Here is a 70679-nt window from a genome sequence, read left to right on the forward strand (position 1 = left end):
ACTGTGTTTTGGACTCTGCTCCCCTGTGAGTTTTTTTTGGTGAACATTTGTTTGGGACTCTGGGGCCTCCGTCTTTGGTCTTGGCCCGGTCCCTCCGTCCTGGGCCCCCTGCCGCCCGCCCGGATCTGGTGGTGTGTTTCTGTGGCTGTCGGGGGCCAGCCCTTGAGGGGGGGGGTACTGTCATGGTCCTGCGACCATGACTCAGTGACTTTATGTTTATGTTCTTTATTGTTATTACTTTCATTATTATTCATGGCTGTTTTGTGATGGTTTGTGTTTGGGATTTTAGACACTGGGTTCTGGGTTTGTGCTCCCTCTGTTGGTCCCTGGTGTTAGTGTTCCCCTGTCTCGTCAGGTTAATCAGGTCCAGCTGTTTCCCCCACCTGTGTGTGATTTCCCAGTGTCTCTTTGTGTATTTATAGTGTGTGATTTCCTCTGCTCCTCGTCGCGTCGTCTGTGTTCATACCTGGTGTAATCCCCTGCGTGCTCTCCCTGCTGTTCTCCCTTCATGCTCAGGTTTGCTATTTCCTTGTGTAGTTTCTCCCAGTTAGTTCATCCTTAGTTCTGTTTTACCATCCCCACTTTATATTGGATATTATCAATAAATCACCCTCACACCTGAATAAGTGCTGCGTTTTGAGTCCTCCTTCCGCTCTCCACACGGCCGCTGCCCCGGACCGTGACAGCTACTCACAAAAAATTACATACTCACGGGAGTTTCTTCTGGATCTTCTGTTCTTGGGGACTTTAATCGCTACGACTTGAAGGAAACACTGAGCAGTTTTTATCAGTATGTGAACTGTCCCACACGCTTCAATAAGACTCTGGATCTATGTTACGGTTCCATAAAAGGTGCGTATACATCTGTGGCTGGCCCCGCCCTCGAATCCTCGGATCACAACATGGTGCATCTTCTGCCAGTTTACAAGACTGTGCTGAGAAGAGAGAAGGTGGGGAGACACCACATAAAGGTTTGGAGTGACGACGCCTCTTTATCCCTGCAGATCTGCTTTGACTGTACAGACTGGTCGGTGTTTAGAATCATGTAGAGATATTAATGAACTCACTGACGTTGTCTGCAGCTATATCTCCTTTTGCAGAGACATGATTATCCCCTCAAAGGTTGTGCATTTTTCCCTAATAACAAACCATGGTCTTCCAAAGCTCTTATGAGGCTGATTCATGAAAGGAAAAAAGCTTTTATTAAAGGGAATATCTTGAAAGTGAGAGAGTTTAGGAAGGAGATTAGATCAGAAATTAAAAAAGCCAAAATAAAATACAAGGATAAGGTAGAGGCGGAGATGGGTAGCAATAACTTAAGGGTTGCCTGGGCAGGCATGAAACACATGACTGGTCACTGTCACAGTGACTGTAATAAGACAAGTCTCCCTGGTTTTAGTTCAGACTCTCAGTTAGCCAATGAGCTGAATAGATTTTATTTGAGATTTAATGACAATTATAATTTAAGGAATACACGTGATTTCTTAATAGAGAAATCCCGTGTATCCCCCCAGCTTTAGTCTTTAATGAAAGAAGGGTGGAAAATCTTTTTAAAATGAGTAAGACTAATAAAAGTCCAGGTCTGATAATATATGTGGCCAGGTGCTTAGAACATGTGCTGAGCAATTATGCAGTATTGTTTATTACATCTTTTTTTTTATCACTTCAGCAATAGAAGGTTCCAGAGGTATGAAAAAAATCAATTATTTCTCCAGTTGCTAGGACCACAAAACCTACATCATTAAATGATTTTAGGCCTGTCGCTCTAACATCCTTAGTGATGAAGTCCTTTGAAAAACTTGTCAGGAAGGAGATCCTGCAGCAAGTAGAGAAGCTTATGGATCCACTACAATTTGCATACAGGCCTCGTAGAGGTGTTGATGATGCAGTGGTCACTCTGTTGAACTTCCTGTATCGCCATCTTGATGGCGCCAAAGCTCATGCTCGGCTCTTATTTATTGATTTTTCTTCAGCTTTTAATACTATCCAGCCACATCTGTTGGTTGATAAACTTCTTAACCAGTTGATTTTAATCTCGTTGGTTGGATTTTAGACTTTTTAACTGACAGATCTCAGTGTGTGAGAGTGAACGGCTGTTTTTCCAAACAGCTGAACTCGCAAATGCGACCAAATTTTTCAGTGGTGCGACTAAAAAAAAATATTTGGTTGCACCTGTGCGACCAACTGTTCAGGTAGCAAAAAAATAAAAGAAAATAAAATCTGCAACCTTCCCTGTGGTCAACAACAGACACATTTTGCCCCTATCGTGGACTAAACCAATCAGAGATAGTAAGGGGCGGGACCTCTCTGATTGGCCGTGGTCCAGTTGAAAGTGCAGGTGGAAGTGGGAGGTGAGTAGCTTGAATAAAGCGATATCAATTCATTAAATCCTGAATCGACTTTTAAATATAACTGTGTTTGGCCAGAAACGCCAGATTCTCAGATTAAAGCTCACAAAACCATTTCAACAACAACCAAACAGCAGATGAGAGCAGGTACACGGACTCCACACAAAGACGTAAACACAGACCCGACGCATCAGAATCAACTTTGTCTTTCTCGGCTTTCTCACCCGACGGCCCGTAGACGGACACGCTGTCGGAGCTCAGCGATCCTGATGCGTCCGGTCCGCGCTGTGTTTACCTCTTTTTGCGCTGATTCTGAGCTGCAGGTTTTGTCTCTCCAACCAAAATTCACCGAGCCAGCAGCAAAAGAAGCAGCAAACTGCGCTTCACATCTGATCAATGTCGTCATGAATTTTGCTGTTTTGCTTCCACGACTATTAAAATCACACTTCATGCACAGCTAGTTCTCTCTCTCTCTCTGTACTTCAAGAACAGTTTCCCGTCTCCAATCTCTGTTTTCTGTATTATTCATTCGCTTATTACCCACCAGTCTACCGTTGTTTACAGCGCTGTGGCTGCTGTCTTTTTCTTTTCTTTTCTTTTTTTCACTTAAATGACCTCGGACAAGAAAGCCTATTTTTTCTGTTGTTCAATACTGAAGAAATTTAAACTTTATATGCAGAACATTGCAGAATATTTTTAAGGTTATCTGCTATAAAACGCCAGACCAGGAAAATCTCCTTCATGTTTTTCTGTTTTATTCTCAGTTACTTTCACACAAAGGCATCTGCTGTGATGTTCACAATTCTGATGAAGTCAGTACTGATAAATGATCAGAATTATAATATTTCTGACTGTCTGATGCTAAGTTGAATCGAATCGGGACTTTGAAAACCGGAATCACCTGGGTCTGGGTGCAGTTCCCCCCTCCAGGAGCAAGGGTACCTAGACCCGGTTTGTAGAGTACGCTTGGGGAGTGTGATCGTGTGTACAGCGTCTCTTTATGTCTGTCTCCACGTTGGTTGAGTGTGGAGTGAGTGCATATGAGAGCATGAGGGGGGGAATGGATGTTTGTGTCTGTGTGTGCCTGTATGTCTGTGTCTATATGTCAGGTTGGGTATCAGACGCCACCTCTCTGGGGACATCTCAGGCCCTCCAAGGTTTGGAGGCCTATCTCCACCCACCACCACTTCCCCTGCCGGTGGCGGACTCCCTCAGGTGTCGGTGCGTTGGTGGTTCTTTGTGTCTGGGGGTGGGCATCCAGGTACACACCGGCTCACTCCTTGGCGGCCGCTTATCGGGGCCTGGAGCCTGGGGCTCGCTCGGGCCCCTTCGGGGGTGGGGTGCCCCCGGCCTCTCGGCCTGGGGCTCGGTCACTCAGGCACAGCTGGCGGCCGGCGGAGCTCACGGGCGCGTCACTGCAACTCCCCCTGGCTTCTGCTCCGCGGCTGCTGAGTGAACCCTCATCTGGGACTCTCCTCAGCTCTTACTGGAACAGTGGCGCAGCTGCCCCTCTGTTGGTCTTCCATGGTCTCTTGTGTTCTGGGGGCCTCTGGATGTCTGGAGTTTTGATCTCCTCCACACCTGCTTCACACCCTGGAGGACGGGGCTGTGGCCCCCCCACACTCCCTAGCAGATCGTTACATGGAGAAACCTTTGGAATACAAGCGCGCTGATCCACACAGGTATGCACACGGGTGTTCACTGCTCGTAGACCCAAATTACACCTTTCTTGGCTGCTACTTCGAAGCACATCTGTCCTGCGTGCTGCACAACAACATTGAATATTTAGTATTTACTGCTGTTTACACTTAGCTAGATTAATGCGATGGTGTTGTGTTTAGTATGTTGCTTTGTTTTTTTGTTTTTTTTGTTTTTTTTGCTTGTTTTCTATTCTTCTCTCAACAGGTGATCCAGGAGATTTTTTTTATTTTTTTTCTCCCCCCCTTTCTCACTGTCCCTCTCCCCTTCTGTTTTTCCTTTCCTTCCTCTTTCTTTCTCCCTTTCCTATCTCTCACTCATGTCTGTCCCGTCTGTAACATCTGAAAATAAAATATAATAAATAATAAAAACAAAGATCGACCAAATGGACCAATACGGCAATGCCACGATGATCCATTTGGCAAAATAAATCCATTGGGTATCCTTTTTGGTCTTCAGACAACAATTCTGATGGCTAAAGAACCAAATGGGACAGGCGGAAAAAAAAGAAAAAAAGAAAAAAAAAAAAAAAAGAAAACCGGAATCGAATGGATTATAGAAATCAGTGATGATACCCAGCCCTAGTGAGCAGCCTAGGCAGGACAGAAGTGGATGTAGCTGTAATAGTAAAAGAACTATTGCTAACTTTTCTGTTAAGGCCTCCCATACGGAAAAGAAATAGTAAAAACTTATATGTGATTACTCATGAAAGTGGCCACTTTCATGAGTAAATCATATAAGGCTTACATGATTTACTCATGAAAGTGGCCACTTTCATGAGTAAATCATATAAGGCTTACATGATTTACTCATGAAAGTGGCCACTTTCGAATTACTTTCATACATTGTTTTAGTAAGTATCCAAAACATACAAGTTTCATTATATAATTTTTCAAGGGATCTTATATCTGTTTTCACACTTATATGCTTTTCATACAAGTTTCACACAAGACAGATACAAACTTTATAAGATTTATATATATCTTTTCCATATGGGCTGATCCTTCTGAAATTCATATCCAGTGCTCTGACACGGTGTCATCAATCTTTGAATGCTGAAAAAGCACAGTGTATCCAGAAAAACACATTATATTATATAAATTATTATAAAATTTGTGTGCGCCTAACTTTTGTGCCGGTACGCCCATGGCAAAAAGTTAGTCTAGAGCCCTGGTCCTTCTTAATGATTAACACCTTGAAAACCAAGGACATGGTTATTGACTTCAGGAAGACATCCCCCCATCCTGCACTAACAGTGGTAAATGGTGCAGCCATTGAACTGGTAGACAGTTATAAATATTTGGGGGTTGTTCTTGATAAGACTCTGTCCTTTGAGTCACATCTTGCTGCTACAGTGAAAAAGGTTCAACAAAGACTTTTTAAGGAGGTTGAGAGGTTTTAATGTTTCATCTGAAATGATGACTCTTTTTTATAAAACTTTTATTGAATCTGTTTTAACTTTCTGTATCATTGCTTGGTACAGTAATATGTTCTTGAATAATAAAACCAGACTTAGCAACCTGGTTAAAGTGGCTGGTCAGATTTCAGGGAGGTCTCAGGTCCAGCTTGTGGACTTTTATAACAGGCAGGTGCTGAGGAAGGCAACCTCTGTCTTGTTGTGTTCAGATCATCGTCTCTTTAATGATTTTCAACTGCTTCCATCAGGTTGTCATTATAGAGTGCCTGCAGTGAAGACAAAGAGACATAGATTGTCCAAGATGGCAGCATGCTCTTTGTTTGTTACGTGTTACGTGTCCGTCTAATTAGTTGTTTTTAAAAGATTTTTTAATCTATCTCTTAACGTATTTCTTAACTAATTTTTTTAACGTATTTTTTAACCAGACAGTTAATATTGCATGGATTGTTTGGAAAAACGTGTGGTTGGTAGATGCTTTGGAAGTTGATGGATGCATCTTCCTGGAGCTAACAAGCCTAGCCTGGCCCTGTACCGTCCTCCTGGAGTTATTTGGCCTAGACCCGGCTCTATCCCATCTTCCAGGAGCTAACTGGCTAGGGTCTGGCCCTGCACCGTCCTCCAGGAGTCAATTGGCTTAGGCTTAGGCCTGGCCCTGTGCCATCCTTGTGGAGCTAACAGGCTAAGGACCAGCCTTGTACCATCTCCCATGAGCTAACTGGCTTAGGCCTGGCCCTGTGCCATCCTTGTGGAGCTAACTGGCCTAGGTCCGGCCTTGTACCATCTCCCATGAGCTAACTGGCTTAGGCCTGGCCCTGCACCGTCCTTCAGGAGCTAATTGGCTTAGGCCCGATCCAGCATCTTCCCACAGGAGCAAATTGGCTAAGATCTGCCCCTGCACTGTCCTCCAGGAGTAAACCGGCTTAGGCCTGGCCCAGCGCTATCCTTTTGGAGTTAACTGGCTTAGGTCTGGTCCGGTGCCATTTTCCTGGAGCTAACTGGTTTGCTTCACCCAGAGGTCTGTACTGTTCACTTCTGTTAAGTACTAAAATTGTGGATGATGGCAGTATTTACTATTCTAATTTGCCTCTTGGCCTTTTTGGACCCTCGGATAAGCAATTGCTTATGGACACATAGCAGGGGAACCTCTGAAAATGATTTTTATCTACAAGAGAATTTTGAAAAAGGAACACGCTCTATAATGTTGCAAAAATCAGAGCAGTTATCAACTCAGTTGGATCATGACATTAGTTTCATGCATGTTTTGCCCAGAGACTTACCTAAACTTCAGTCTATTCTGGCCTTGCATACTTATTTCATTTGCCCATTTAATGGAGGTTTCAGCTCGGGTTCAACATATCAAAGCATTGAACCCAAATCAAAGGCGAAACAGAGGTTGTTGATTGTCTTGCTTCTACTTTTGTCAGGAAATGTGCAACCAAATCCTGGCCCTGAACTGCAATATTCCCAGACTCCTTCTGATTTTAAAATAATGTCTGGTGTCAAATATATTCATCTTAATGTGCGCAGCCTACTACCGAAGATGGACATGGTCAAAATTTGGGTTAAATCTACAGATGCAGATGTTGTTATAATTTCTGAAACTTGGTTAACTAAATCTATTACTAATGAAGACATTAACATATATGGGTACAATGTATATCGCACTGATAGGCCAAAAAAAGGAGGCGGTGTAGCTATTTATGTCAAATCAAGATTTAATGCTTCGATTGTTCTGTCCCAATCGATATGCAAACAAATGGAGTTTTTGGCCTTGAATGTAGATATTGCTAATACTTTTTCGATAACCATTGCTGGGTGTTACAGGCCCCCATCTGCTTCAAAAGAGGCATTATCTTCATTAAAGCACCTTTTGGCTAAACTAAATTATACCGAACTACTAATGGCTGGAGACTTGAACTCGGACTGGCTAAATGCAACTTCTGGTGAATTTAAAGAATTCTGCGATTCAATTAATCTTACCCAGCTAGTCTATCTTCCTACCAGGCCAAATCTTAAATGCCCTGAAAAGTCTACATTAATTGATTTGGTTTTAACAAATGTACCTCATAAATTCTCTTCACTTGGTGTTTTCTGTAATGACCTAAGTGATCACTGTGTTGTTGCTGTTTGCAGAAATGCTAAAATTCCAAAATGTAAGCCACGCATAGTGTGCAAAAGGAATCTTAAACAATTTAATGAACAGGCTTTTCATCATGATTTGTCATTAGTTAATTGGGAAAAAATCGGACTATTACCAGATGTAGAGCTAGCTTGGACATATTTTAAGGAAAGTTTTATGGGAATTGTTAATAAACATGCCCCCTTACGGAAAGTTAGAATTAAAGGTCGAGAAAATCCTTGGTTTTCGCAGACACTCGCAGATAGCATACACAAGCGTAATAGAGCATGGGACAAGGCGAGACAAACAGATACTTCCACTGATTGGTCTGTTTTCAAACAGCTTAGAAATAAATGTACTTCTCTTATTAAAAAGGCCAAATCTGAATACTTTTTGTCTGTCACCACTGAGAACCTCAATGATCCACAGAAATTTTGGAAAGTAATCAAGTCTTTTTCCGCCAATAAAATGACTCAAACCTTTCCTAAATCTGTTGTAAAAGATTCAGTCTCAATTAATGATAAAACTGAAATTTTGAATTGTTTTAATGAACACTTTCTATCAGTGGGTTCCTTGTTTGCTTCTGCAGAAACTTTTTTAACAAATACTTGCCCAGAACTCTCTATGTTTTCTGGAGACCGTTTTAACTTTGTACCTTTTAGTGTTTATGAAGTGCATAAAGCTTTAAAGGCTTTGGATCACAGAAAACCTCCTGGTCCAGACTTGATGGAACCTTATTTTTTGAAGTTGGCAGCTGATTTTATTGCAGAACCACTCTCAATTCTATTTAATTTTTCAATTAAAACCAAAGAAATTCCAGCGGTTTGGAAATCAGCTTTCGTTTTGCCTTTATTGAAAGGAGGTGATCCATCGGTGTTGACTAATTATAGGCCAATATCAAATTTGTGTGTTTTATCCAAAATCCTGGAATCTCTAGTTTGTGACCAGTTGAAAGAGTTTTTGTACTCTAATGATATTGTCTCCAAATTTCAGTCAGGCTTCAGGAAAAAACACAGTACTAACACTGCCACTATGAAAGTGATAAATGATATTATTGTGGCACTTGATAAGAAATTGTACTGTGCGTCACTCTTTATTGACCTCTCAAAAGCTTTTGACACTGTTGATCATGCAGTCCTAAAAAACAGACTGCTCAGCCTTGGATTGTCAGAACATGCATTAGCGTGGTTCTCAAATTATCTGAAAAATAGAACCCAGTGCATTAAACTTGAAGGTCTTTGTTCTAAATTTGTTGCTGTCCACAAGGGGGTGCCACAGGGCTCAGTTTTGGGTCCCCTTCTGTTCCTTTTATATATCAATGACTTGGGTCAAAATGTCTCAGACACAAATTTGCATTTTTATGCTGACGACACTGTTATTTACTGTTATGGATCATCTCTTGCTCAGGCCATTGAAACCCTACAGAAAGCCTTTGTTGCTTTCCAGCATTCACTTATTCAGCTAAAATTAGTTCTCAATGCTGACAAGACTAAGCTAATGTTGTTTTCCAAGTCAAAGAAGGTCCCGGAGCCTATTCCAGTGGTGTCCACCCTTGAAGGAAATGTCATAGAGATAGTTCATGAATATAAATACCTTGGTGTCTGGATTGATGACTCCTTCACCTTTAAACCACATATAGAGAGACTAGTAAAGAAACTGAGACTTAAACTTCGTTTTTTCTTCCGTAATAAACAGTGCTTTTCTTTTGCAGTAAAAAAACGTCTTGTCACTGCAACCTTTTTATCTGTGTTAGATTATGGTGACATTCTGTATATGAACGCTTCTTCTTCATGTCTTCTAATGTTGAACATGATGTATCATGCTTCCTTGAGGTTTATTACCAATTGTAAATACCTGACCCATCACTGTGATTTGTACTTAAGAGTAAAATGGCCTTCTTTGGCCATTAGAAGACAGGGGCATTGGTACACTTTTATTTACAAAGCTATGCTTGGATTGCTGCCTCCTTATATTTGTACTTTGGTCACAAGGACAAATAGTGGTTCTTACTCCTTGCGCTCAAATGATCAGCTGCTGTTGTCTGTTCCCCTTGTCCGCACAGAGCTGGGTAAGAAAGCCTTTGTCCACTCTGCGCCTTTTTCATGGAACATGTTACAGAAAGACTGGAAACTAACTGAATTGTTGTCTTTAAATGTTTTTAAAACTAAACTCAAAGGCCTACAGGCTGCCTCAATAATGTGTAATTGTTTTGTGTAATTTTAACTTTGTTTGTTCGTATGTATTTGTCTTGAAATGTGCTGCCTCTTGGCCAGGACTCCCTTGAAAAAGAGGTCTTTGATCTCAACGGGACATTCCTGGTTAAATAAATAAAATAAAAATTTTGTACCTACTGCTATTATCATAGTTAAATCTATTTACAGAACAATCAGCTGTGCTGCATCAAATAAGAAGGCACACAAATTATTTGTGCAAGTCCAAAAACTGTAGTTTGTGTTCAGTATAAGACAGAGGAGAACAGCACAGGCCTAAACCCTGCAGGTCTAACAGCAGGAGGTGCATCAGTCCAGTTTTCCATGTGGGAACAGCGTTTACACTGGAATCTGCCTTTGACGGCTTTTTTAGAGCAAATATGAAATTCAGCAGTATAACTGACACACAAGACAAAACAATAACTACACAACACACTAACTACAGCCTCCAAACACATGAAATGTCTCACATATGAAAACTCGCTCTCTCTCTCTGTCTTTCGCTCGCCTGCTTTCCGTCGCGGGTGTCACTCCTAAAAACTTCCCCTTCTGCCTAAACAACCAAATGTCACATGTTGCCATATCATTTTTTTGATTGGCTGACATGGTAAACTGTTAGGGAGTTTTTATTGTTTTATTTGCTTATGCTTCAAAAGTTATGTTACACATATTTCACCAGACACAGTTTTCTGTAGAAACAGGAAGCTGACCCTGTGACACTGGGATTTACCGCAAGAGACCAGGGGCCCGTTCTTCGTACCTCGCTAAGTAGGTTAGCCGGATTAGATTGTTGACGATTTCGCGTGATCCTGGATCAGTCGGTTCCCCGAAGCTCATCCGGGACTTGCTGTCATAGCAACAGAGCCGTAAGCGTAAACCTGCTCGGGAGCAGGTTTACTTTATGTAAACAGGATTAGATCGCGGCCACGCAGGTATGTCCGCTTCATTTATACGAAAGCAACAGCGATATTCCACCACTGTTTCACCATAAATAAATAACATCAATGTAACTAAAGACAATGCAGCACCTGATCCATTTATTGATTTCACACAGGTCATTTCCTAAAAAAGGGAAATGTACTATTAACATTCTATTACATGTATGTGATTATTACAGATTTAATTCATATTTCAGAGTAGCAATTGTAAATTACTTCGTGTAATCAAGATGAGAGACCACGGCTATAAAAGCGAAGGTGGATTTGGGAAGCCTGTCGCAGCCATGTCCTGTCCGTATACGCGAGCCACCCATTGCGGAAGGTGCGAGATTGATAAGGAGAGTCCTCAGAATTCAGCGTATATTGCGGGATAGACAGGATCCTTTAGCTCAGCGCGACAGTGTGCTCATTGAGAGATATCGATTTTCCCGTGAGGGTATTATTCACTTAACCAACTTGTTGACGAGGGGGTGCAGGACCACCACCTGTCTTTTTTTCCTCTGCCCTTTTCTTGGTTGCTGTTATAAACAAACAGATTATTCCAGGGTCTCTTTCCAAGAGACTAAAAGCAATATAAGTGATAAATATTACCATTCTGTAGGATATTCTTATATTTCACTTTTACCTGTTCCCATGTTCTAGTGGGTCCTGTCGTGGCTCTAATGTGAAAGAGGATAAAATATAACATATTATAATATAATGTAATATAATATTGGATAATATAGTGTAATATAATAAATCTACCCTACCGCCTACTGGTGTTGGCCAGAGGGGCCGATGGCGCGATATGGCAGCCTGGCTTCTGTCAGTCTGCCCCAGGGCAGCTGTGGCTACAACTGTAGCTGCCTCCACCAGTGTGTGAATGTGAGAGTGACTGAATAGTGGCATTGTAAAGCGCTTTGGGTGCCTTGAAAAGCGCTATATCAATCCACTCCATTATTATTGTTATTATTAAATTACTTACGAGTTTAATTTGTCAGCAACTTCCTGCCAGCCCTCGCTCCTTGCTTTTGCAGCCTTTGCAGTGTTCCCTTGCGTTCTGATTAAACTCTGAAACTCCTGAAATCCCTCACTCAAGAGTTCTTGCTCTGCTGCCGAAAAATACCGAGCCGAGCGCGCTCCGTCGACATTTTCGCCGACCAATCAGAGGGTTGCCGATCAATGTTTCTACTATCGATGCGTGGCCCCTTTTACGACACCCAGTGATGTCACATTACTGCGTCCAGCTGTACTAATCGTCAACAGCAGGTGTGTTCGGGGAACCGGATTAGCGAGCTCACGGTTAGCGCGATGATTTGATCTTGGATGTGTCATTTGATCTTGGATGTAGTAAGCGACGTACGAAGAACGGGCCCCAGCACAGAAATACATATCCGCAGAAGCTGACTTGCATTATATTATTCTTAGAAATTGACTTGCAACACACATACTTTGTGACACACACACACACAGCTTGCACACAGACAGCATCAGGACCTGCGTAACAGGAAATGTGATTATATTTGCATATTGACGATGTAACCTATAAAAATAAACGAATACTGCAGTTCGGTGTGATTTGCTCTGAGCTTTTCACCCGTGCCGCACGTTGTCAATCTTAAGTGTCTCAGTGTTGATTATTCATCTGACTGTTTGTTAACTGTAAATCTCTGACATAAACTCTAACACCAATAGGGAAGGGTTTTTTTTTCTTTTTCTTTTTTCGCTCGCAAGCGGAGAGTGTTTGCTAGCACTGTCTGTAGAAAATGCCGTTTTTACCGTTCTTCCCGCTGTAAACACCACTGTTTTGTTCATAAAAAAACATTGTGTGTATTTTTTATCATAACTCTGGTTTTACGTGGCCCATCGACACAATTCAAAAACTGGTATATAGTTTGAAGTCCGCACTTTTGGTCATGTGATTTTGACACGCCGGCGTCCAGCGACCCCAGAGGGTTAACCCTCTCAGGCTCAAATTAAACTTTTTGTTGCTAATGCACAACCAAGTCCTGCAGTGGTAAAACTACTAAAAAAACCTCATAAAATATGTATGTGGGGTAATCAGGTTGTTAGTTTTTAACTGTTGCAAATCAGCAACGCCTGCCTCAAGAGGGTTAACTCGCTAACGAGGGAGAGCTTTGGTCAGAACCAGGCGGTGGAGCTTAATGCTCATCACCTGTCTCTAGCCCAAATCCTTCAAAGAGTAGTTTCCCTCGCAGCTATTTATTCCCATGACACTTATTATTGGTTCACCATGCACAACACAGGTGAAGCCATAAAAGGGCAGGAAGTTTACCAAACAACAAACAGAATCTTCACAAGGGATGTGTCTACAATAAAACCTCCCCCAGCACAGAGTGGCTGGAGAGGTGGTCAGGATCAAAGGAATGGCTTTGATCCTACTGCTTGAACTAAGACTGTACAAATTTAAGAAACACAATGACATATTCAACAATTTGACTTAACATTCCCCCCTTTTTGTCATTGTATACTTAAATTTCAACCTATGCACCCTTGTTTTTGACAGTGTCAGTGTAGATTTCATTCATACACAGCTCCTCACGTCATTCACCTCCTATTGCTTCAAAAGTTCACAGTTAATACATGTAAGTAGTTAACCTGCTTCTCATTGATCTCATACACAGTAAACTGCAACTTGCAAGTAAACAAATGAATGTCAACAGTCAAACAAGAAGAATCAACATTCTGAAAATCATATCAACTGTATACAGACATAGGCATTCAAACACATCAGTTGATTTTATTGTTTGTCCATGTGGCTTTCAGCTATTTTCAAAGCTGTAGCTCGGTCAACACTCCTTTTTATGACTCCCATCAACCCCTCAAATCTTCTCACTGTAGGCATCCTGCGGGGGTTAGAGTCAACTGGTGAAACATCTGCATTTACAACTCTTCTCCTTTCCTGTTGTCCCTGCAGAAAAAGATTTTTAAAAGGAAATTGGATCAAGTTGTTTATGATCTTCTCCCCCCTTTTTGAGTCATGTCCACCCATGGCTCAAAACTTCAACCAGCTTAGAGAAGTTTACATGATCTTGCTCTTGACGAAGGCGGTCGCACTTTTCTCCTCTCCTCCTCTCCCTTAGCTTCCCTGCTTAGCCTCTTATGTCCTTGTCTAGTCTCGTGTTTTTTGTATTACTTTTCCCTGGAACACTCTCTCACAGTCTGTTCTCTAAAACCTAAAAGAGGAATTATGGATTTGATCAACTGGTCCCTAAATGCAATTGACACCCCTTTTCTTAATGAGAAGTTTGGGCTCGGGTGAGCCTGAGTGCTGAAGATATCTACCTATTCAGAACCATGATAACAGGGTTCTGGCTGATCGGAGCTGGCTTGGCCCTGACTTATCGAAGAATTAAGGAAGCGGAACCGGCTGTTCAAACCCCCACAAGGCTGCCCGCTGGGATTGGAACGATGGGAGAGGCGTGAGTTTCTCAAAATGGACTCATTGAGTCAGCACGGAGAAGATCTTGGAAAGGCTGATGGCTGCCGTGAAAACTCGAATAAGATCTCTGACTGCAGACTGGATACATCTCGGAAGGGCTCGCTTGGAATAACATCTCTGAGCGCAAATTGGATGACATCTCGGGGAGGCACACTGCCGTGAGTTCTCAGAATCGGCTCTTTGAGCACAAGAATGACAACATCACAGAGCGGAGCAGAGAGTATGGTGAAGCTCACGGCTCTCCAACGGGAGATTGAGAGACCAGTGTTGGACTGTAGAACTGCTTTGAAATTCATATGAGCTGTTCGCACTAAAGTAAAAAGCACCATCACTTCATGCGGATAGCCTTTTGGCGCCAGCTGCGGTCGCAAGGCTGGAGCCAAACAAAACACCCTGATAACGACTGTGTTTAGTCTGTTCCTTCCCATTCCATGAAAGGCCACCTGGGTTGGCTGGAAGACTGTTTACTTAGCCTGGCAGGACGAAGCACACTGTCTCAGTTGAACTCTGAACACGCACACACATACTGATAAGCACTCACCGACGCATCAACCTCCCTACCCCGGATCTAACGCCACCTCCAACGCTTACCTCCCCACTGATGTGGACATCGGGTCAGTTGGAGGCGCAGTCGAAAGATTGCAGCGGTCCCAGATCAAATGTAGACACTGGAACTCTTTCCCATGTTGCTTGTCTGTGTTTATTGTGCTATGGTGTGTTGATATCTGTGCATTCCTGTATTATCCTTTTGTGTTACACATTTCGATGTTTTTTTCCTCGCTACCTAGCCTGACCTGTCTCCCCAATGTGATGTTTGTGTATTGTATGTACGGTCGGCAAGGTCTGTCATCTCGGTTGTGGGCAAAAGACCTGCAACTGACAAATAAAGGCTATCTCATCATCATCTCATAATATATAAAGAAAAATGTTTGATACATTTTTTTTTTTATCTACAAGTGCATCCTGTGTACCCTACCTCATTATCCATGTGATCTCTTATCACTGACACTTCTCTCTGGAAAATAATTAATAACGTTTTACAGTTACTACCGTGCTATTACTTAAATACCTCTAGTCATCTTTTAAGATTCAATCACTGATCAGGTGTGTCTTCTTCAAATTGAGAACAATTTATGTTTACATTATGTTTATGTTCTACAGTTACTTCAGGACACCTGGAAGGAAATTCACAGAGCAAATAATCATGTGTTCTGGGAAAGACGGATGTTGGTCACATTAGCTAGCAGTGGAGAATTCTTGAAACTGTTGACATTGATGCTGCCAATGTTTGATTATTGTGTCATCTTATTGTTGACTTCTAAACCTCAAGTAGCTCATGTTTCTGCTGCTGTTCAAACAGACTTGTTTAATTTAACTCTAACTGTATATTTAGTTTCAGGATCTTCGCCTGTTCAAACAAAACTACGTTGCGTTTTTACACGACACGTGCTTCCCTTAGGTAATATTATCTGAAATTTCTGCACCCATTTCCATTGCAATCCAGTTACATTTGTTCATGAAACCAGATGACACACATCAATCTAAATCAATTAATGGCCTGGATGACCTCGAATGTCCTGGTTCTAAATTCAGATAAAAGTGAAATATTATAGTTGGCCCTGAAAATATGGCATTACATTGGGCTCCAGGGACACAAGTATTCTTGGAGGATTAAATATGTCCTTCAGTACAAACCCATATGGAAAAGATACACTGAAAAAAGTGATATTGGCTCCTTTTAGATATAGCATATTTTATTTTGGTATATCTTTTTAATTCAAATGAGTCCTGTCTACATATATAATTCGAGTAACTCCAGAATACATTCCCTGCGTTATAATCCAATTAATTTTAGTTAATTAAATGCAGCTCAAAATACTTAAGTATGTTTTTCATAGCATCCTGCTGGGCCATTTTGCACATGCATTAGGACAGGCCACCATTTTGCGCGCGGACTGAAAAAGCGGACGCTTTTTGTGTGCTGCAAGCGGGTTCAAGTTAATCGCACAACTTCATATAAAGGTGGTCTAGCTTCGGTAAGTAAACCTTTTACGGTCGTTTTTGTTTTATTTTTTTTTACCTCAGTCAAAGCATGTTGACTCTTTAAGACGTGTACACATGGAGAAAGAAGTCTAAGTAGTTGTACACCTCTGAACTTTGTCGTGATTTGACTTAAGCTAGCTATGTGCGCTATTAGCTACTGCTCTATTAAAAGAGTAATTGTATTGATGAAAACTGCTACGTTAAAATGTCATATGTTTTTAGCTTAGTTCTGGTGGCACTCTTTGTACTAACAAATTATGAAACGAGGCAATTTCTCTGTTGTAGTTAGCTGTAAAGTTCACTGTACAGACAGCCTGCAGTTTTAAATTGAGAAATCGTCCCTCCCGCCACAACATTAGCATTAAGGAATCGTCGGGCGGGGGAGGGGGCTTCTGAACGCACCTGCACAGTCAGGGGTGCAGCAGGAAATAAATAAGTAGGATTGGCGTTGCGCAACGTCTTTTGTGCAGAAACAAATAATGGTTGTAAACTGTGGAGGAGAATAATTCAGTGGTTGCCAAAAATGTGAGATCAAAAGGCACTGAGAGTGAGGTTTGTCAGGACTGAAATTAACTCAGAAAAGAATTTGCTTCACGTGATAGAGCTGTTGAGTGCGAGACCTGTCAGCGGTCTGGTTTGGCATTTGAAGTCTCGCTACGTGCTTCCAAACCGCTGCATTTAATCTCAGAGAAAACTAACACAGAGAAGTAAAGCAAGTGTGTAAGTTCATCTCTGTATGTTTCCATAGTATTTCCATGTTGAGCTTAACAACCGATGTATGGAGCCACAGCTGGACTGGCTGTTGGGGTTTTGTATTGAGGGGGAAAGGAAGCGATTTGTTTCGTACTTCAGCTAGAATGAAAAAAGACACAAAGATGGAGTTATTTGGCGTCTTTACGCTGAACAGCTAAAACTTCTTCCCTCATTCTCCCCCTCCCTCTCCTGTTGCTACTTCAATCATGAAACTGATCAATTAGCAGCTGATCGGCTTTTCTGTCGCGAGTCCCGTCTCTCGTTTGTTAATCGCCCAGTTTGCGCTAGAAAGAGGAAAACGGCAGATAAACAACAGCAGCACGTTTAAGCTTGATAAGCTGTTGCTGTTTTTTAATATTACTTTCTAGTATCAGCTTGTGTTTTCTGGAGCCACAGCCGTAATAGCTGCTGGTCATGATGTCGGTTTGGATATGTGGTGAGAAAGAAACATGAAGGTGAAACCAGGAGAAGTTTTTACTGAATCATCAGAGCTGAACAGGTAATGAAGAAACAGGTTTACCTGTTTACGTGGGTTCACTCCGGGTACTCCGGCTTTCTCCCACCGTCCAAAGACATGCAGCTTGTGGGGATAGGTTAATTGGAAAATCCAAATTGCCATTAGGTGTGAATGTGCGAGTGAATGTGAGTGTGAATGGTTGTCTGTCCCTGTGTGTTGGCCCTGCGACAGACTGGCGACCTGTCCAGGGTGTACCCCGCCTCTCGCCCTATGACAGCTGGGATAGGCTCCAGCGCCCCCCGCGACGCTGAAAAGGATAAGCGGAAGCGAATGGATGGATGGATGGATGGATGGATAAATTCGATTACGTCAATTAAGCATTATGAGGCAGAGGGTGGTTTCCTAATATTTTTGCTGGGAGTTGGCAGCCCTATTAGTTAGGTTGTTTAATATTTCTATGTACTGTTTAGAATACCTGAATAAGGAGGATGGTGTAAGTTTTTTAGGTTGATCAGTATTGCTGAAGTATAAAATATTTTGGGTGCAGTGTATTTTTTGCATACAGGTATAACAGAATAGCTTTAATGTTTTGTTTTTTTAAACTGAGTATGAACTTATACAAAATGCAGCAAAACATTTATAAAAAAACAGTTTTATTTTTTATAAAATACACTATATCGGATTCATATCGGCATCGGCAGATAATCAAATTTATGATATCGGTATCGGACATAAAAAAGTGGTATCGTACCATCTGTAGTTTGTACAGAGGCACAAGTAAGATTTGTTTTGTTACAAGGGAGTATCATGAAGTAATGCACTAATGGCTTGGAAACGGTAATTGTCTTTTTTTTTTTTTTTTTTTTTTTTTTTTTTTTTGGCCTGTCCCGTTTGGCTCTTTTGCCATCAGAATTGTTGTCTAAAGGCAAAGAAAGATGCCCAACGGATTTACTTTACCAAACTGACCATCCCAGCCTTGCCGTAATGGTCCATTTGATTCACCTTTTATTGTTTATTTTATTTTCACTTACTGAATACGGGACAGACTTGACTGGGGGAAAGAAGGGGAGAAAGAAAGAGGGAAAGAGAAACAGCTGAGAAGAGGGACGGGGGAGAAGGGCAAAAGACAAAAACCAACAGAACGGGCAGAGAAAAAAAAATGCATATATCAATCACCTGGATCACCTGCTGAGAAAGAAAAAAAGAAAACAAGCAGAAGAGAACAAGAGTAATAGAATAAACAACATCACAATGATATATGGGAATATGACAGTAAATACTAAATGTTAAACATTATTGTGCAGCACATAAGATCAACAGAACACAGTGTGCTTTGAGGTAGGAGCCAAAAAGGGTGTAGTTTGTGGGTGTGATCACCCGTGTGTACACCTGTGAGCATGGACGCGCTTGTTTTTTGTTTTTTAAAAGGTTCCTTCATGTAATGATCTGCTAGAGGGTGTGGGGGGGCCACAGCCCCGTCCTCCAGGGCATGAAGCAGGTATGGAGGAGATCAAAACTCCAGACATCCAGAGGCCCCCAGAACACAAGAGACCAAGGAAGACCAACAGAGGGGCAGCCGCGCCACTGTCCCAGAAAGAGCTGAGGAGAGTCCCAGATGAGGGCTCACTCAGCAGCCGCGGAGCAGAAGCCAGGGGGAGTTGCAGTGACGCGCCCGTGAGCTCCGCCGGCAGCCAGCCGTGCCTGAGTGACCAAGCCCCAGGCCCCGGGGGCACCCCACCTCCGAAGTGGCCCGAGCAAGCCCCAGGCTCCAGGCCCCGATAAGCGGCCGCCAAGGAGTGAGCCGGTGTGTACCTGGACGCCCATCCCCGGACACAAAGAACCACCAACGCACCGATGTCTGAGGGAGTCCGCCACTGGCAGGGGAAGTGGTGGTGGGGGAGATAGGCCTCCATACCTTGGAGGGCCTAAGATGTCCCCAGAGAGGTGGCGTCTGACACCCAACCTGACATATAGACACAGACATACAGGCACACACAGATACAAACATCCATTCCCACCCTCATGCTCTCATATGCACTTACTCCACACTCAACCAACGTGGAGACAGACATAAAGAGACGCTGTACACCACCAGTAGGCAACGGGTGAAATGTTTTGCCCAAGGACACAACGACCGAGACTGTCCAAGCCGGGGCTCGAACCGGCAACCTTCCGATTACAACTCTTGAGCCACGATCGCCACATTTAAGTGGAGTGTGCCACTGGTTTATGTTAACTTGTTATTTCTCTTCTTCTTTCTTCTGTTTAGTTCCGTACAGTTTATTTTTTTTTAAACGTTATGAGATTTTGTTCTTCAAAAATTTCTTCTATTAATAACCAGGTCACTTTTGTTTTGTTTGTCTTTTTATATATTTTTTGTAAATGACAAAGTCTGATGATGGTTCTTCCTGGTGCTAGAATATTGGTCAATTTAAAACACACCTGTATTGTTCCATCATTGAAGAAATAAGTAACTTGCATAACACCAGCAAGAATAGGAGCTGTTGAACCAAAAGATCAACATATTGAATGATGGTATGGAACAGTAAATAGAATATGACACCTCAATATCTACATTTCTTTTAAGCTGGCCACTCCCTGCTGATGCATTTTTTTAGGAGAAATGTAAATAATCACCTGCTGTGACATCTCAGCCCTCCTGCAGATATAAGCAGTGTACCTGGGGCACTCGGACACACTGAAGTTGAAGAAACAAAGAGCATTCGGTTAGACTCACAGGTGAGTTCACACAGGTGAGTTTCTGACATCTCACAGAGTTGCAAAAGCTCTGCTATGTTTGCCTAGCCTCTTTGTTTTCCCTAAAGGTAAATAGCATTACATTTGAAACTATTCCACAGTAAATAATAGAACACTAACTGCAATCACTATAATTCCGACAACGGCTTGCACACTTTAAAAAATGATTTGTTAATAACTGATTTGTTGAATGATTTGTTTGTCTTTAATTCTGTAGGTAGGTAACTGATTTCTCTGCATGTTCTGCTTTAACTCAGTTTATTTCTTTCAGATCCACATCAGCAGATCATTAAATACAGCAGAAATCTGACAATGTATGTCAAGTGGAAATGGGCTGGACAGGTACGTGAGCAAGATAAAACTCCTTTCACCTCAGGAGAATAGAGTTTGTGTCCTGTGTGGGACTGATGGTCTTTAGACTTTTAGACTTGAGCCATGTAAATTAGTGGATGAAGTTCAGGTTTGTATTAAAAGCTCTGTGAAACAAAATGTGACACTGACACAGTGTCCTGCAGAGGACCAGCTTCACTGTTTCAGGCTTCATATTTCACATGGCTGTAATTACCTGACAACAGGTCACCTTTACTGTCTGGGTTACTTCCTATGCAATAATGATAAGAAGAGATGATTTAGAGCTCGTCTTTGGGGCAATCTGGGATTTATTCAAAAATAGCATCAACAGGAGGAGCTGTGATGTTCCAAAGTTGCCTACAGATGCACAACAGCTTGGACTGCTTGCAGATGAATACATATTGATAATGAATACACAGTGCTAAGTGCAGCCTGAGAAGCAACACTGAGGGAAACACAGGTTCTGCTGAGCTTGTTAAGAAGCGAAGAGCCTGCTGATCTTTCCTCTGAAATTCAAAGCTTCCTTCTGTCAAGTTTCCTGGGTCGTTGACCCAGCGTTTTCAGTTTTGTCATGTTTGGTTTATTTTCCACATCCATGTTTTCACTTCCAGTTTTCTGTGCCAGCCTGTCCACCAGTGTATTATGTTCTAGTTCATTCCATGCATCATTAGTTAGTTCAGCCGTGTACTCACCTGTTTCCAATTGTCATCATTCAGCCTGTGTATTTAAGTTCCTCAATTTCACCAGTTCATTCCCATATGGAAAAGAAATAGTAAAAACTTATATGTGATTACTCATGAAAGTGGCCACTTTCTCATTACCTTCATACATTGTTTTAGTAAGTATCCAAAACATACAAGTTTCATTATATAATTTTTCAAGGGATCTTATATCTGTTTTCACTCTTGTTTGCTTTTCATACAAGTTTCACACAAGACAGATACAAACTTTATAAGATTTATATATATATATCTTTTCCATATGGGTTGTCGCGTCATTGATGTTGTCACTGCTGTCTATTCCGCGTTTGCCTTTCAGTTCAGATCAGTCAGTCATTCAGTTCAGTCATTTAGCCTGCTTTCTTCCCTGTTCTGTTCATCCATTCATCCTCCAATAAACACCCTTAATCCTCACCACGAGTTCAGCGTTTGGGTCCCCTCTTTTCCACATCCACACAACAACTCCTGACACCTTCAATCAAACCAACAACTTCCTCTTTGTTCCAGCTGCTGTCAGTGTTTGCCATCCTCCACCTGGCTCCTCTGCTGACAAGTTCCAAAGAGATCATTCAGCCACTGGACTGCAACGACATCCACCAACAAGACAGCAGCCGACCCAGCGGCGTGTACACTATCTACCCTTTTGGAGAAAAGTCTGCTGTCGAGGTACAGTCCAGCCTCTGTAGGAGACAAAGCTAATGTTTGAGGCTACAAGAAGCTAAAAGGTGACACATGTTTGTTTGCAGGTGTACTGTGACATGGACTTAGAAGGAGGAGGCTGGACAGTGAGTTTTCTTTCTCTTTTTTTTTCAGTTAAAGTTCCAGTCAAGTAACTTTTCAGTATGAACACTTCCTTCTGGAGGAAATTATAAAATCATAGCTCTGCTGTCTGAAAATTTCACTTCCTGACATTTTTCATGTTTATTAACTGGCCACACTGTCCCCTCTTCCAGGTGTTCCACAAGAGGGTGGATGGCTCCTTGAACTTCTACAGACCCTGGAATCACTACAAGATGGGCTTCGGAAACCCCAATGGAGATTACTGGCTTGGTGAGACTTTATTTTGTCTATGACAAAATCATTTAAATTAAAATCTGACCATTCTCAAACTGTTCAAACCTTCAGTCCTTCACAGTGTTGTAAAGTAACGGAGTACATATACCGCCGTCACATATTTAAAATACTAAATATGAGTAAGTGTATTCTGTTACAGTTTCGGTTTAAAAAGGTGGTACTCAGAATACAGTTACTTTGTTGAAATAAATGGATTACACAAGGTCTTTTCCTGTTTCATATGTGAGACTATGCCCTCTCTATTTTTGGAAATTCCATGCTAATTCCACGCTTCCAAACAAAACATGCTTTAAGAGGCTCTAATGCCTGTGTCTCAGTCTCGCGGCCCATGTCACCCCTACTTGCTGCATAATGACATGAAGCAATATTTTCAAAAATTATTATTCAAAAAATAATTTAATATGAAGGCAATATAAGCAGAGTGTTACAGGCAAAACCCTAAAGAATGTAGCCTCGAGAGAAAAAGGAGAGTTGAAAAGTACGAGTTGTCACCGAGTAGAAACGGGAGCTGGAAGCATGTAAATATAATAATAACCACTGCAGCCAAAAGGAGTGCCTGTGTAGCAGGTTGGAAAAAGCTACATGGTTATTTTTGTAAGAAAACCAATTACCCCCTTATTTTTTGTTTATTATTGTGACTTATTTTGACATTGTTATGTGTTGCCAGACCATGGTTATATTTCATTATGCCAGTAGATGCTGCTCTTGTACTGCTGTGGAACTACCGGAGAGACTCTAGCTGAGCCTCTACTGAGGCGTTGTAATTGGACTACCTTCTTTGGCCTCCCTCGTCCACTGGCAGCTAGCCCTCATCCTCTTCTCACGTCATTTGGGCGAGGATGACACAGGTCGTCTCTGGGGGATGTCCTAATATTCGTGTCTAAATTTTGGGTTGGCATTGCATTCGGTGCAACCAAAGAATGCGTTGACCGGCGCGTCGCTCCCCCTGACATCAACGACCCTCGCCGTTGGCCCACTTCCCAACGGTCGTGGTTGTCAGCTGGCACCGCAAGGAGGTGGTGATGGGGTTTTGTCAGCCAATCTCTGTATTGTACAATTTCTTTAAAGGCAGTTTGTTCCAGCAAACTCTATAATCGCAGATCACTAGGTATTTTACTGAATGATTTCCAGCTCTGTCAGCTTTTATACTTCTTCATTATCAGTGTGTGTTTGTGTGTTTTCAGGTCTTGACATCGTCAGTGCCCTGACATCCCAGCAAAAATCTGAGCTGCGGGTCGACATGAGGGATTTTCTGGGAAAGGAAGTGTTTGCTCGTTACTCTTCATTCAAGGTTGATGCTGAATGTGACGGATACAAACTGACTATTGCTGGATTCAATAATGGAGGGGCAGGTAAGTGAGGTGATATGGAGGTAAAGAATCTATGTAAAAGACAAATGATTAATGCATGTCAGTTTTACTTCTTGTCCCAGTCCTCACTTATTCCCTCATTGTTCTCAAATATTCTTGTCTCATCTGTTTCCTGTGACTGTGTATAAATAGCACCAGTCCTCCGGTTGTTCCTTGTTTTGCCATGCTGTACACGATGCCTGTGTGAAGCAAGTTTATTTAAAAAACTCTCTGTTTTTGTTGTGTTTCTGCAGGGGATGGTCTGACTTACCACAATGGAATGAAGTTCTCCACCTTTGACAAAGATCAGGATGGGTCTTCCGGTAGCTGTGCCCAAATATACCTGGGGGCATTTTGGTACAACAACTGTCACCATGTAAACCCTAATGGTATTTATCGCTGGGGAGCTATGAGCACTTATGGTGCAACTGGAATGGAGTGGTACCAATGGAAGGGTTGGGGCTACTCCATGAAGGCCATGAGCATGAAGTTTCGTCTCGTGCAGTAAATCTGCAGGACAAACATTCAGCAAAATTTTAGCAACTGCTTTCTGATGATTAATTTCTTTTCTTTTCTCTCATTAATCATGTAACCTTTCTTTGAGCTGTTTTTTCTTAAAGCTGGGCTAAAGGAAAATCCACCAGTGCAGTACAGCGGACTCATGTTTTTGAACGAAGCAGTCAAATAAAATAAACCAGCAGCAGTTTTTCATACATCACCATAAATATGTTGCAATGACAGACGTGTGTGAAATCAAACAGCAGTAATGAATGAAATGCAGAGCTCCTGTGGTTACACATACACAACAACACACATATGGCTGCTTTGGTCGAGGCCATCTCACTCAAGTTGGACTTTATTAGTTGTAGAAACACCAGGAAGGAGTTCAGCTGCATTGAGACTGCCTGAACTGCATCAGGAAAATAAAGCCCACCATCTTTAACTGTAGACAGAGGTCTAATACCTCATGTGAATCATTATCTGCTCACATGCTGACAATAAATAAGAAGCAAAGCAAAGACTTGTTTTTGTCTGATGTGCTCTCTTTGTCTCTGTATCTTTGTCTGAATTCTCTGGCTGATCATGAAATGCTGCCCTCTACTGGTCTCAGTCACAAACGTCCTTCTTCAGAAACGAAAATATAGATATTCAGACTGAGGATGCCTTTCATCAAACAGCTTATGCACACAGCAACACATATAGAAAAAACATGCAAAAGACAGGAACAAAAACACAATCCAGCAAAATAAAGCAAAATTAAGTGCTCCTCTAATGCACACATTCCAGAACAATAAATGTACAATTTCACAGATAAATGATTAACAATATAATTATTAGTAGTATTTGTATTATTGTGGAATTCACTATTATTGAAATAGTTCCTGTTATTAATGCTGCTGTGTGTATGACTGCCATTGTAAGAATATATGGATATACTGTATACACAGATTATTTAACTGCTGTACTAATGTGATGAGATACATTTACCAATTACAGCATAATCACTTCCATAATTATCAATTAGAATGTGGTAATTTTATGTTTTTATGTGTTATATGTTATATAGGTTTAGTGACGCTGACTTGTGGCTTCGCAGGGTGATTCCCTTTAACAACAAGAGCATGCACACAGTTTGTTTTAGGCCACCATGAATAGCTCACATTGTAAATCACAATGAGCCAGTATATGATACTGTAGCTTCCACTCGCTGTGACAGGATGGCTCGTAGGAGGTCATTACACTCTGCTTCATTGGGTTCCAGTTCAGATTAAGGGACAACACATGGAAAGACAGAAACTGGGAACAAATGTTTGAAAAATATTTACTGTTAGAAAACATTCAGTGAACAATATCGATTTTTCTGTTTGGCAAACTTCAAATCTGAGTCTCCAAAAGCCAGTCAGACAATAGAGTTGGTATAAACAGAGAGAGGAGATGATGCTTTTTTTAGACAGAAGAAGGGAAATATTTAGATTCACTTAAAAGGATAATTCTCTTTTTTTTAGCACTTTCCACTTTCGCGTTCTTGCCATTAAGCTATAATTAGCTTTAATTTCACTTAAATTGATTATAAATCTACACATTGCACCTTATTTAACAGTTGTATGTATTTTAACAGAGCAAGAGGTGGACCACACGTTTGAAGAGCTGCTGGTCTTTATAACTGGGGCTGACTTACTTCCACCACTGGGGTTCCCACTGTCCTGCAACATAGACTTTTACGATCAGGAGTCAGGGATGCGGCACATCCCATACGCATCAACGTGTAGCTTATCCCTGTATCTCCCAAGAGGTGTTGCAGATGAAGATCAATTTAAAAATCTTATGAACGATGCATTAAAAGGATCCCTGGGATTTGGAAAGGTGTAGTTGCATACATGAACTGATGCTGGGAAGCTGTGGTTAAAACCTGTGGGCTTTTGGGATGAAGTTGTTATTGTAAGTGTTCTTAAAGGGGATTGTTCCTGGCACCGGGGCTTCTTAAAGATTTTACATTTTAAAAGTGTTTTTACAAATGACTGTTCATTGTGTATATAGTTATATTTATAGTCCAGTTAAGACAACTGGGGTATGCATGCATCAAGCCATGCAAAATAAGTGGTGTTCAGAAAGTTTCCGGTATTGGAAGAAAAATGTATGCGCCCTTACTCCCAGCAAATGGGCGATAGAAAACCGATCGGTGCCTATGCCATTCCCAGTATGCGCTGGCATGACGTCGGGGCAGCATGAGTACGAGCAATTTTCTTTCTTTCTTTTTTTTTACCGTGATGCCGCCCCCCACCACGATGCCCCCCTGGCAACCGCCTGTGTCGCCCGTATCAAAAACCTACAGAAGCGTTCGAGTCTTTAAGTTGCAAAATTGAACTGTGTGTATTTACTAAATCCTGAGAGTAGTTTTTAATGGCCGACGTGGGCTTTGTGTGATACAAACTGTATCTGGCCTTAAGTGCCCTGTTTTGAGCACTCACAGTTCTATTAAAAATTCAGTAGCATTACAATTTAAGAAGTTCAGAAAGCACTGACTGTCTCTATGATATTGCAAAGGCTTCACTTAAGAGGCCACAACAGTCAGCGTGTGTTATGTACCACTGGCTGGCTATTAACCAAAGAAAGGAGGATAAGAAGACAGCTGTAGTTCTGCTGCTGGGAGCCAGGTAACCACTGCTGGGACACTGGTGTGTTGTATTAGTGATCAAACTATAAAAACAACCCTAAACACAAAATTAAAGAAACATACAAACAGATTATGTTACAGCAAAAAGTGAGTGAACTCCCAGTTTACCGATTAAGCCAGAGGCAGCCACCACAGCACTAAAAACTAAGAAATGAAAAACTGCTACTAAGTGAATCTCAATTATTTTAAATAGCTCAACAAACAATACTGCAAATGAAAGTCCTAGAATAAACAGCAGTCAGTGCTGCGTCTGAAAACAAACAAAATTCTCTAACACATAAATATTCATTTTCTGCCTATAATAAAAATTATGACACCTACATATTACTAAATGAAAATACACCAGTAAAACACAATAAAATACATCACAGCAGCTCATCAGGTAAAAGTGTAAATTAGCCCTAGAAAAACAGAACATAGAAGAAATTAAGCACAGTGCAGGACAATAGCAGGAAGCATTCACCGCACCTGGCTACAATCACCGATTTAATCTTTGGTATCCTTCTTGTGATTGGCTGTTCATCTGCATCAGTTGTATCAGTTATTTTTGTGTAATTTTGCATATATTTTCATGGCTGGATTGGTTTAAAAACCAAAAATGCAATGCCTCAGTAACAAAAGCCATGAACACAACACAAGGGCTAATAGTGTGTGTCACACATGGTACAAAAACAGGAAACATAACCCTCTTCCTGTGTGTTGTGGTTGGCTCAAGATGGTATCTGTGAAATCTGTTTTAAGCCAGCTACTGTGTGCCAACGCTTGAAATGAAATTTAACCAAACCAGCAACAAAAGTATTTTTTATAATGAAAAAGTTTTATTTTCAGAAAAGACTGTTTTATTGATGACATATTTTCTCTGACTTTATTGTTGAAAAAATAATTTTGATTATCTAGCTAGAAATAAGTTCAGTCACTAAAACCTGTTTACTATAATTTATGTAGTGAAAGTCAGTGCTACATGATCCGGGCTGTGGGAGGTAGAGGTCCTCCCCCTGGTAGATTTTACATAATAAAAGTGGTGAAAGTTTCAGAGTAGCATATCATTATTCACAGTACAGTTATGTTATGTCACTTGGCTTTTAAAATCAGCTTCTATTACCATTTGACAAAAGGAGTGGCAACTTAAATAGTTATTAATAACTATTAAGGACACGTTTGACCTCAGCCAGGCCCAGCTCAGGCCTGCACTATGAAGCAAGTTCGTAAAACGTACCCATTTACTGATATTCATGTTAAGCTGTCACATGACAGCTGGTTTATTAAATTAATAAGTCAGCTAAGGGTTTTCCAGTCAAGCTAAGAAGTCATATGAATACTAGCTCAATAAAAATCATCTGAAAGACCTGAACATAACTGAACTTTATTTGATGTATTAAGTAATAAATTATTTGCAGTTTGCACTCTGAAGCTACACAATGAAACTACTAAATAAAGTGAAGAAAGGAAGTGGTCTAGACATATGCAGTAACAGAGATGAAGGCACACGAAACGCAGTCTGAAAGGCAGATTGACAAAAGAGCACTGAGATTTAAAATGCATTGGCTCATAGACGTAAGGCAAGACTGTTACTGGGCCAGTTTTCTGAAAACAGAATTTTGATGGTGTGGAAAAACAGAAGTAGAACGGTCTAACAGCCCAAACACTCAGGAATGCAGATAGAAATGGTTATGCATGAGCTCAGATGTTAGTCAGTTACCACCAAACTAGATAAAGTAACAGTGTGAACATGGACGGCTACGGGCCTCCACCAGAGCTTCCTCAGCAAATTGCTACCTTATTGTGGTGGAGGGCTTTGCGAGTCCGAGGGATCCCAGGGCTATGTTTTCCGGGAGCTTCTGCCCCCTGGTAGTGTCTCCCATGGCAAATTGGTTCAGGGTGAGGGACCAGACAAAGAGCGATTCAGAAGACCCTTATGAGCAATGTTCGCTCTAAGCTGCACGCTGTGTTGCGTACAAAAAAAGAAAATCTAACCAGAATTGAAATTAAGATTAAAACTTTAACAATTCTGTTTTGCAGTGTTAGTCAGTCAGTGACTGGCTGCTCCCGTATGGGATCAGAACGATGCCACCTTATCCCATAGTCCAGCCAATAATGCGATTCACATTCATATATACCCAGCTAATCAACGTCGTTGACAGGCTATGACAGCGTCCTTATGTGCCGACACCAGTGTTTTAGCTAGTAAAGCGGCTGATGTGGAGTGAAGCCACGTTAATGACAACATGTACAACCATTGGAGATGTGAGCAGGACAGACGGAACAATTGACGGAAAAAGTGTGGACTTTATACCAGTTTTTAATTTGTGTTAATCGGCCACGTAAAACCAGAGTTATGATAAAAATATCTGCAATGTTTGGTTTTCTTCCTGAATACTGTCGTTGTTTATATTTACTGCAGGAAGAAACGGTAAAAATGGCGTTTTGTAAGGAAAACGCTCGAAAGAACTCTCCGCCTGTGAGCAAAAACAAAACATCCCCCGCCCTTTCCTATTCGTCGAAAAATGTACCATGTCGACCAATCAAAACATGATATGGCAACATGGCATTTAGTTGTTTAAGTTTAAGTTTAAGTTTTAGGAGTGACGGCGGTGTTTTGAGATGTGAGAGATTTGCGACATTTAGCGCAAATCTTGTGTAGTTAGTGTGTAGTTAGTGTGTAGTTAGTGTGTAGTGTAGTCAATAGTTTTGTTGTGTGTGTCAGAACAATGAGGTGACTGCTGAATGTTACAGGAGTGATACATCTCCTGTTGTCAGGCCTGCAGATATCCGGCTGTAGTTCTGCTTTATCTAATAGTCGACAGAAGTTGTGTTTTTTGGAGTGGCACAAATAATTTGTGTGGCATCAGATTTGATGCAGAACAGCTGATTGTTCTTTAAATAGTTTGAAATGTTTATTTAAAAAGTGCCTTGGCTGCATTTTTAGGTAAAGAGCTGCAAAAAACTTTTTTGAAGAAGTAACTATATAATTAATTGCCCAACATTGGTCATTATTTACTGTATTTTACAGACAGAGTTACAGGACTCTCTCCCAGACCACAGACTCATACTCATAATACAAGTCAGAGCAAAAATAAATAAATAAAAAAAAAATTAAAAAACAAAGTTGTGTGTAAACAACCACGGCAGACCCAGTGGCATTTTAATCATTCTTTATTAATAGTTGACGGTTGCTGTCCACAATACACACAGAGCTGCAGCTCTCCCGCTGCCAGCTCAACGTACCCACCACAACAACCACACGCAGGACCCACTACAGTATTTAAGTAGGCGGGGCATGATTGCGGATGCCATGCAGGTATTCCATGAAAGGAATACTTCCAGGACTGCCTAAATCCCACTGAGGAAGCAGAGTCTGGGGACAAAGGAAATGACCTACCAGTCTCTGGGGGTGAGGTCACTGATGCAGTTAAACAACTTCTTGGTGGCAGAGCCCCTGGGTTGGATGAGGTCTGTCCTGAGTTCCTGAAGGCTCTGGATGTTATAGGACTGTCCTGGTTGACACGCATCTACAATGTTGCGTGGAGCTCAGGGGTAGTACCTCTGGACTGGCAGACCGGGGTGGTGGTCCCCATTTTCAAGAAGGGGGACCGCAGGGTGTGTTCCAACTACAGGGGGATCACACTCCTCAGCCTCCCTGGGAAAGTTCGTCCATTAGTCGAACCTGGACTGGAGGAACATGTGGTTTTCCTCCTGGTCGTGGAACACTGGATCAGGTCTTTATCCTCTCGAGGATACTTGAAGGGGCATGGGAGTTTGTCCAACCAGTCCACATGTCTTTGTGTTTTGTCGACTGTGTCCCTCAGGGTGTATTGTGGGAGGTGCTGTGGGAGTGTGGGGTGTTTGGCCAATTGCTACAGGCCAACAGTTGCAAGAGCTTGGTCCGCATAGCTGGCAATAACTTGGACTCATTCCCGGTGCGTGATGGGCTCCGCCAGGGCTGCCCTTTGTCACTGATGCTGTTCATAATCTTTATGGACAGAATTTCTAGGCGCAGCCAAGTGTTTAAAGGCTTTCACTTGGGTGGTCTGAGAATTTCATTTCTGCTTTTTGCAGATGATGTGGTTCTGTGGGCATCATCGGGTGATGCCTTCCAGCTCGCAGCTGAGTGTGAATGAGGATCAGCACCTCCAAATCAGAGGCCATGATTCTCAGCCGGAAAGAGAACCTTGAGAACCTTTTCCGGCTCAGAGACGAGTTCCTGCCCCAAGTGGAGATGTTTAAGTATCTTGGGGTCTTGTTCACAAGTGATGGGAGAAGGGAGCCGGAGATCGACAGATGGATTGGTGCTGCAACTGCAGTGATGCGGACGCTTTACCGGTCCGTCATGGTGAAGAGAGAGCTGAGCGGTTATGAGCTGTGAGTAGTGACCGAAAGAGCAAGATCACGCATACAAGTGGTGGAAATGGGCTTACCCTGAAGGGTGCCTGGACTCAAAAGGAGTCAGTTGAGATGGTTTGGGCATCTGACAAGGATGTCTCCTGGGTGCCTCCTGGGTGAGGTGTTCCAGGTATGTCCCACTGGGAGGAGGCCCGGTGACATGCTGGAGAGATTATATCTCTCGGCTGGCATGGGAACGCCTTGGTGTTCCCCCGGACAAGCTGGAGGAGGTGGCTGAGGAGAGGGAGGACTGGGCTTCTCTGCTTAGGCTGCTGCCCCTGCAACCCGGCCGCGGATAAGCTGAAGAAGATGGATGGATGGATGGATGGATGGATGGATGGTGTGAACATGGTAAGAAATGGACTGGTAATTAGAGTAAGCAGTCGAAAATGATATGAGAGTAAAGAAAAAATGGCAGGAAGTGAATTCATGCAAAGTTGAAAACTTTGTGGAAGAATGAATTATAATGTGAATTTCATTTTAAAAAGCATGTATACCATGTGCTCTGAACTAAAGAGTAGAGAGACCATCCAGCTTATCATCAGTGCTCAGTTACAAAATCCTGCATCTCTGATTGTGTCAGAGTTTGTGAGTGCCTATGAAACTGGCAGATCTGACATTCATTTTGCACATGTTGTATCTCTGTAACCATCAGTGCTCTAACCTATATACGAACAGATTTTAGGACAACATGTGCTTCCATTTTCATATCTTTTTTTCAGAAGTGACAAAGTCTCAAGGACATTAAACCACAAGCGAAAGTCTGAAGTATGATTTTAGAAGGTCACAAAACACCGAAGATCAGAATTTCCTAAAGAAACCCACCTGAGGGATTAATAAAGTCCTATCTAATCTAACCTAATTTAATCTAATCTAATCTAATCTAATATCTTTTTCTCAGTTACTACATTTTTACATGCATTTTTAGGCTTCTTTGATTTAAAAACAAAAGCCACAGTAGGTCCACCAGACCTAGAAACATTTGCTGTAACAAAAAACATGGACACTACTAACAGAAAATATGATAATTTGCATGAAATACAGGAAACATTTGTCTTCTTGTGCTGTTGTGGTTGCCCCTTTTTCTCGGTAACACCATCTCCAAGCCATACATCACAGCAGGTCTCACTGCCATCTTGTAAACTTTCACTTGTTCTGCCACAAATCACCCCTGGCAGTCATCTCCACTCACTCCACCCTGCTTGCATTCTTTTTCTTCTTCACCTCTCTTGTTCATGTTTGCTTGACATTTTTTGTTTCAACACTGAATAAAAAAGTTGGTTTGAGTTGCCATCTCTTTACAGTAGACTCCACAGGCTGTGGTGACTAAATTGTGTTAACCACACGTTTTAACATCTCATGACATAAATAACATAAATTCACTTTGTATCTGTAACACTCTACGTTTCAAACTGTGGAGATTTTTCGTTGTTAGTCATAATGCAGTTGAAAAAATAAACTGATAAAAAAACAGAAATGTTATGAAGCCTGGATTATGATAACTAACGGAATCTAAGACCAAATTACTGTATTTAAATGAGTGTTAGTACCTAATAGTACCTAATACTCAGTATTTGTTGTGCTGATAGAATTCATCATTCCAAGTCATTCATCAAAAAACCTGTCGTGCCACACAACCTCATCATAGTATAAAGTGTTTGGGAAACATGAAATTTGTTGACACGACTTTGGAAACGTTTTGAACAGAGTGCTGTTTAAACTCCTTCTCATGACGTCACGTTGCGTTTGCATCCTGCCACCTGTAGGAGCAGCACTCGTGGTTCTTATGTGAGGGTGGGAGCAGAGAGCTCATATCTTCACTTTGACTGGAGGACTTGCTCACTTCACAGCTGCTATAGGACTGAGATATTAAGCTGAATTTCAAAGAGACTGTGATACTTGGTGTGAAAAGCAGGAAATATTTCTTTTTGTCTTGTGTCTGTAATTTTACAGGTCAGAAGCTGCAGCCTCAGCAGGCACCGAACTGCTCAAGATGTTGAATAAACTCCTGCAATATGTCCGTAGTGGAAAAATCGGCACCACTGGCACAGGCTTTGGGATTTTGTTTGCATTTATGTATCTGCAAGCCAAGATGTGCGCTTGCTCAGGCCACACTTTTGATTGCAATGAAATGGTGGTCGTGCCTGTTTTTTTAGTATTTTTCCTGGTGCTCCTGATAGACCAGACATTTCGGAGCACAGCGGAGCATCCATCCACGTTTTTATGCATTGTACTCAAGCGCGTTATCAGAGCATTTCTAATCAGTCTGCTGTGGATTGTAGCTGTGTTGCTTTTCACAGACTGGTATAGTTGCTGTACCACTGATGAAAAAAAGAGGAAGCTGTTCTGCGAACCTGAGGGTCTCACGGCTGATGAAACAGCTCAAATAACTGAGCTGCAAATGAAGTCAAAGGTGAGGATGTGCATATGTACACAGTGAATATGTAATGTTATTGTACTGTTACGTTTTCTTTTTAATTTATGAAAGTATAATAAATACACACACACATTAATGCTGTTAAATGTTTTGTTTGTTTGTTGCTTCTTTTTCAGCTTGCTGCTTACTCTCTGCTCCTCAGCATGACTGTTGTCGCTTTCTTCATGACTTGGAGTGGGTGGAGAAAATGGTTTGAAGAAAAATACAGTTGGTGCAACAAGAAAACTTTTTACTACAAACTGATTTTGGAAGAAGAGAAAAAGGTTCTGGAGGAGCTTTTGAGGAAAGAAGCAAATGAAACTCTGACTAAAGAAATCACGAGCAACATAAAAAGGAAAGACTGGGACGGCTGTTTAAATGTTGCTCAACAAATGATCAGTAAAGCAAAACATCAAAAACCAGAAGCAACCAACCAGCAGATCAACTGGATCAGTGAGGGGAGCTCCAGCAGAGGGGGGCAGCATCATCAAGCAGCAGCACATCAGCAGGTAAAGTGATGTGTTATTTACGTACCAGATGTTACAGCTGCCAGACTCAGTCAGGGGCGTCAGACTCAATCACTGAAAGAGCACATTTTTTTTATTCATTCATAACATTATTTTGCAGGCACAAAAGTATGAACTTCAAGCACTGTCACGAGGTAAATACACACGCAATCCTTATTTCACCTTACAGCTTTCTTGACATCACTTAACTTCCCTTTTACTGTGATAATTCAAAAAACCAGACACTTCATTATGTTTCTTCAGTGATGTGAAGACGGTGATCTGCACATTTGCCCCCCGAGGTCTCTGCTGTACCTGTCTTCACTAAAACTGTTGCATATTAAGTGCTTATTTTTTGCTGGTTTTACATTTACAAAACTATCATAATGACACAACAGACAGTAAATTTCTAAACTGAGCCAAAAGCTGTGATTCAGCTTAGACATGAACTTTAAACTGATCTGTTATTAGAAATTTATAGTTTATTCAATAAAAGCAATAAGTGGTGAACCAGCGTATTTATCATCCTATTTGAATTAATGAAGGATGAACTCATTTTAATGTTACACTTTTTAATAATTAGAGTTCAATTTAACCACTTTATAGTGTTTTTGTATTGTGGAAAGAAGTCAGAGAACCGATGTATTCTGGAGTTGTCCAAACAGACAAACTCCACACAGAAAGGCAGCAGCCACGTTTGAATCTTGCTCCTGTAAGGTGACAGTGCTAACTACTGCGACGCCCTGCCAGCCTGTCTCAGATCTCCAGTCCATGTCAAGGCACCTTCTGCTTCCTGTCCCCTTGAACTTTGTGGATGTAGAGTTTCACAGTTTCATGATTCCGTAAAATTAGTAAAATGTATTTTCCTTTATTTGACCCAAACTCAGTATCTCAGTAGCTACAGGTAAAATTTGACTGGCACAGCCTCAATGTAAAAAAAAAATGTAGTATTTGGAAAAACAAATAAAAGTATAAAAGTTTTAAATAATTTATTGTTTATGTATTTTGGGTCACTTCAAGTAATCAAATTTCAAGTTAAAAAAAATGAAATTTAGGGTGTTTGCTGCTGTTAAATGTCAAAATGGGTCAAATTCAACCTGAATAGTATATATGGGTTAAACTTCTGTGTATGAAGCTTTAGACACATAACAAACTGATGAGTCATGTGTTGGATGGATACGTGACGATGTGAATATCTGAGTGAAAACGAGCCCTAAATTACTTTAAAAATCTAAAATGGGATTAGATGTAGTCTAAAGGGGATTTTTAAATGCAGACTGTCTGTGTCCTGAACATTTCAAGTAGGAACTTGTTCACAGAAAGACATTCAGTCATTTAAATTATTTGAAACAACAATTTTAATGCTGCAGTTTTTAAAAATTTGGGCTGTACCTCAATATCTTTCACTGAAAATCACCTAAATGGTCACTCACAGGCCAATTGCATAGCAAGAACATGAATAACAATCATTAATTCAGACTAAATCAGGCTCAGATGCAGTTCTGATTCTGGTCATTCTGGTCTTTTCCCATCCAGATCAGATTTTAGATCTGCTCACGGTGCCTGTTAAATAAAGCTTTTAATCTCCTATTGCTGTTTTTTTCAATTAAACATCACCATCTGTTCAATTCCTCAGTGAACAAAGTCAGAACTCTGTTTGTTGCACACACTGCCTGGAATCGGGCCCAGAAGTAAGAACAGGCTATAAGTACAATTTTGTCCCAGTAAACACTAACGATTCCTCGGGTTGTGTGTGTATTGTGCTTTATTTTAATTGTTTTAATTTTTCAAGTCCGGTTTAATTTGATTCTGTTAAGACCCAAGTTTAGTTTTCAGTCTAGTTCTTACTGTAATAACTTTGTTCTTTATAGACACAATTTGTTTTCTGACAAAAATGTTTTTTCTGTCCGATAGAGATCAGAGACAGCGAACCATTATTTAATGAAACCTCTTGAAAGAGGATTAAGAGAGGCAGCTAAAGAATCAATGCAAGTGACCACAAGAAATCATGCCCATCCAGCAGTCCAGTTTCTGAAGCTTACCTGGGTTCAGGTGTTGGTTTCAGCAGTCTAAGCAGAGACACCCAGACCTCCTTTTCCTTTGCAGCTTCCTGCACCAGAGGCCCAGTCTCTCTTTATACAGTCTTTGTCAGACTATGTAAAGCGTCCATTCTGTGTTGTTGCTGTTTGTAATGATAAATCTAAAGAATTTTTTTTATTATGCTTTATTGTGTCTGTTGCCTATTGACAATTCAGCTTTCACATTAATAAATATGCAAACTGAGTGCTGTAAATACAAAATATTCATCAAAATAAATTCTTCTGCAAAAAAAAGTCATACCATTTGATATTTTGTTGGTCCACCTTAAGCTCTGATAATAGCACATTGTTCCCGTGACATTGTTTTGATAGCTAATGTGGTGTCATTTTACGCAAAGATGGCAAAATTGGACTGCTACATGATTTTTGGGGGGCACATAGTTTTCAGTTTTCAGTTTTATTTGTCATATGCAAGTTAGCACAGGGTCAACATTGCAATGAAATGTGTTTGACGAGCAGCAGTCACTCAGCAGCATGATACAGTAGGAGAAAATATAATAAAATAAAATAATAAAGAAAATAGAAAAATAGTAAGGAGCAAAATATTAGAGAGACATGGTAAAAGAGAAAAGATGACTAAATATATATATATGTATCTATAAATATAAATATATGTACACTAGTGATTAAATAAGAAAATCTTGAAAAGAAATATGACGTGAGGGCAGATGGGATATTGCACAGGAATGAGCAGCAGAAAATTACAGTATTACATAGAATTGGTGAACCTAGATCTCCAATCCATCTCTTACCTATTTCTCTAAGTTATTTAATATGCAATAATGTTAAAATTGTGCTTTTTAGACTTTTTTTTCATGACTGCACAGGAAGAAATAAGTCTGCTACCTCAGTTTTTTGAATAAAATATGAAAGTCTAGAGAAATTAAAATTGTACATCCAGCAGTGGACTGCTACATAATGTGAACCTGTATGTGTCTGCCGTGAAGTCATCACTGAGAGCTTGGAAAACTCAAGCAGTCAACCCACCAATCCAAGCACCAGAACACAAACTGACTGGGTTTAGCATGCATACAAAAACTGTACCAGAGTAATGAAGTACTTTAGCTTTCACTTGGTTTATTTGTTTGTTTTGTTTTTGTAGTTTTCTTATTATTTGATTTGATTTTTTTTAAAAATATATAGCGATATAGATAGATATCCACACACACACACACACACACACACACACACACACACACACACACACACACATTTTTGGACAAAATGGGGACATTTCTGTCTTCACTGATAATAAAAGACTGCACATTAAGAACTCCAGTACTTGTATCCAGTGAGGCTACATATAATATAGGCAATATTAGTGGTTGGTGTTGGTAACAGCAAATACACAGGTCACAATTATATGAGCAGCAGAACAAATTTCTTTTTTTTCTAAGAAAGATGGAAGGTCATTTGGAGGTGCTTTTGATGTTTTAAACAATTAAACTGTTACATTTGCATTAACAGCCACCTTGCAGCCCATTGGCTGTTGTCTGACAACAATGCATTGTTCTGACCAAGCATTATCCAATCACATTCAGTTTCAGCACTAACTTCAAACAGCTTGTTTACCTTGTAACTGTCACCATGGACACCAGTTTACCCACACACCAGCTGCTTCCTGTTCGTGTTGGTATCTGATGTTCCTCTTTGTTACTTTTTATGTTTTACAATAAGCTCACCATAGTACATAGTGTTGCATCTGAATATACGTTAGCTCATTACAAAACCAACCAGATGTTCTGTGGTTTAAAAAGAAAAAGACTGAATTTGCAGAAGTGATGAAGATGATCCCTTTGATTTCATTCAAGATGTTTCCTGTCTCATAATGTTTCTCAAAATGTTTCCTGTGCCCTTTGATTTGTTAAAAATGTTTGTTCTAAAATCTAGTAAAGGAAGTCACGTTCTTCATTATTTCTCCTGCCTAATCACAGTGATTTAATACGTTTTAATGGCAATTGATCCTTAAAAGAGGCCAATCTAAGACAAATGGTGCAGTAGAAATGTGTTTGTTTGCAAGTGCCTTATTGTGGAAAGGGTTTGTGGGATTATTATATTATCTTATGCTATGTTACACCTAGAGATGGACCGATCCGATATTACGTATCGGTATCGGTCCGATACTGACCTAAATTACTGGATCGGATATCGGAGAAGAATAAAAAATGTAATCCGATCCATTAAATATCACGAAAGCACCTCGCAAAACTTGCAACACGCCGTAACTCACCTCAGAACATTAGCAGTCGGAGCAGTATGCGTCACGTGATAGAGCAGCTGTGGCATGCGGGACCTGTCGGTGGTCTGGATAGCATGTGGAGCTTCGCTAGCAACCTGGCATTTCATCTCCGACAAAGTTATCCCCGAGAGAAGTAAAGCAAGTGTGTAAGTCCATCTCTGAATGTTTGTAAAGCATTCCCACGTTAAGCTTAACAAGCGACTGCCTCTCGCTCTCCGGCTGCTACTTCAATCGTGAAACTGCTTAAATGATCAGCTGATCGGCTTTTCTGTCGCGAGTCCGTGTCTCTTGTTTGTTTTTGGCCCACTTTGCACCAGAAAGAGGAAACCAGCGGCTGAACAACAGCAGCACGTTTAAGCTTGATAAGCTGTTGTTAGAATTTATTTAATATTACTTTCTACTCGAGGATCTTTTTCTACGTAGCTGACGCTGGTAACTGTGCAGGGGCGGATCTAGCAAAGTTTAGCCAGGGGGGCCGATAGGGCATGAACAGGGAAAAGGGGGCACAAAGACATACTTTTCTTTCTTATTCTCATTTAAAATGTCGAGCTTTTAATAAATAATTATCTGACACCCAAAGTTTTAATTTGATGTAAAATGAATAGAAGTCAATTACTGTACATAGTGACTATTAAGTCTAATATATATACCCTAGTAAGCTATAGTACTTTTTCCTTTGGGAAGGTACCATCTGTGCAGTCTGCAATTTTGTTGAAGAAAGATGTTGAATCTATTTAATATTTCTTGAAAAATAATTGATTTCTGTGCATTTTTTTTCACACTGCATCAAATTAAGGTTGATTACGTCGATTAAGCATCATGAGGTGGCGCGTGAGGGGTGGTTCCCTATTTTTTATTTATTTATTTTTGTTGTTGCTGGGAGTTGGAACCCTATTAGTTAGGTTGCTTAATATTTACGCTAAGTACTCTTTAAAATACCAGAATAGGGAGGATGGTGTAGGTCTAAGTTTATTAGATTGATCAGTATTGCTGAACTATGAAATATTTTTTTTGTATACAGGTATAACAGAATAGCTTTAGTGTAGTTGTTGTTTTAAACTTGAGTATGAACTTATACAAAATGCAGCAAGATATTTAAAAAACAGTTTTGTTGATTAAAAAACACTATATCGGATTCATATCGGTATCGGCAGATATCCAAATTTATGATATCGGTATCGGTATCGGACATAAAAAAGTGGTATCGTGCCATCTCTAGTTACACCCCTAATTAAAGATTGTGAAATTATTATGTAGTTTTAGTTTGCATTATTCTCCTGAATTAGGAGAAGATGATAACTATTACATTTGGTAATCTGATTTGTATCTGCTGTAGACTTCTGATTTATTGCGAATGAATGATATTGTCTATGATGCATTATACTGCTGAGTTATAAGAAATAGTGTTTTCGGAGAGTCATGGCCTTATTTGTCTGATTAGAAAAGAACAGAACATACTGCAGAGAGAGAAAGAATGTGAATGTTTAGGTTTTTACGACTAGGTGGGGGCCACTAGAGGCTATAAGAGTTTGAGTCACCCTCCACCAGTTGGAGATTTGCTGTGACCCTCTGCATGCATGTCTCCCCATCCGGATGGTTTATGCTCAAAAGTGTTGAATTGTGTGTAATAAAGGAATTGTTGATTGAGCATTTATACACCGAGTATCGTCCTTCCTTTAGCCCAAAGATCGAAAGAATCGGGAGGATTTAACAATTTGGTGCCTTGTGACCCGGATCTTTGGTGTGCTGAGGAAGGCAGATTTGGCCTGTGGTGAGAGCGTGAGGCGAGGCGAGCAGAGGACCGGTCCAAATATAAAAGGGTAAGCACAGCCTGTTGTATTATAAATACCAAATGTGCATATTGGAAATTCTAAATTAATCTGTTCGCTGAGTTACACGTATTTTCACATTAAATTTATCGGTATCCAGGTTTTCGTCATTGTTTTCGAGATACTAACATCATAAGTTGAGGCTGAATTCCAGTGTGACATAGGAACTGCCTCTAACAAGAAACTAATAACATACTACGTTGAGTCTAGAGTTACTTTCCACATTCAACTTTGTCTATAACTTGCTTCTGTGGCAATAAGTCTCTGGATGATGCGATACACTCCTTTACTCACAGTTCGACGAAAGAATAAGATGAGTGTAGATGGCTGCAAGGCAGCGATGAGTTTTCACTGTAGCAGCCTTTGGCATCAAGAACGACAGAAGAGTCTCTAACGGGTGCAGCCATTTATTTCCTCACCACACACGGCTCATTCTCTGGACGCTGAGCACCGTGAAAACTATAAAATAAGAAAAAATTGATACCCGTACAGTACCTTTTGAACTATAACAATGAGCAATAACAACAATGAGCTTAAGTTAATTCAGGCAAGTTCAAACAAGTAATTTTGAGATACACAGTCACAGATTAAATAAAACAAAAGGGGTTACTTCAAACAGCATCAAGGGGTTACACAGTTCAGTTAAATAAAATATAACAACAGATCACCTCTCATCACATACCTCAGTCCGCTTGCCAAGGGTGCAAAAACTCCGGTAAACACTTAAACACTTCGGCCCGTTTCTCATGGGGTGCTGCTAGCTTGCATGACACACATGTCTAGCTAAAAAATAGCACATGGATGTTAGTAACGTAAATACAGAATGAAAAGGTTTTCAGATAGCTCACAATACAAACGCAGCAACATACCTTACATTAGAAACACACTTATCATACTTATCAAAGTATTATCGTAACTTACATGGACTTTGTACAACTTATTCCTGCCGCGACAGACTGCTCCATACACGTTACGGGGCATGCCTCTGAGCACATCCGTCCCCAGTGCGCCTGCGCATACAGTTCCGACAACCCCCGCAAGGATGACTTATGGTACAGATCAGCGGTTCATTACAGGAGGAATGAAATGCTCCTTTGTGAGTTTAAACATGAACTTAACCTCAACTAAAAGCTAAATATGAATAACACAAGAACTATAATCACAAATCTAACATGAACTGAATACAAAACTATACTCAGAGCGCTGGGACACCAAAAATAACTGGATCAACTTATATTACTGTTACAGTAACATGATTGTTTTGTCCACGACATTTGCACATTCCTTACCTCTACAGGAATCCCCCATTGCTCTGAGGATTACCCAGAATTTCTTACCCTTTGTAAATATTGCAGGGTGACTTTTGCAACAGTAGGTGGTGCCAATGCTTTAACTTGAACTCTATTTAACTATGTTACACTTCCATGGCCTTTTTTTAAAAAACTGTTCTAACAAACCGAATCATAGACTCAATGCTTTGTCATGCAAACACATTTTCTTTCACAAGAGGAGCACTATGGCACTATCCACTCTTTGTAGGCTCATCTTTTAATCTTGTTTTCATAATATTATCTGTGTGGAATATGAAAAGAAAAGAGACAGAAAGAGAGAAAAGAGGCAGGAGGTGGGTTGAGGCTGAAACAGAGAGACATGCTGCATCTCCAACTGCTGCATCTTTAACAAAATACACTCAAACCATACACAGCACCTGAAAGATAAAGACAAAGAAAGATACACAAACAAACACTGCGTTTTCTGTGTGTGTAAGACAGCGAATGTTCTTGAAAACGAGGGTGATAGACTGCTATAATGCCCCTAGTGAGGCAGGTAAAGACCCCAGATGCGTGGCCTTCCACAGCTCCACAAGAGTGCTGAAGACCTGAGGCCACACATCTTGAAAAAAAAATGCCGCCCTGTCGTGCTTGAACATGTTGCTGGTTTTTCAAAGTAGCATGCTGATGGTCTAAAACTGTGGGAGCAATAGGTTGGTATTTTATTTGTGTGGGTGTGTTCCCTTTCTTGCTTCAACATGCTGATGCCTCAAATAACAAATGAAATGCATCCCAAAGCATAAAGACTGTTTGAACATCTAGGTTTGTCATTAAAAGTAAAAGATCCAAAAGAGAAACAAGTAGTTGGGGATGTTTGGTTTAAATTTATGGTAAATGGGCTGATTCTTACTCGCGGGCAGCACTCAAAGCGCTTTATACAACATACCACATTTACACAATCCTTTTTTTCTATGCTTTTAAGTGCTTCCAAAACAACATTCAAACATTGACACACCGATGGTTGCATCAGAGAGCAACTCTTGCCCAAGGACATTTAGCAAAATAGACATTTTTTATCATCAATAGCATTTTTCTCATTTTAAACTAAAAATTTGTTTTTTACTTTTTTTATGGGCAAAAATGCCATCTGTTTGCGTGAGCGCCTGTGAGCGTGCTTGCGTGTCTGTGCGCACCCGTGTGCCCATGCCTTTGTCCTGGCCCATGCTTCTGTGTGTGTGTGTGTGTGTGTGTGTGTGTGTGTGTGTGAAAAATCTGTTAAACCTTACTAATGTGCTTTTGTAACGTTCAGTATGGCGAGTCATACAGGCTGCATACCGCCTTGCAAAACTTTATTTACATTTATTTGCGTATGTATTTTGCAAAGTAGTAAGTAGTAGTAGAGATTTAGAATCAAAGTCCAAGTCACAAACTCTCGTGATCCCAAACAACCCCCAAGCATAACCTCACTGCGGCTCCCACCTAACCCAAACCCTTAGGCAAGTGCTCGTTACCACAATAATAACGTAGTTACTGTAACGCGTTACTTAATAACGCGTTAGTCCCTACACTGGTAGTTAGTGTGTTGTGTGGGCCTTGTTTTGTTCTGTGTGTCAGTGAGGGTACTATAGTGAATGTAACAGCTGCTGCCAAAAAGCCAACAAACGCAGACTGCAATGTAAACACTGTCTCCAGGTGGGAAACAGAATCAGAATACTTTATTGATCCCTGGGGGAAATAATTTTTTGTTACAGTGCTCCATTATAAACCAACATTAAGACAAGACAGACAATACGCTAACTAAGAATAGTACAATATATACATATATATACATACATACATAAGTCACTCATAAATAAATAGCTGGAAAAGAAACATGTGTAGTTGTAGCAGTAACCAGTGTGTTAAGTGGATGCGTTGTACAGGGAGCCACAGGCAGGAAAGATTTCCTGTGTCGTTCAGTGGTGCTTTTCGGTAATCTCAGTCTCTCACTGAACGTGCTCCTGTGACTGACCAGCATGTCATGGAGTGGGTGGGAGGTGTTATCCAACATTGTCTTTATCTTGGACAACATCTGCCTCTCCGACACCACCTTGAGGGAGTCCAGCTCCATCCCCACATAATTACTGGCCTTACGGATTAGTTTATTGAGTCTGTTGGCATCTGCGACCCTCATCCTGCTCCCCCAGCATGCAACAGCATAGAGGATCGCACTGGCCACAACAGACTCGTAGAAAATCCTCAGCATTTTCTGGCAGATGTTGAAGGACCTCAGTCGCCTCAAAAAATAGAGACGACTCTGGCCCTTCCTGTAAAGTGCTGTGGTGTTTTTAGCCCAGTCCAGTTTATTGTCAATGTGAACTCCAAGGTATTTATAGTCCTCCACAATGTCAACACTGACCCCCTGGATTGAAACAGGGGTCAAGTGTTTCCTGGTCTTCCTGAAGTCCACGATCAGTTCCTTGGTCTTTGCCACGTTGAGCTGCAGATGATTCTGCTCACACCACGTGACAAAGGAGTCGACCACAGCCCGGTACTCTGTCTCATCATCCCTGCTGATGCATCCAACCACCGCAGAGTCATCAGAAAACTTCTGAAGATGGAGGTCTCTGTGCAGTGGCTGAAGTCTGTGGTGTAGAGGGTGAAGAGGAAGGGGGAGAGGACAGTCCCCTGTGGTGCCCCTGTGTTGCTGATCACCTTGTCAGACGTACATATTGTGGTCTTCCTGTCAGGTAATCAACAATCCAGGACACCAGAGAAGCATCCACCTGCATCGCTGCTAACTTATCACCCAGGAGGGTCGGCCTGATGGTGTTGAAAGCACTGGAAAAGTCAAAAAACATGACCCTCACAGTGCTCGCCGGCTGGTCCAGATGGGTGTAGACACGATTGAGCAGGTAGATGATGGCGTCCTCAGTTCCGAGACGAGGCTGATAAGCGAACTGGAGGGGATCCAGATGTGGTCTTACTATGGGTCGCAGCTGGTCCAGGATGAGCCTTTCCAGGGACTTCATGATGTGGGAGGTCAGTGCCACGGGCCTGTAATCCTGGGGGCCACTGGGACGTGGCATCTTTGGTACAGGGATGAGGCATGATGTCTTCCACATCACCGGGACCCTCTGCAGACTCAGACTCAGCATAAACAGTTTATGAAAGACTCCACACAGCTGGGGGGAACAGGTCTTGAGGACGAGGGGACTCACTCCGTCTGATCCAGCAGACTTGCCTGAGTGAAGTCTCCTCATTTGCATCTCAACCTGGTATTGAGTGAGGGTGATGGGTGGGGGAGGGGTGTCAGGAATCTCACAATTCAATTCAATTCAATTTTATTTATATAGCGCCAAATCACAACAAAAGTCGCCTCAAGGCGCTTCATAGATACAGAGAAAAACCCAACAATCATATGACCCCCTATGAGCAAGCACTTTGGTAACAGTGGGAAGGAAAAACTCCCTTTTAACAGGAAGAAACCTGTTAATACATAGTGAGTGAGAAAGGTGACTGGAAAGGAAAAACTCAATGCATCATGGGAATCCCCCGGCAGCCTACATCTATTGCAGCATAACTAAGGGAGGATTCAGGGTCACCTGGTCCAGCCCTAACTACAGTGGGGTAAAAAAGTATTTAGTCAGCCACCGATTGTGCAAGTTCCCCCACTTAAAATGATGACAGAGGTCAGTAATTTGCACCAGAGGTACACTTCAACTGTGAGAGACAGAATGTGAAAAAAAAATCCATGAATCCACATGGTAGGATTTGTAAAGAATTTATTCGTAAATCAGGGTGGAAAATAAGTATTTGGTCACCTCAAACAAGGAAAATCTCTGGCTCTCACAGACCTGTAACGTCTTCTGTAAGAAGCTTTTCTGTCCCCCACTCGTTACCTGTATGAATGGCACCTGTTTGAACTCATCATCTGTATAAAAGACACCTGTCCACAGCCTCAAACAGTCAGACTCCAAACTCCGCCATGGCCAAGACCAAAGAGCTTTCGAAGGACACCAGGAAAAGTATTGTAGACCTGCACCAGACTGGGAAGAGTGAATCTACAATAGGCAAGCAGCTTGGTGTGAAAAAATCAACTGTGGGAGCAATCATCAGAAAATGGAAGACATACAAGACCACTGATAATCTCCCTCGATCTGGGGCTCCACGCAAGATCTCATCCCGTGGGGTCAAAATGATCATGAGAACGGTGAGCAAAGATCCCAGAACCACACGGGGGGACCTGGTGAATGACCTGCAGAGAGCTGGGACCAAAGTAACAAAGGTCACCATCAGTAACACACTACAACGGCAGGGAATCAAATCCCACAGTGCCAGACGTGTTCCGCTGCTGAAGCCAGTGCATGTCCAGGCCCGTCTGAAGTTTGCCAGAGAGCACATGGATGATACAGCAGAGGATTGGGAGAATGTCATGTGGTCAGATGAAACCAAAGTAGAACTTTTTGGTATAAACTCAACTCGTCGTGTTTGGAGGAAGAAGAATACTGAGTTGCATCCCAAGAACACCATACCTACTGTGAAGCATGGGGGTGGAAACATCATGCTATGGGGCTGTTTTTCTGCCAAGGGGACAGGACGACTGATCCGTGTTAAGGACAGAATGAATGGGGCCATGTATCGTGAGATTTTGAGCCAAAACCTCCTTCCATCAGTGAGAACTTTGAAGATGAAACGAGGCTGGGTGATTGATGTCCTCGGCGTGAGGCTCACAGAGTGTTTCCCAGTTGGTCACCTCAAAACAGCCCTTGTAGTTCCGCTATTGCCTCCTCTGACCACCTCCTAACAGTCCTGGTGGTCACAGGTTCCCTCCTCACAATTGGCACATAGTGGGGGGTGAGGTGAATCAGGTTATGATCTGACCTACCAAGTGGGGGGAGGGTGGAGGAGCTGTATGCATCCTTGACGTTAGCATACAGTAAGTCTAAAATTTTCTCTCCCCTGGTGGGACAGTCCACATATTGTCTGAATGTTGTTAGTGTATTGTCCAGTGATACATGGTTGAAGTCACTCGAGATCACAATAAAGGCACTTGGGTGCTGAGTCTGTAACCGAGCTATGGCAGAGTGGATAGTGTCACATGCAGCTGTGGGGTTAGCAGAGGGGGGAACATAAACAGCCACCAAGATGACGTGAGAGAATTCCCTGGGTAAATAATACGGCCTGAGTCCAACAGCACACAGTTCAGTGTCCGGGCAACAAATCCTTTCTTTGATTGTTATGTTGGCAGGGTTACACCACCGCTTGTTAACTAAAACAGCAAGCCCACCTCCTTTCCGCTTACCGCTAGCGATGCTGTCCCTGTCCGCCCGAACAGTGTGGAAGCCTTCCACGGAAGCATTCTCATCGGGAATGTCCTGGTGCAGCCATGATTCGGTGAAACACATCAGGCTACACTCTCGGTATTCCCTCTGACTCCGTACCAGTGCTGAGAGCTCGTCGATTTTATTTGCGATCGCACATTTCCCATCACGATAGACGGCAGACACGGTTTATACCTCCTCCTCGCTTCGAGCCTCCGCTGTCTCACCGTCTCCTTTTTTCTTCTCTTCTGTCCTTGACCTCTGCATCCCCGATGTGTTTTCCTCCAAATTTCAGCTGGTACTTCTGCGGGCCTGGCCAGCGAACCGGCCGGCATCAGGGTGATCAGCTGATCTCGGAGTAAACAGTCCGTGAGTGTAGGAGATGTGCCGCGGTCCCGTTCCTTGATAAAAGTAACAGTTCCACGGCCACCAGAAGAACAAAAACTCTCTCAATCCACATGATTGAGTAAGAGATAATAAACGGATGAAAATACAAGTCAGAAAAAAAAAGAATACGTAAGAAAAAAGAGCTAAACTAAGAGAAAAGCAGGAGCGACTGTAACAGGCTGCACGCTGGTTGGAGCATGCGCACTGTGAATGAGTGATACACCTCCTGTCAGGCCTGCAGGTTTTATCTGCAGGTGGTGTTCTTCTCTCTCTTTTGTGCGGACAAACTATTTTTTGCACTCGCACAAATAAATATTGTGACACCTGATTGGTCTCTCATTTTAGTTTTCATAGTTTTAAAAGGTTGTACAAAAATCGTCAGCTCTCTGCTCTACGTTCTCTGTGTCATCCCTGCTCATCATCCCGTGTCTTTATGGTTTTTAGGTGACTTCATAAGTTTTCCCCGGTCTAGGTTTTGGTAGCTCCCCGTTCTGCATTTCCTGTTTTTGCCACTCCTGTAAATAAAGCTCACTCGCATCACAGCCTTTGCAAGCATCTTGGGTTCATACTCTCAGATACCGCACGACTGCTGCCACAGCCGTGACATTGACACCCCATTTGATTTCCATGCCACTCTAAGATTGTTTCTCTCTAAACTCAACACTAACTGTAAAAAACGGAACTTAAATGGTAAATGGCCTGTATTTGTATAGCGCTTTACTTAGTCCCTATGGACCCCAAAGCGCTTTACACTACATTTAAACGTCTCCAAAAAGCAGCAAAGGGGAATGATAAATACAAAATAAACTCAAAATGCTGGGCCAATGACCCAGCATCCTGACAGTGACAGTTTCCATCACCACTTCAGCTGTACTTTCCCTGTCATCTGGTAACCCCTTCCCTTCCGAACAGAGCCTGTCTCAGCATGTCCTCAGTCCAGAACCTGTTCTAACCGAATTCAACGCAACATTGTTCTTTCTTCAACTTTGACAGTTTCATTCTTGCTCTGCCCTAACTTGCTTCCTGTCTTGATTCCCTCTTATATAATACCTTACAGTATTAAGCGCCTTAAGGCAACTGCTGCTGTGATTTGGCATTATACAAATAAAATTGCATTGAAACTTGAATAACACATTTAGAGGTGGTCAGGATTACAAATGTCTCTCTCAATCACAGAGACCATTTTTCAAAACATAAAGTCATTTGATCACACTCACTAAGAATGATTATTATATGAGTAAGCTTAAAGAGGCATTGCTCACCTGCCTTGGTAAAAGGGCCAACTACTGATGGAGCTCTCCTGCTTCCATGGCCTTTAATTAAACCTGTTCTGTCCATCAGTTGTAACAAACAGAACCATAGACTGAATGCTTTGTTGTGCCAAACACATTTGCTTTCACAAGAGGAGCACTGTGGCACTGTTCACTTTCTGTAGGCTTCTTTTCTAATCTTGTTTTCATATTATTATCTGTGTGGAATATAAAAAAAGACAGAAAGACGGAGGGGAATGAAGCAGGAGGTGGATTGAGGCTAAAACAGAGAGACATGCTGCATCTGTAACAAAACACACTCAAACTCTACTCAACACCTGAACGACAAGAAAGGGAAGGTACATAAAGAAACATCGCATTTTCTGTGTGTGTGAGCAAGTGGCTGTATGAGCATTTTCCAAGAAACATACTTGAAAATGAGTGTGAGAGACTACTATAATGCCCCTAGTGAGCCAGGCAAAGACCTCATATTACTCTGTAATATTCCTGTCAACATTCTTGATATTTATTTATAATCACCTCTGTCAATCCTTGATATTTATTATTGAGTCATTTGTATATATTTTGCTATTTCTTGCAATTCTTAAATCTGTAACATATTGTATTGTAAAAGATCTTGTCTGTTTCTGTTGCTGTATTGATACTGGAGCAACTGTAACCCACATAATTTCATTAGGGATTAATAAAGTATGCTGATTTTGACTCTGATTCAGATGCGTGGCCATCCACGGCTCCCCAAGAGTGCTGAAGACCCGAGGCCACGTATCTCGATGAAAAACAAAAACCCTGTCATGTTTCAACATGCTGAAGTCTCAGTGCATGCACATTTGATGCTCTAGAAATGTGTGAACAAGAGGTTCTATGTGGGTGTGTTCCCCGTCTTCCGTCAACATGCTGATGCCTCAAATAACAAATTAAATGTACCGCAAAGCATAAAGACTGTTTGAATATGTCAAAACGGTGGGAAGTAAGGACCCAGAATTCAGACTCGACAGATCGTTCTTGTCATGGATTGGTGCTGTGGCTGGCAGGATGAGGACCCAAACACAGGACTCGTAAGCACAGAGAAGATGAACTCAAACAGGCAGCTTTATTGCACTGTTGATACTCGAAACACAAACTCACGAAGAATGAACCAAACTAGAGACTAAGAACTTAAACACTAGGGAAACCAGAAATACTAGAAAACTAGGAGTGAAGTAGCTTGGAAACACACAGCACATAGAGTGGTATGACACGACAACAAACAGGGGAAGACTGAGGCCTAAAATAAGCAGGCAGGATAAGTAGAGGATGGGCAACAGGTGGAAACACAGCCGGGACTTATCAGAGTTAATGAGACAGGGTTAAAGCAAAACACTGAGCACAGGACACGAGACTACCAAAGTAAAACAGGAAACACAAGACAGGCATGGAGACGCAGAGTTGACCAGCAGGCACAGCTGACAGGGAAGACACAGGAAATGCACAAACATAGAGACCGGGGAGACTAGACAAGAAATGTGTAACACAGGAGAGGCAAAGAAACAAAATCCAAGATACAAAATTCACTAAAATACAACTTCGACAGTTCATTCTTGCTCTGCCCTAACAGACACTTACTTAAGTCATCAAGTCAACAAGAGTTAACTGTCTTGTGATCAAAATTACATTTAACCAACATGCGTTTATTCAAATTTTATTTGCAAGTCCAGTTTGGGTAATAAAATTAAAGGGAATAAAATAATGCACGGGGATGGAATAAACCAAATGCACATTTTTGAAAGACATCTTTACCTATAGATTTACTTTAAGCTTCATTTCTGACAGAATATGATCAATCATATAAACTATTGTAAGTTGGAGATGTGAACCTACTTCCAATTATTTATGTTGTAAACTATTAATATAAATCAGGTCACTTTAACCTTGCTGAACTGAGGTAACATTTTTCTTATGGATGAAATGGTCTAATCTGAGCTTTGATCATTTGTTGAATGATTTGACAAGCAGTTGGGCACTATTAGTTTTAGTTTGAAAACTAGTTTTGAATAGCCTTGTCATAAATTTTAAGTGAGCAATTTTATAATACTTAACCATGGAATTAACACAGGCTTTACTTAGTCTGTCATTTGCACCTTATCCAGGTGTCTGATTGCATAGACTTTGGATCCACGGCAGGTGGTGTCTTGACTCAGTTTTTCTTTTTGACCCGACCATGTATGTTTTTCTGTCCTCAGAGAAAAGTTCTGACAAAAGCTACACCAGAAAATCATGGAAGGTTTGGATGATTGCAACCTTTCGGTTCTAAATGATAGGCCAAGCATATGCATATTTATGCAAATTAATGTCTAAATGAATTTTGTGTTGCACACACTGACAGTGACCCTACATAGAATCAGTTTTATGTTGTCAGATCAATAAAGTATTTAAATTACATTTAAATGTATTTGACAAAATGACAATTTGGAATTGTTTCCTTCTGTCCTTCGTTCCTGCTTTGTTCATTCACCCGCTCCAATAAATCCCCGTCATTTCTGTACCTGCGAGTCCTGCGTTTGGGTTCCTTCTTCCTCGCCTCCACACAACGCCTGACAGAATGACACGACCCGTGCCACGAAGACACGATTGGAACCCAGCAGACTCGGACCTCTACGAGCGGCAGGAGGCAGCGCTTTCCCGTTGGGCAGAGGAGCTCAGGGGAAAACAGATGGAAGTGACGAGTAAGGTAAGCGACCCATGTTGTAGGTGACGTCAGACGCCGGAGAATTGGCGGAATAAAAAAAAAAAAAAGCAAATGGTAGCATAGAGTTTAACAAAGGTTTTTCAAGCTTCAGTGTTACCAAATATACTAATCAATTGTCATATAACTAACAACAACCTCCAGCTGACGAGGCATGAGGGTGGACGGGCTCCTCGGGCCCTCCAGCTGACGAGGCATGAGGCTGGTGCGGTTCTCCTGAACCCCCAGCTGACGTGGCATGAGGCTGGACGGGAGCAGGATAAACCCTGGGTTAACTTAATCAGTTGATAATCTTACTTATGTACAGCCACACATGTATATCCTAATCACTTGCTCACTCAAGCTTCCACAAAGACTGTCTTTAAAAGATATACGGGACTTCTGATGTTTTTAATGATGTCAATGATCAGTTCAAAGTGCAGTCATAGAATATGGAATCTGTTTTCAGTGGGTTTAATACAGGCTAAATAAGAGTACCAATTTTGAGCCAAGACCTTAAATTCAATTTAATTAAGGAATGGTTATTTATGCAACTGGTCATGCAAGAGTAACCTATGACAACCAACTATACCCAAGGCCACACATCTTGACCACACATCTTCGGTATGCACAGCAAATGTCATACCCTAGCCCAGTCATACAGGCTGGTGCATTTGATGAGTGACCTCACCTGACTCTTGTGTTGCAGTAAGGTGATTGCAAAAAGTCTTTGGCTGTGTGCTGGCTTGTTGCTTCCTGTTTTGTCATTTTTTATCTATACAAACATAAATGCAGGGCTTGGTTTTGAGAATAACTGTGTTCTCTAAAAAAAAATAGTCACTACGGTCCTTTGGAAGCACTAAAGCAGCTGTATATTTGTGAGGTGTCATAATTTAATCACAAAGTTCACACCCCTCGAGAACAGTGGAACGCTTTTTACTTTCTTTTTTCTCTTTCTTTCCTCACCCCGCCTAAAAAGGCAGGGCTTATGGTTTTTTGCTTATATAGCTTCACATTTCAAGTTCAACTCTGTTGAACAAACTGTCTGCCAGAAATGAAGGACTTCCTAAAAAACTTTCCCTTTAGGGAATTCAGTGTCTTTATCACCATCGTCGGCAGTTTTACTTATAATGTTTTACTTGAAAGAGATGTGGTCTGCACTTGCATAGATGTCGATACAGACTGCTGGATATACCTTTTTATGCCGGTGTTTATAATTTTTTTCTTAATACTTTGGACAGACAAGATATTACAGAGAACCTGCAACTACTATATATTTGTATGTTCAGAAAAGCTAGCTCTTTTGCTAGCTTGGTGGCTAAAAAAGCCTGATAAACCTGATGTGGAGCATCAACCACTTGATGAGCAGCAAGATCAACAAAAGAATTCAAACTGCAGGGGAGCATTATGTGGTGTTTTCTGGAGTCGCATTATCAAGGCACTTTGTATTGGTGTGCTGTGGGCTATTTCTGTGCTCATCGATGGAGACTGGTATGTTTGCTGTCAGAATGATCATTCTGAAAAGCAATCACAGTTAGCCTGCAAAGATAAAACCAACATGACACCTGAAGAAAATGTGGACATCAATACCCTGAAAAACAAATCAAGAGTGAGTTTTTTTCTTACTTTATTCATATCTTATAACGCTGTTCTGTCACAGCAAACACTGTTGAAGTCCCAGCATCATCTCATTATAATAGATCAAGCTACAAAAGAAACATATAATTAATTAAAATAGTCAACTGTTGCAACATTAAAAAGATATAAAAACCAGTGAATAATCAATAGTAATCCAATAATACCATGTATTTTATTTCTAAAAAAGTGTCATAAATACTTTTACTTTATTATGTGTGTTAAGCCAAATTTTAACACAACCTATGCACTGTTTTATCTACCTAAGTAAATTATAACTATTACTTGGGGGAAGGCTAAATACGTTACTTCCACTTTGCAAAATAAATATCCAGTGCAAAATCATTTTTAAATTTTTGTGGACCACATTTTGCAGAAGACTTTCAATAGGACATACTGTATGGCTGCAAAGGAGCCTGAACATCCCCATCATCTCTGCTTACCGTTATGTAAAACTCACTAACACCACTGCAAGAAAGTCTAACAAGGGTATTTAAGTCACACTGACATGCAAACTCACATCATTGTAATGCCCATGATGTTGGTTGAGTTTCTCTTTGGAACTATCTGGTCTTTAAGTGATGACATGATGAAACCTGCTTCCAAAAACGTTAGCATTCATCCTCCAGCTTCACTGTGCAGTGTTGTCAACTCCTCAGTAAGGAAAATCGCTATTGGCTGTCCAAAAAAATCACCAAAAGTCGCTAAATGATGTCATTGCCTAATTTGCATAATTGGTCCTGCCTATGTAATTGTAACAGATGCTGTAGGAGAGAGAAATACATAGTGGAAGAGACATAAAGTGAGTAAAAAACACCCTAAAAGCATTTAGAATATATTTATTCTAAATTCAATTTACAAATTGAATTTCAATTTACAATTTTTTTTCTATTGTCTTATTATTGTTTTCAATAATTCCAACCCTCCTTCTTTATCCGGACTTGGGACCGGGAAAGTGACCCGAAATAGGCACACTGGCGAAGTTACTTTTTTTGGTGTGTGTATGTCTGCAAGGACATCTGATTTCTAAGTTTGCAGTGGTTGGAATGATGTATTTTAGTGCATTGATTTAAGAATCAATGCACTAAGAAAAATGTACAGTTACTGCTGCTCCCACCCTGCGTTGCAGCGGCTTCGCTCATGCGCAATTCATTTGCAGTTGTACGCGTAGGGGTGAATATCTCCTGCTCTGACATCAGCTGGGGGCGACTGCTGCGTAAGGACTACCTGCCGCCTGTGAGCTTTTCCACATGGGCGAGGTGTCCACAGCAGCACTCGCTGCTTGTTAAAAGTAAGATTGATACGTGCGCTCATGTGAAAAAGTTGTCATAAGTCTCCAATAACAAGAGAAAAAGTCGCCAGATTTGCTAGTCGCTGTTTAGAAAAAAGTCGCTAAGGGGGTCTGAAAACTCGCTAAATATAGCGACAAAGTTGCTAAGTTGGCAACATTGTCACTGTGCTAATGTGTTTATAGCTGTGCAGAAAGCCACCATGTAGCACATCATTATATACCAGCTAGCCCAACTTCAGTAACCCTACAAACGTCACTGCTGTTTAGTTTTCTGTCTTCATTTATGCTGGAAGTGATAGCAGAGCTGTACGTTTGAATTTTTCAGAAATCTCTCAGTCAGAACATGCTATATCATGTTTAGGTGGAAACAATACAATACAACTTTATTTATATAACACATTTAAAAAACAACGGTACACCAAAGTGATTCAAAATAAAACAGCTGGTTAAAACATGATTAATATAAGACCATTAACAAAATACTGAATATGATAACAGGTCAATAGCACTAATTACACAAGATTAAAAGTGAATATCAAATCAAACTTGCTAAAAACATAGATAAAATAGGAATTAAGTATAAAATACAGGCATCAACTAACCAGGAAAGAAAGATTAAATGAGTGAGTTTTTAATCGTGATTTAAATGATTGGATGGAGTCAGACGCGCAAATAGCTATGGGAAGGTTGTTCCACCAGTTTCAGAAGCTAGCAAACTGACTTCCTGCTGGCTTCTAACTCCGTTAAATTTCATAAATTCTGTTTTCATGGATGCCTGGATGTTAAGCTTAATTGTTACACCTGGTAGAGCAGCCACACTGATCATTTTATTAAAGATGAAAGAATTTAATCAGTTCGTAAACCTCAGTGTTTGTTTGACTTGGGACCTGAAGCAGAGTTTGGATCCAGAAATAGCTAATGATGTCAGACTTAAAGACTGGATTTTTACACATGTCCCAGCCAATGATTATGGAAAGTCAAAATGTTTGCTGGATTCTTATTTTAATCGAGCAGCCTGTAATCAGCAGATTTTTTTATGTTTCTTTTTCAGCGTATAGGCTTCTCTGTGCTCTTGGCTATGATTTTTCTGGCAGCCCTGATGTCACTATTTGACCGGAGATGCTATTACAGCAAAAGACAAGTCTATGACAGCGTGATCCTGGAAGAAGGGGAAGATGTACTGAAAGACACTTTGAGAAAAGCAGCGAAAGATGAGTTACTTAAAATGATCTCTGAAAAAATAAATGGAAATGACAATAGGAATGGAGGTGGAAATGAGAACAAAGGAGGAAATGGAAATGGAGGAGGAAATGGAAACAGACATAGGAATGGAGGTGAGAATGGGAATGGGGGACAAGAAGGAAATCAAGGGGGTGGACAAGAAAATGGGAATGGAGTAGGAAACGTAGGTGGAAATGAGAACGGAGGAGGAAATGGAAACAGACATAGGAATGGAGGTGAGAATGGGAATGGGGGACAAGAAGGAAATCAAGGGGGTGGACAAGAAAATGGGAATGGAGTAGGAAACGTAGGTGGAAATGAGAACGGAGGAGGAAATGGAAACAGACATAGGAATGGAGGTGAGAATGGGAATGGGGGACAAGAAGGAAATCAAGGGGGTGGACAAGAAAATGGGAATGGAGTGGGAAACGTAGGTGGAAATGAGAACGGAGGAGGAAATGGAAATGGAGGACGAAATGGAAACAGACATAGGAATGGAGGTGAGAATGGGAATGGGGGACAAGAAGGAAATCAAGGGGGTGGACAAGAAAATGGGAATGGAGTAGGAAACGTAGGTGGAAATGAGAACGGAGGAGGAAATGGAAATGGAGGAGGAAAAGGTAAAGAGGGTGGAAATGAGCATAAATGGATAGAATGTTTTGATGTTGCTGCACAAATGATTAAAAACTCAAGCATACCAAAACTTTCCAAAGAACAACGAAAGGAAGAAATAGTAGTACGGATCCACAGTGAGATCTGTAACAGCAGCAGAAGTGACTGACTGTCAACATCTTTTACAGCACCGTGCTGAAATTGCCTTGAACAGCAATTTAAAGTAATTTAAAAATCATAAAACTCCACAAACTAATTCCACATGATTATTATTGTATTTTATATTTAAGTCTTTTTCTTATAAATGACTGTCCAACATTCAACTTATAGTTACATTAAAGTTGTTAAATGTGTAAGAGATTATTTAGTGACTTTATATTTGTTTTCTTTTGTATGGGATGGATTTGGACAAATATAATATATAACAGGTTCTCCTGTTCCTGCATGGTGCTGCCCTTAATGTTTGCAGGTAACTGCCATTTTGTGGCATTGATGTAAAAAGCCAGTTTGAGTCTAAGGCTAGGTCCACATGTACACGGGTATTTTTGAAAACAGAGATTTTCCGTTTTCTTTTTTCTTTTTTTTTAATCCTGTCTAAATGCTGCCAGGAACATGCCAAAGCAACAGGTGGTGATATATTCCTAACCGTGTAGAAATGTAATGTCGGTTGATGCATGCACTCTATATTCATATATTTCTTTAACACACATATATACAATTGTAAAAGCAAAACCTTTTACTGTTATACAAGAAAATCCTTAGTACATCATTAATGTCAAAGTTTTTTACAGTGAATATGGTCGTGTTCTTGTGAGAAGTCATTGTTCTAGACCTTTTTTCTGAACAAACATGTTGACTCGTGATCTCCAATAAAAGAAATAAAAGCTTGGGAGTCCCTGTAGCAGCTTCAGTAACTAAGTCCAATAAATTATCTACATTTGTGATTTTTCTGCTTTGGAATTTTAGGATCTGTGCTGTGAAAAAAGCTTTAATATTTAAATCTGATCACTTTTTAATACTTGCTGTTGGACTCTTTCACCTTTATGAGGTAATCACCAACATTTGTATGCTGCCTGCTCCATTCATGTCTCTGTATTTTTTGTGACTATTTTTTTTGTTTGTGCCACTATCTAGTCATTTACATGTCTTGCTTGATTGATGTAATTTCTTTATCATTTATTTCTCTTTGATTTTTTTCCCCTTAAATTGCGATTTTGTGTTTCTGTCTTCTCTTTTCTTTGTTGTTGATGTGTTTGCCTTTCTGTTTTCTTCATTTCTGTGTGGTCACTTTGTAGATAGGGCACTGAAAATTAAAAAAAAAAATCAAATAATAAGTAAGTGGGGATCAGTGTGAAATTCATCTAGTCTTAAGGTCTCTTTTAATTTAAAAAGAATATTAAACAATTAATATGAAACCTTTTTTATTATCTCAAGAACTTTAGTTGACCTGCTTATTTTAAAATAAGTGTATTCAGACGCATGAAATCAGATGATTGTTTCTCAAAATAATATTTATCTGTGTTTAAATAACAATAAATAACAGATTGTCAGATCAATTGAAATGACAGGGCAAAGAAATTGTTGAGCTCTTCTTTTAGTATGTGGCTGTTGTCAGGGGTTTGGGGTCCCTGGCCTTTGCAGCTGGTGAATAATCATTTGGATGTTATTAAAAAGAGTACCTTAAACTGCAGCATTCAGGCTTCTATTTTTCTCTTGTTTTTCTCTTGCTTCACTCTGGCGTCTCCTGCTGGATTAAGGCTCAAAGTGTAGGTGTATTTTCCTCACCAACCAGGAAACTTTGCTTCTTTTTATTTATTTCAAGGGCGTAGATTTGGTTTTGGCATTGGTGGGGACGGATGATTCAACCACCAAACTCTGCCCTGTTTCTTTTTTTTTTCCGTTTTGTTTTTGCTTCTTAATAAAAAGAGGAGAAATATACTTGCCTACATATGCTATTCTACGTGCTTTTAAACCATTTAAAATCACAATTCATAGTTATATGTGAATTATATAATGTTAAATTACTATTAAACAAATGACTAAGTATTTTAGGGTTTAGTTTACTTCAGCCATATTTCATATAAATCAGGTATCATACAAAAATAAAAATGGCTTCAAATACAGTCATGACAATAAAAGAATATGACTTTGGGGACTTAACATCATTACTTCAGTTATAGCACACCAACATCTGTTATATTTTGGCACTAAGGGAACACTGAATGACCTGGTGGTTTTTGTCCATTAAGCTACTCATCTAAGATGACCACAAAGCAAAAGATCTCTCAGCAAAATTATGCAACATTTTAGGCACTATTGCCCCGATCAACTCAGTGAGCTGAGATTTTCTATTCTAAACATGAACTACTGTTACAGCAACAGACATGGACTACAGGTGTCCCACACAACAACTGAATGTCCACTATGTGAAGGAGCCACACACATGCCTTCTCCTCTCGTTAACTGAGATAAACTGCTGGCATATTGGTTTTGCATCTATACTGTCCAGTCTCTCCTGGTGGACACACAGCAGCATTGTTTAATCTCATTTGAGTCGTTGTTAATCTTAGCCATCTTTTTAGTCTTCTGAGAGCACTGAAGCTTCTTTCAGCCTCAGTACATGTGTTTTATCCTCAGATTAAAATTATTATTCTGTGCTTGATGTGCCTCACCTTTGGCCCCGGCTCCTCCCCTCTGACTGCACTAGGACATATTGCCAGCTGATAAAATAACACATTGATTCGTGTCATATAAAAAGTGAGACATGTCAATTCAGATTCTTTGTCAGATATACACTAATGAAACAATTTACATCAGCAGCCCAACAGTTGTCATGATAATAAATACTAGTTAATCTATAGCACCAAATCATCAGTCAGTCACCTGTGACCTTGCCTCTCCACCTCTGTCTGAGCTACATGGCAGAGCTGCCTCTGTCACCTGATAAATAACAGTGAGACACTCCACATACATGCAGTCACACATGTGCTTCAAATACAGTCATGAACCAACAAGTCATCATCCAGTTTCAACTGTGATCTTGTGTCACCATTGCTCTCTGAGCTTTGTGTTGGTTCTTCTGTCACCTGACAAACAGGACATACATGACAATAAGAATAAAATGTGCAGCTGCTTCAGTGTTTCTGTCACTTTGTGCAGATCTTGACTCATCAGTAATGTTTGTAGGGTGAGTGCATTTTTAAAACAATTTGTGCAACCTGCACTACAAGGTGGATATTTGCAAAATCATGCCTACCTCATGACATTTTGTCTCAAAAATTAACCCTAAGAATATGTCAGTACCATTAGGATGAAATTATTGTGTCATCAACATTTTAATGTTAGATATATAATTTTATCAGCCTCTGTAAACTAATATCCTGGCTGCTCGAGGCTGCCGTTTTCTCTGACAGTTTCAATCAAAATTAGAAATGCTGCTCTGAGACTGAGAGAACTAATAGTGCTGCCTGTTGTGCAGTTAGTTTCCAAAACACGTTATTCATGGTTACATACAGTTTTAGACTGATGTGGGCCAAAGCCTAGCATAGCCTGTAACGTTATTATGATGGACACATTTTATGAGTTAATTTGGGTTTAAGTGACTTACAGGTTTCTTTGAAAAATACTTATATCCAAGTTCTTCCTTTTTGCTGCCATCCTCCTCTCCTCCTCGCAGCGCAGGCTTGCCGCTGCTAAAACTAAACAGAGCTCCCTGAAAGGCACAGCCAATCACATTGGCCATATTTGTCACATGAGGTAGGATTCCAGTAGAGAACGTAATTTAACTCTTTCTGCACCGCTGGGTGAATGAGACATTTTTTCTTTCTATCGGGTTTGATTTTCTTTACTCGAATAGATCAAATTATTGGTGGGGACAATTCAATAATCGCTGAATATTGGTGGGAACATGTCCCTTCCGTCCATGCCAAATCTACGCCCTTGATCTATTTATTTATTTATTTAATGTTTTGGGCTAAATAGTAGGCTCTTCTTACTCCAGGTTTTGGAGCAGCATGTGTTCCCATCTACACATTAAGCCAACTATTTCAGTAAATAATGGCAAACAACATTCTATGTGTGATCCAGTGGCCTTGCTGCTGTCCTCACTTTTGTCCACTGAAACATTTAGCACATGATAAAATGGAACAATGTGGCAAAGGAGGCACAGAATTGATCAGCTAAAATCAAATATAAAGCAAAGAACATTCCTTGCAAACACCAGTTGGCCTCCTTATTTAAAAGACTGTTAAAAGAAGAGCTGGTGTCTAATAATAACAAACATGCTTCTGTTTTTCAGAATCAGAATACTTAAATAATCCCTGTGTTGTCTTCGTAGCGCTTGTTAAAAATAACACAGCATCCACTTATGCCTTGCGAGCTACTGCTCCAAACATTTTATTAACACCATTCTTATGTCACACCACAGACCAGTCTTCTTTTATGTGCTCCCCTGGAGGCGTTCATGAGCTTTCTTAAATACACTGCCCCCTGCTGGAAAACCTTATCATTACATGAACATCTACATAACAACACAGACTCCCCAGCGCAGTCTCCCGCCACCTCAGCGCCTCTAGTTCAGTCTCCCGCCACTTCACCGCCTCTAGTTCAGTCTCCCGCCTCGCTTGTGGAGTGCAGTCAGCTTCTTTAGCCAGTAGGCGTGAACCATGTCGGGCCCTGGTGCTGTCCAACTCTTCATACTGGAGACCCTTTCTTGGATATCTGCCACTGTGATGGTTACTGGACCCTGTTCAGGGAGGTCGCTGTGGTCTGCCCTCAGATCCTCTAGCCACTGAGCATTGCCGTTATGGGTTGCATCCTTCTCCCATATGCTCTTCCAGTATTGCTCCGTCTCCAGCCTTGGTGGTGCTGTTCTCTTATTATTATTGTTCCCTTGCCACTGAGAGTACACCTTTGCTGGTTCTGTGGAGAACAGCTGGTTTATTCTCCTGCCTTCTATCTCTCTGGTGTACCTCCTCAAGCGGCTGGCCAAGGCTGTGAGTCTTTGCTTGGCAGTTTCCAAGGCCTCAGGTATGGACAGCTTGCTGTATTTCTTATGCACCTTCTTTGCCGCCTCTTTCTGCAACTCCGTTAGTTGGCTAACCTCCCTCCGTGCTACTTTGATCTTGCCCTCTAGCCTCCTTCTCCATGGAGTGTACTGCCCCTTGTGGCTGTTCAACTTGTAGCCAAGCATCTCACTGATCACTGCTGCCGTATTGTAGATCAGCTTGTTAGTGTCGGTAATCGTGGTTGTAGGTAGTGTCCGTAGTGCTGCATTAACATCATCTAGCAGACCTTCTGAAGGTACTTCACGTAATCTTGGTAACCGGCTGCGGGGGATCCAGGTTTCATATATATATATATGTACATATATCACTGACTTTCAGCTTGTTGTGTTTGTGGATATATGACTGACTTTAATTATTAAACATTCGCACATAAATAAGTGACGTCATATTCAGTACTTTTGACAGTTCACTCTTCGGCCGCTCCGTCTTATTAGGGAAATTCCACGTACATAAATGTAAATTTCAAAACTCACCCCCATCATTTAATTTGTTTTTGATTGAAATTGAATATTACTTAAACTCTCTTAAATTAACTTCCAATAAAAGAGTTTATCGTTGATTGAAATTCATTCAGAAATGTTTAAGGAATGAGCTGTCACAACTTTCAAGTACAAAGTTGTTATGAAGTCTGTCACATTCCCCCTTTTTTTCTTTTTTTCATTTCTATCCTTTATTTTTTTTATCCTTTCATTGTGCTGCATATTGTTACTCTTATTCGCCTTGTATGTTTACTGTACAAACTGAACTGGAATGACTGACTGTTCGCTTTATAAGTTCAATAAAGTTTGGAGAAAAAAAAAAGTCTCTTCGGCTGCTCCCTTCTGCCGTATTTTGCGGCAAATTATCCACACCCACTGCCGCGCTATGAATTGCGGGATATATGGGACCACGAAGCGTGCACCGGACCACGCTTGATATTTGGGGAAATTGACGGCGCATTTGGAGCATGCATTTGAAGTACACTTCGAATTGGGACAGCCGTTGTCGCGTGGCGGTGACGTAACCGCACTTGAAATGCGTACTTCAAGCGTGCAGACCCTGAATTGGGACAGAGCCAGTGTGTGTGTTTAGGAAGTGCAGATCGTGTGTGTGCGCGCGGGGGTCAGTGTTCAACGGCTGCCTCTATTGTTTTGCTACAGGAGGAACGCGGAGAGGAAGGGCAGCACGCACAGGGTGTGCAGAAACACTACAGCGGGGAGCACGAACACGGACGTCTGAGTGGGAGACACTCACGGGAGTCTTGGGGAGCAACGGGGATGAATGGTGCATTTATTGTTAACTTCACTTTAAATAAATCTGTCTTTATTCAGAGCTCTGCGCCTGGGTCCTCTTTTCCCTTACATCCCCACAGTTTGCCCTGCCAAACTGTGACAGAATGATCCCGCCGGGTATGGACCCAGCGGACTCTGAAGAGAGACTCAGGAGGGAGGTGCTAGACAAAGTTTACCGACTATGTGAGTCAGTAAGGGTTGCGTCGCGCCGTGGAGAGGCGGCTGCAGGAGACGCTTTTTAAATTTCCCTAGCTGGTGGACTCCCTCAACCCAGTTGTCCTGGACTTTCTGCTTTGTACCCTCCACCTCCACTCTCCTACTGGATTCACAGCCTGACGCGCCGGCCCTGACGTCTACGCGGAAACGACGTTTGCGCCGCCGGTGCTCCTCACCACAGCCGGATTCCCGGACATCTCAAGAGCCGGCTGGGGTGAGTAATAAGGACAATTTTTCGTTTTCCTCACCATCTTTGTCTGTGTCTGCAGTGGATGATAACCTCGCTGACACTGCTTTTAACCAGCCGTTAATGCAGGAGGAGTTCAGTGAGCCGGAGCCGCTACCGCCTCTGGAGGAGGGACCGGCATCGCCAGCAGAGGAGCTCGGCGACCCGGAGGAGCCTGTGCCGGAGCTCAACGAGCCAGAGGAGCTCAGCAAGCCTGTGGAGCCTGCGCTGCCACCGGAGGAGCTTAGCGAGCAGGAGGAGCCCGCGCAAGACCTCGGAGAGCCGGAGGGGCCAGCACGTCCGCAACCCGCCCGGCCAGCATGAACAGCACGTCCGCGACCAGCACATCGTAGGTGCCACACCTCGCGGTCGCTCGTCGGGGCTACGCCGCAGGCCGCTGGAGGAGCAGCGTCGCCACCGCCACTGGACCCGGGACAGGCCGCCGGAGATGCAGCGCCGCCGCCACCCTCTAAACTAAGTTTGGGGGATGTGATCTTTCAAGAAATGCAGAATAAACTGTTGTTGTTTGTTTACTTACACAGCATGTCTTGTAGAATTAACTGGAGTCAACAACTTTACTAGTCCCTAAAGACCCCAAAGCGCTTTACATATCCAGTCATCCACCCATTCACACACACATTCACACACTGGTGATGGCAGCTACATTGTAGCCACAGCCACCCTGGGGCGCACTGACAGAGGCGAGTAAAGCCTTGATTGATTGATTGATTGATTGATTAATATAGGCTTTTTTCCCCAATCATTGCTCATTTTCCTTCTGCGAGTGCCGTATTGAGCACTGATGTACTTTCTTCAAGATAACCAGGCTGCACGGCAGTCACAGGTAGGCCGTATGTTTGTCCTCCTATCCATTTTCTAGATTTAAGCAGTATAGTAGCTTATTCGTGTTCCTGTCTGTGGAGTGGCCTTTTTTTTTATTATTCCAACTATTGTGGAGAGGGCAGTAGCACTACTACAGTTCCAACAGTTCTAAGATCTAAGTTCTAAAAGTTCTACTAGGGCTGGGTCTCTGATTATTTTTTTTTTATTTTTTTTTTTTAATTTATTCAATTTGATTTGAATCGGGGACAATTTTGCCTCAGGCAGTCTGAAATATTATAATTCTGATCACTTATCAGCAGAGATGGGCAGTACTGTAATCTGTAAAGTAAGGGATTACTATTGCAAAAACGGTAATTAGATTACCGTTACTTTCCCGTAGGAACGCTGAGTTACTGCGTTACTAAAACCGTGATTTTTTTAGCGAGAATGTCTCACGACAGTGACGTAAGCGAGAGCGACCATCGTGACAACAGCTGAGTGCAGATCAACACTGGATCATATATCGAGTACTGGAGAGAGTATGAGCGTGCAGCGTTTAAAGCGTGGAAGTACTGACCTTACTTTGAGTTTGATTCCATAAAAAGTGACAAAAACATTAGCGTCCATCGTGCGTGGGAAGAAAACTTCTTTTTACAGCGAAAAAAACCCCCTAAACTTCCAACAAGCACCGAGTAGCTATGACGTAATGGGAAATTCACAGAGAAACTCGTGGATTCTTCCACTGACCGCGGCACACCTGCACCAGGGTAAACCTCCGCCTACCCCACTCCTGTTTTACAGGTGAAAATAGAGCAACAGGACCGCTGAGTCTTTGACTTTATTTATTTTCTGCTGTGTTTTACTTGCATCTATTTGAAAGACTGAGTGTAAACACAAAATATATTTTATTTTATGAGCTGGAATGTGCAGAAAATAGGTTTAAATGTTAAACTAATTTCTTCCAGTCAGTGAATGTTGCAGATAATTACATTTTTGCTTGATGCATAAAGTTAAAAGATTAAAACTAATAAAACAAGTTTTAAAAAGAGACTTTTCCATTTGATGACATTTTGTATGATGGATTATGCAGAAAAAGTAGAATTGGGCTGAAAGATCTATCGCTTTATCACCTATTCAGGTTGTAAATCGTGTTTTTAACAAGTAACTAAGTAACTAAGTAATTAATTACTTTTGACAATAAGTAATCAGTAAAGTAACGGGATTACTTTTCTGGGGAAGTAATCGGTAATTAGTTACTGATTACTTTTTTCAAGTAACTTGACCAACACTGCTTATCAGTACATATCCATATTTATAGCAATAAAAAGAAAGCTGATACTTGTGAGACTTCATCAGAGGTGTGAGCATCACAGCACATGCCTTTGTGCCTTTATTGTCCATTGATTAAAGGTCCCTGATCAATGGCCATGAGTGCCATTCAGAGAAATTTGGTTGAATGGCTGCAATCATAGCATTGTAACATAGCGAAAGATGTACCCTTAGGTCCCCTCAGGGAAATCAAATAACCTCTGGCGAAGCGGATGGCACAACACAGAAGAGCTACCTCATCAAGCCAGTGGACACTCTTTCAAGGATGAGGATGTAACATCCTGGACAGGGAGGAACGCTGGTTTGAGTCATGGAGGCCATTTATGTGAAAAGGGAAAGACCATCTCTGAACTGATTGCAGCCATTCCCCAACTCTCTGTGAATGGTAATCATGGCCATTTATCAATGGTCTTGATCAATGATCTTTCATTAATGGTCTTTGATCAGTGATTATTGATCAATGGTCATGACAATTTGCATATTAATCATCAAGGAGCTGACCTCACAGCCCATTGTTCATTCAGTGGTGCTAGTTTCAGTTATTGTGCAAATGTTTATAAGATTGGGGAAACCTGCAGTCAGCTGAGACTGAAGAAGTTACTTATACATGGCGCAGATTTTTGGGGGTTTAAAAGCCACAGAGACGCAGTGTTTAGAAAAAAATGCGTCTCAACTATCCCGATACTCCTGCCCCATAAGGGATCGCTAAGGGTTTTGTTTAGTCAGCAGTTGTCCTTCTCTCCTGGGTCGGCTGGAGCTTTCTTTAGGTCCAGCTGGGATAACCACATTTACTCAGGGCCATGATGCCACAGTTATGCTTCACAGTATGAGAAACACACATGGAGAATTAGACTAAGACACACAACTTGCCATGGGAAGACAATAGCATATAGAGCAGACAAAGCCAAGAGACAGAGAGCGAGGGGGGGAACAAAAGTGGCTGACACAAACAAAGAAAACAAACATGAGACAGCAAGCGAACAAAGAGAACTGACTGAGGACTAAGTTAGACAGTAACTAGGAACTAGAACTTAAGTTACAAAACTCAGAGGCAGCAAACATCAGAATCTCATTATTTTGCAAAAAATCACAAAAAGCTTAACAAACTCAAAAATGATGATGACCCAGGACCATGACAGACGTGGGAAGTAAGTAGCAGCTAATGAATAATGTCTGCTGTTCAGCAGACACTTTTGTTTCATCAGATGCCCCTTAAAACACAAGTTGACAGTTTCCTGCCAGTTTCAAGTGTAATGTAGTGACTTGAACAGATCACAGGGTGACACTCTTGACCTGCGTATACACTGTAAATTCGAGCAATTTGGGGCATTTGTCCCCACAGGACATGGTAGTTTCTCATTTGCGTGGGCGCCATCTTGACTCAGTGTGATTGCTTTGTAAGAAGGTAAGTACTGTTAGTGGCATCCCCCATGAGTTTCGTTTAAAATAAGTATTATACTTTGTAAAATGTCCAGTCAAATTATGTATACATTGAGTGTATTCAGATGTTCATGTACTGTCTGATGAGAGTGTGAGGAGTTTGTAGTTTTATGTTTTGTTTGGAAATATCTGCTGCGATTTTGTTAACAGAGCGCTCATTCATGCACAGTAATACAAGACAAAGCATTAGCGCTTCAGCTATGGTTTGCTAGTAGTCTTTTTATGTTCATTTTGTCTCACACGTGCACCTGGACCCAGAGATTGTTGTAAACGTTCCTTAATTACATGATTATATTTCGAACAATTTGCTTTTTTGTTGCACTTAACTATATTTTAATTTTTAAGCAAAGTGTTTACTGTAATTGCTTTGCAAGGGCCAGCAGCAGAGATGAAGTGGTTTATGCCCTGGTGTCTAAATAAATGGTGCAATGGTGCAATCCCAGCCACAAACTGAAAGCTTGTGTCCGACTGGTCTCTGTGCTGCACACACCAATCCAACACAAAACAACACAACGCAGAGCTTGGAGCGCAGGAAAGCTGCTGCACTGGTAGGGTTACACAAGGTATTAGAGTTTCACTCAATGTTGTTAAACTGTTTTAAACCCTGATCTCTGCCTCACTACAGTTATGCCTCAGCCTATTGTCCTTATGGTGTAGAGTTTACATACTTTGCTGAAAATCCGCTGGAAAGATGCATTTTATTTATCTAAAGCCTAATTGCCCAGACAACTAAAAAACATATGTAATGTAATGTAAATAGAGGCCACTGGAGGTCACTGCTGTATCACTTTTTCTCTGTAACCTCTTGTTAGGTTGATATTCCAGTTATTTTCCTACAGTAGTTCTGTTCAGGCATTTCTTTCTTTCTTTTAAATTTTCTTTTCTTTTCCTTTTTTGCTTCTACATCTACATGATGATAACCTTTGCTTAAGTTCACAGTGATTTCCTGGAGGACATTTTGCCATATTTGTTGTATCAGTGGTGGATGTTCATGTTCAAGTTTAAAGCCTCACTATATAAGCAATGCTTGTGAGTCAAAGCTCAAGAGATCCTAATATGGTCATCTCAGGTGAGCACAGACACCCCACCCATCTGCTTGTTGTTGTGAATGGTAGGCAATCAGAAGAAAGTTAATTTAAAGGAAACTTGGTCTTAAGGAAGGAGGAGTTAAAACAGCTTGTTTTACACAGAGGATGAACTGAGGGGCTGCACCAAGGCCCGATTTAATATTAATAAAGATCATTCTTCTTAAACTGTGTATGATGCTAGAATAAAAATATTGAGGTGGAAATGAACATTATATAATCGTTTAAAGCTATAATATGTAATGTTGTTGATTAAACATATACTCTTCACAAAATTATATAATTTACATAATTTCGTCTCAAATTAGTAAAGTATTATGATTCTAAAAATTTATAGCCAGGTATGGTCTGCCCATATAATCCCACCCTGTACAGAGTCAGTGATGTGTACAGTCAAAACCAACTTTACTGTCAGTTCTGTTCAAATAATTCATAGGATCAAAATGTGTGCAATCAAAGAGATGAGTTGTGAAAAACAGAAAGCTGTTAAAGGATAACAATATGAGGTTCAGATAATATTATGGAGTATGCAGGGATTATTAAATCATATACACATTATTGCAGTCTAATACGATCTGCCTCACCAGTAAAAACAGTAACCTGCTTTCAATCATATCGTAGAATAAGCAACCAACAACTGGAGAGCAGAAAGGTCAGCGCTCGCTGTCATCCTACCACATTCTGCTGCACTTACATCCTTACATATCCTCATACACCATCTACAGTCTGCACTCACAGTATTCTCTCGCTGGACCACCTGCATCAGGTGACGGCTGTGTCGCCCCAACAACCTGGGGTTGTGCAGCAGGCATCATGCATGTTAGCTGCTGGATGGTTTCTATACTGTAGCGCTATCTAGTGGTCATAGTCATATCATGATATCCATGTGCTGTAGAGATTAAAGATCACAAGGGATGGAAGTCACTACAAAATAATCACAACTCCTTCTAAAGTAAGATATTTTACTTATTGTACCTTTAATTGAAAGTACCACCCTGGTTTCAGATAACACTGGTTCATTTTAACTCCTGAATATAAGAGACAATACCTACATTACCAGATAATCAATATTCTAAAAATACAAAATTTTCTTTTCTCCTATTACTTCCGGTCTAATCAGCTGCTCTTTCTATTTTCTGCATCCTTTCTGTCTCTCTTTTGTTTCTTCTCTCCATCTTCTCCTCATGTCCCATTATGACACAGATGACAGTATGAGCGCTCCCTGTGTCATTAAGGGAAAGAATTAAAGTATTTTACTTGTGAGCTGAATTGCTTTCCAGTGCTGTGCTGAATTACCATAGAAACTAATGAAACAACTTCACAGGGAGCCGCTGAAGTCAGGAGCGCTGTAGTGCGCTCAGACTCCCCTGTCTGAGTCATTCAGTCATTTTTTCCTTTATTGTTCATAAGGGAAATTTGGTTTGCAGACAGGCTTTGGAGGAAAACGCACAGCAGCTAATCGCACAGCATACAGAACATCAGCGAGGTAAACGACGGTGGATAAGAGCAGACGGGGAGAGCAGAGCAATAAGAAGCCACTGATGAAACAGAGAGCCGTTAGAGAGACCTGCGAGGCGGCATCATTGCATGTACAAATGAAGGCGAGTGATTGCAGCGGGACAAACAAGCCCGGAAGTCTTTTACCAAACAACACGCATGTTTTCAGTCTTTACAGAGGAAAGTCTCTGAGGTGAATCTGATCTGAGCTTTTAGGCTATACAAATAAACTTGACCTCTGACCTGCACTCATGCAGGCTGAGACGTATGATGTGGAGACAGGACTGATGAGGACCAACGTGAAAAGAGCTAAAGGGAAAACAAAAATCCAGCATCTCCTGAGATTCTTGCAGGAAGGGATGGAATGAACTCGTATTTGAGTTGTTTGTTTAATATTTCTCTTCTTGGCATCTTATCAAATGAACGCTGGCTTAGTTTAACGTCAGCATAACAGGAAAAACCTGAAAAACCACCCGTTACTCTGACTTCAGAGTACAAATGCTTTATTAAAGGTGGCCTCTGCAGACCTGTTACCTTTCTTGTGTACAAAACAAATCTTCACTGTAGTACAATACAAAGCAACATGTTAGAGTACTCAGATTACTTTTTTGTTATAAACAGTAGCAAAATCATTAGTGTTCAAAAAATGTGATGTTTTGTTACTTTTATAAATAAAAGGAAATCCCGTCTGTATGCAGCAGTGTTCGTCAGGAGCTTCAGTGGACCAAGAACAATGCAAGTTTTTTTACACCAGTGAGGCAAACACTACTTCACTATTGAGCTATACTGGACCACCTTGGAAACATGGAAGCAGTGACTGGGGAGCTCAGTATCTCTGCACAGACTGCTACCCTGTGGCCAAGACCCAGACAGACCCACTAGAAAACCAATGAACAGATGGATGAACGTGGCCTTAGAAAACAATTGTCAGGTCAATAAACTAATACAGGTGTAACACATGACTATTGGTTGACATGAAAACTCAAAACTGTAGCTCCACAGTGCCAAATGAGGCTGGCTCCAAAAGCATGTCAGTCCCCATTGACTGTGTTAAAATATCCAACTTTACAGCATCACAAAGCATATTTACCGTGTGGTACACAAAAGTTTTTCCCCTCTATGTCTCTTCCATCTTTGGACTATTTCCTCCTTCGTAATATTTCAGAGTGATATGATTGTTTTTTAAAAAATTATTAGTCCATCTGGATAATTGAGTTAGGGGCACAACTGTTTTTCGGTGTTTGACGCAGGTAGCTAGTGTTGATCGGTTTATGTTAGGTCTCATCCACTAGTTCATGTTGTTAAACCTTTTCTACTGTTGGAGCATTTTTGAGTATTTTTGATGAACTGAATAATAGTTTTATGGTTTTTCAGGGTGATACAAACCACAAAACACGTTTGTGCATCTGGTTTGATGAGCAAAATTCTAGTATTTTAATGCATTAACTAATAAATATGTGTGTACGTACCTAGCACCCATACAGTTTAAAGCACCTGGAAGCGGCTGTTATGATTTGGCCCTATAGAAATAAGACTGACATGAATATATGAATTCAGCTAGCTCATAAAGCTAACTAACATTAGCTGATAAATTAGCATCACATGCATATAAGGTTGCTAATGGCTCTAAGAAGCATAGCAGCAGTCAGAACACTAATGTCAAAAATTCATAAAGTAGTCCAAAACCACTGGGTGGCATCATGGGTACTACTTTTT

At 41.1% G+C, this 70679-nt stretch overlaps 2 protein-coding genes and 1 long non-coding RNA gene across 3 annotated transcripts; 2 read left to right on the forward strand and 1 right to left on the reverse strand.

The window, feature by feature from the left end:
* Positions 1 to 11096: 11096 nt before the first annotated feature.
* Positions 11097 to 12075, reverse strand: LOC146645864 (uncharacterized). Its single transcript, XR_014909150.1, has 3 exons — positions 11695 to 12075; positions 11356 to 11389; positions 11097 to 11248 (listed from the first exon to the last, which is right to left on the reverse strand). It is a non-coding gene; the product is annotated as an uncharacterized LOC146645864 (long non-coding RNA).
* An 8004-nt stretch (positions 12076 to 20079) lies between these two features.
* Positions 20080 to 24677, forward strand: LOC146645865 (microfibril-associated glycoprotein 4-like). Its single transcript, XM_085393405.1, has 7 exons — positions 20080 to 20164; positions 20454 to 20524; positions 21760 to 21918; positions 21999 to 22037; positions 22206 to 22302; positions 23511 to 23678; positions 23930 to 24677. The coding sequence occupies exons 2-7, from the start codon at positions 20495 to 20497 to the stop codon at positions 24181 to 24183; spliced, it is 747 nt and encodes a 248-aa protein (XP_085249531.1). The 5' UTR covers positions 20080 to 20164; positions 20454 to 20494; the 3' UTR covers positions 24184 to 24677.
* An 8393-nt stretch (positions 24678 to 33070) lies between these two features.
* On the forward strand, positions 33071 to 36474 carry LOC146645866 (uncharacterized). Its single transcript, XM_085394140.1, has 4 exons — positions 33071 to 33643; positions 33784 to 34155; positions 34274 to 34307; positions 36067 to 36474. Exons 1-4 carry the CDS (start codon positions 33224 to 33226, stop codon positions 36105 to 36107), a joined length of 867 nt encoding a protein of 288 aa, XP_085250266.1. The 5' UTR covers positions 33071 to 33223; the 3' UTR covers positions 36108 to 36474.
* The last annotated feature ends 34205 nt before the right edge of the window (positions 36475 to 70679 follow it).

The sequence above is a fragment of the Rhamphochromis longiceps genome, linkage group LG20 (assembly GCF_057381845.1).
Source record: "Rhamphochromis longiceps isolate RC_006_pf linkage group LG20, R_longiceps_female_GT1.1, whole genome shotgun sequence".
Lineage (NCBI taxonomy): Eukaryota > Metazoa > Chordata > Actinopteri > Cichliformes > Cichlidae > Rhamphochromis > Rhamphochromis longiceps.

What these genes read in the sequence shown, in the direction of transcription:
- LOC146645866 (XM_085394140.1), top strand. Translation starts at nt 33,224, where the DNA reads ATGTTGAATAAACTCCTGCAATATGTCCGTAGTGGAAAAATCGGCACC. An exon ending in AGCTGCAAATGAAGTCAAAG is followed by an intron (nt 33,644 to 33,783) that starts GTGAGGATGTGC and finishes CTTCTTTTTCAG; the next exon opens with CTTGCTGCTTACTCTCTGCT. An exon ending in AAGCAGCAGCACATCAGCAG is followed by an intron (nt 34,156 to 34,273) that starts GTAAAGTGATGT and finishes ATTATTTTGCAG; the next exon opens with GCACAAAAGTATGAACTTCA.
- LOC146645865 (XM_085393405.1), top strand. Translation starts at nt 20,495, where the DNA reads ATGTATGTCAAGTGGAAATGGGCTGGACAG. An exon ending in GAGAAAAGTCTGCTGTCGAG is followed by an intron (nt 21,919 to 21,998) that starts GTACAGTCCAGC and finishes GTTTGTTTGCAG; the next exon opens with GTGTACTGTGACATGGACTT. An exon ending in CAATGGAGATTACTGGCTTG is followed by an intron (nt 22,303 to 23,510) that starts GTGAGACTTTAT and finishes GTGTGTTTTCAG; the next exon opens with GTCTTGACATCGTCAGTGCC.